The following is a 60,948-nucleotide window of genomic DNA, read 5'->3' as shown; positions in this document are numbered from 1 at the left end:
TAGCATTATTCACTTAAACCAATTAATTAAATTTTTTTCCTGTTGTGCATATTCACTGAAACTTTAGACTTTATAAGGTTATAAACCTTTTAAAGTCTATGGTTAAAAAATTTACATTTTTTATCACCAAAGCTTTAATTAATGCATACCCTATACCTTAGGGTGTCCCTCTCTCCCCTCGAAGTGAAATAGAATGAGCCCCTCTTGTCTTTTTAAAGAAAATCTTGAGCCCCAAAAAAGAAAGATTATGGAAGACATCATGAGCCCAAAAAAAGAAACATTATGGAGGACATCAACCTTTAAAAATAGAATGTAATGGAAGATAAAATAGATAAAAAGAAAGCAAAAATAGAAAGCATGTGGAGCCAACTCCATTTCCATTTTTGACCTCACAAAAAACCTTAATAAACATAACAAAATTTTGGTAAGGTTACTAATTAACGTTTTGGGTGCATATATATATATATATATATATATATATATATATATAGTACAGCTGAGGAAGCGATTGAGCGCAAGCAGCATATACCTAGGTATGTCGAAACGGGCACGATGATGTCTTGTAAGCAATTTTACTTTGGTTCGTGTCCTCTTCCTCGAGGCAACAGCCTTTCCTCTTACTGCTGTTTCTCCCTACGGTACGTCGCGCTGGTCTCCTGCTCTCCTGCTCGTGCAAACGTGATCGAGCCCGAGCTCGCATCTTCCTCTCCTTCCTCTGCGCGAGAACGCAGGAAGCAGAGGAACGAGCGAAGAGAGCAGCTAAAAGCCGACAAGAGTTCATGGAGGGAGGTGGTGGAAGAAAGAGTGATGGAGAAGAAGAAAGCTGCTCCCAAGGGATTGAAGTACGAGCTAGATATGAGCCGCCTCAAAGCCAAAGGCATGCAGTGGTGGATGGTGCTCGTAGCGAGCAGATCAGAGGTCGAAATGGCTGAATCTATCTCCTTAGCACTCTCCGAGAATTTTCCCGACAGTAATTTTGAGGTATAAGATGCTCTCTCTGCTTCTGTGTGCACTCCCACGGACAATACCTTTTTAACCACAACACGACGGGCCTCTAGAGGATGAGATCCTAATCATTCTTGTGAGCTTAGCTTTCACAGATAGCCTGCACCTGTTCAGTATGAGGGGGACCAAAAACTAAACAAACCCATCTTTGCTTAGGTAGTGTAATATAGGCATGCAGCAAGGCTGCAAAAAAGCATACAGTTCTTCATCCCCCTCTTGTGTGCTTTTTTACTAGCACCTTTGAGCATTGGAAGATGCAACCTCTACTGATACAATGATCATAGTTGATTCAAGTAGATGACTAAGGCAGCTCTAAAATTATAGGGTCACGTGATGAAGAGGCAATCTTGCTCTCAAAGGACAAAGAAAGATGACCTGGATCTCCTCACTACCCATTGTACATATAGGGCCCTTGTATTATGCAGGCCAATTTTTTTATTTGGTACTTTTTTGTGTTTATGTTTATGTTCTTAAGTTTACGCACAGAACTTTTGTAACACTTTTTGGTCTCATAGACCCATTGTGCCTTTAGAAGACGCTAATAAATCTTGGGTTGACGGTTGACCACAGCAGGGGAGTTGACGTGCATTGCAACCTGCACACGAGAGAGAGAGAGAGAGAGAGAGAGAGAGAGAGAGAGAGTGCTTAGATTCTAGATGCCCCCGAGCCTCGAGGTCTGGATCCTTGGCCAACTAGTTCCATATTAAAGATATATTCCAACTCCATAGAGTAGCACCTCTGTGTGGTGTGGACATTGCCTCCATGTATACTATATTAGAGGAAGATGACATTTGTATTGTAGCATTAGTTTCACTAGCCTCATATATAGTACGTAGGTGTGTTTTTGTTTTTGTTTTTTTCTTTTTTCTAGTTTGAGATCCTGCCACTCAGTAAGTGCAACCACTCTCCAATCTTGATCTCTAGGGGAGATTGTGAGAGTCCTTTTTGCACGCCCATTGGTGGTAGATGTTTTTGGGGAGCACCAGGTTGGGAGGGCCTGTGTTCATGTCCCGACCTGTTTTTTCTTTGGTACTTTTTGTTTCCATGTTTATATTCTTTAGTTTACACATGGAACTTTTGTAACACTTTTTGGTCTCATAGGCCTATAGGATCTTTAGTAGACATTAATAAATCTTTCTTTCTTCTCTCTCTCTCTCTCTCTCTCTCTCTCTCTCTCTCTCTCTCTCGTGGTGATGTATGGGACTTCTTTCTGGGGCCAGATCTAGGGGAGGATTGGAGTAGAGTGCATGTTATGATGCTTTCATGCATGAACTCCTAGGAGTTAGCCTTGAGTGCCCCATGCTATTACATTGGCTAAGTTCGGATTAGCGCCTGCAGTTTATCGACTCCATGTTCTAGACCATCACACCCCACATATACAAGCCTATATAGATACATGGCCAGTCCCTTCTCCACACAGTTCATTAGTCTTCACTATGAGTTTACTCCGGAGCTCTATTAGCATAAGGCCTCTGTCGTAGTAGTTCCAGATCAGCCATGGGAGCATACGGGTGTAGGGATTTGCCATCTATTGTATCACTTTAGTAATACAATATTCTTCTCTATCTCTATTATTATGCAATTTGAGTTTTAAAGTTTTGTGCTGCAACATTCGTTGCGGAAGCGTGTTCTGTCATGTGCATCTCTTAATCCCGATTCTCATAGACATGTATATTCTCATTAGCAAATATATGAGAAAATTTAGGGGCAGATTTAGAGCGGTTTTGTAGCCCTACAAGCTCTCAGAAGTGTGATATGCAGCGGAAGTCTTTGTATTGGTTGATCCTGTCACACAATATGCTCACACCGTCTTCTGTATCCTAAGTTTCGTGAGTTTAGCAATCCATTTCATTACTTCAAACTTTAAAGAGATGAGAGAGAGAGATATGAGAATTGTACAACAGATTGGGTCCCGAATTACCCACTGAAGGGCCCCCTATCCCGATAATGAGATAGTATTTGCTTTATTACTTTAGAGAGAATGACTTTGGACTGTAGATAAGCCAAACGCAAGATCTCGGAGGATCGGAGAGTGGCTGATCTGTACACTGTTGTAGAAACACCTCGATGACTTGATCTTGAGCCTATACACTCTTCCCAAGGGCATGAGGAAGGGCTGCACACCTGAGGCTCAAAGAAGAAGAAGGTGGACTATTCTACACTATGTTAGAATGCTGAAAACACTTATGAATGCTGTGTTACCTTCACCAGATGACTGTTGCATGTGTGGATGATGCACAGAAGGCTGGACACTGATGCAATCAGCAGATTCAGGGCTGGAAACTGCTGTAGACTGAATCTTCAGGGCTGGAATCTGCTGTGGACAGAAACGCTGAAGTGTAGAGAGGGCTGAGGACTGAAATGCATGAGAAACAGGGGCTGCTGGGCTGCTGCTGTACGGCTGGAACAGAAACGCAGATGGATTGCTGTACGGCTGTGCAAAAACGCAGGCTGCAAACTGCTGAATCTGGCGTTGAACTGAGGATGAATAGTATGCTGAATCTGGGCCTGAACTGAGGCTGAATCAGGGCTGAATGCAAGCACCTAGGGTTGGCTGAAGCTATGGATCTCAAGGGGCTGGAGAAGAAAGCTTATGGGCACTAGGGCTGGATTAGTCTTGGGCTGAAAGCAAGAAGGAGGAGAGCTCTTAGCACAATGAAGACTGAATGAGGAAAAGAGGCTCTAGGCAAGCCTATTTATACTAACTAGAGGTTGGTCATTTAACAAAGTTAATATTTATAAATGCCCAATAATGCAAATAATGCTAAATAAATACTAATAAATATGGAAAAAATACCAGATAAATCCCAGTAAATTTCCTAAGGCTTTGGGGATGTTCTAAATGATGCACAGGCATATGTATGCATATTATGCAAGATGCAGAGTGCTTTCTGATGCAAACCCTAAGGCTTCTACTGACTCTACATGTATGAATGATTCTCTCCAAGTGGGTTAAGGGACTTGACTGACTGACTGACCCGCTAAGGCTGAGGAATGACCTACGTAGCTCGTGCCTGACTTATCCTGGACTGAGGATGTACAATGGGGTCACGGCGTGCGACAAATATCATCCTATTGGGTTCTAAAACTGTACAACTGCTGCACTTCTGATGATGAGCCATCTTGTCACCATGCACTGAGTGTAGAGTGCATGTGACATTCCCTCCTGATGATTAGCTTGGCGGCAGGTTCATGGCTTCCAAGTAGTCCGCCAATAACTGGGGGTACTCCTGGAAGAACTCCTCGTCGAGCCATACGGCTTCGTGGGTGCCTCGATCTTGGAACTTCGTATAGAACTGACGAATTTGTCGACCAGAACCATGCTTCCATCAATGAAGAAGGATCTGTTCAGGCTCAATAACTTCTGTCTCGTCTACCACGTCTGGCTGCTGTTCATCTGAAACATCAAACACTTCTGGACCAACATATAGTTTTAGCCAAGAAACATGGAAAACATCATGCATTGTCCAACTGGCAGGCAACTTTAACTTCATTGAGACATCACTTATCTTCTTAACTACTGGAAAAGGGCCAAAACTACGGAATGAAAGCTTGGGACAACGTTTGCCCACTTGTTTCAATCTCTGCTTCATGATACGCAAATAGACCCAATCCCCTTCCTTGAAGTGGACATCTCGTCTAGACTTATTTGCCTGTCTGCTATATGCTTCCTGAGCTTTGGTCAAGCGGTCCTTGACTGACTCAATAATCTCGGAAAATGCTTCCGTGGTTTTATTAGCCTCTAAAGATGGAGACACCATTCTCGTCAAAAGAGAAGAAAAACGGCGACCAAAGGCTGCTTCATATGGAGTCCGTCCGACACTGGATGAATGCGTGTCGTTTAAGATAGCTTGGACCAATGGAAGATAGTGCTCCCATTTGGACTGCTGGTCATGATAGTATGACTTGAGGACATCAAAGGCCAATTGATTATAAATTTCTGTCTGGCCATCTGTCTGGGGATGGAATGCACTAGACAACTGCAACTTAGTTCCAAAGTTTTCAAATAATGCCCTCCAGAAATGCGAGGTAAACTTGGAATCTCTATCTGATGTTATGGTGCTAGGCAAACCACAAATTGGATACCAATGTTTGAGAAACAGACGAGCTACGTCCTCGGCTGTGGCCGTATGCTTGCATGGGATGAGCATGCAGAACTTACTAAAGCGATCCGCAATGGTAAAACACTGAGTGTTACGGGATCCAGTGGATGCTGGTAGAGGCCCTACAAAGTCCATAGATATGTCGATGAAAGCTCCGTCGGGGATAGGCAAAGGTTGAAGTAAACCTGCCTTCTTTGTATGGGGAACCTTGACTTTTTGACAAATCTTACAGGCTTGTACATGTGCATAGACATCACGCCTCATCTTTGGCCAATAAAAGGACCGTTCTAATTTCTCGAGGGTACTGTTGATACCCCTATGTCCTCCAACTAAGGAGTCATGGGCATCGTGGAGAAGAGCGGAACGCTTTTCCCGAGTAACACAGAGACGGTTCTTGTAGAACAACCAACCGTTCTGTACTGAATAGTGGCCAGGCTCAGAAGTGAGGGCCAAACTATACTGAGTACCAAACTCAGGGGAGTCGACATATTGGTCTTTCATACTATCCAAGTCCTTCCTCGTGATTTCGAGAATGGTAGCTTCTTGGACTGCCTGGATGCTGGACTTTCGACTGAGAGCATCTGCTACTGGGTTATGCTTACCAGGGATGTATTCAATCATACCTCCAAACTGTTGGAAGATCTGACTCCACCTGGCCTGTCGATCACTCCACTGGGCACTTGGCATAGTCTGAAGCCACTTAAGTGCTTGGTGGTCTGTTTTCACTGTGAAAGCTTGTCCATAAAGAAAAGGCTTCCAATGTTTGAGCGCTGTGATCACACCCAAAAGCTCTTTGTCATATACCGAATAATTCTTTTCGGCGACATCCAACTTTCTGCTATAATATGCCACGGGTCTATTGTCCTGCTGGAGGACTGCACCTATGGCTACATTGCTGGCATCGGTGATGACCTCGAAAGGTTCGTCCCATGATGCTAACTTTAATAGAGGTGCTTCTGAGGCAGCTTTCTGGAGTGCACGGAATGCATCAAGTGCCTTACCTGTAACTGAGACTTTTTGCTTGCGAGTCTTCACCCCCTTGAGCAAGTCGGTAAGAGGTGCTGCAAGGTTGGAAAACTGATGGACATGGGTACTATAGGCTTGACAAAGACCTACGAATGAACGGATTTCTTGGGCGGTCTTAGGAATGTCCCACTCTAAGATCTCCTGAACCTTTGATGGGTCCAGTCTAATCCCAGTCTATAGGCTTGACAAAGACCTACGAATGAACGGATTTCTTGGGCGGTCTTAGGAATGTCCCACTCTAAGATCTCCTGAACCTTTGATGGGTCCAGTCTAAGATCTCCTGAACCTTTGATGGGTCCAGTCTAATCCCATCGGAACCGATGATATAGCCCAAATACTGAACTTCCTTAACACCAAAGATAGACTTTTTGGCATTTATGTAGAGCTGATTATCTCGCAAAAGTTGCAAGACTTTCTCCACATCTTTCTCATGCTGCTCCGCAGTGGCTGAGAAGACTAGTATGTCATCAAGGAATATGAAAACACACTTCCCAATGTGGACTGCGAAAATCCTAGACATCATCTTATTGAACGTTGCGGGTGCATTTGTAAGCCCAAAAGGCATGACTACGAACTTGTAGTGACCACGCTCTGTCCGGAAAGCTGTTTTTGGAATGTCAGCTTCAAAAATGCGGACCTGATGGTAACCACTCTTGAGGTCGATCTTAGTGAAAAACTTAGCACCGTCTAAACGCTCCAAAATGTACTCTATCCTGGGCATAGGAAACTTATTCTTGATAGTGAGTTTGTTTAATGCCCTGTAGTCTACACAAAGGCGTGCAGACTTGTCCTTCTTTTGGACAAATAGGATAGGTGCAGCAAATGGGGAGGAAGAAGGCCGAATGAATCCGGCTCGGAGAAACTCAGATAACTGCTTTTCTAACTCGCCCTCTAAAGTCTTGGAAAGACGATAGGGAAACCTGCTAGGAGGATCTGATCCAGGGACCAAATCAATGTGATGGTCCTCAAGGCGAGAGGGTGGGAGACTGGGTGGGAGATCATCCCGAAGCATAATGTCCTGGTGTCTGGATAGGAGGTTTGCTAACTGAGGGACTGAAGATGTAATGGATGCTACTAATGAGGGAGGGGTTGTTTGAGCACGAACATAAAGGAGTGCTCCTTCTGCTCCCTTGCGGATAGCTCGTCGGGCCTGGAGATGTGAAATCAATGGGATGCCAAGAATGCTTCTATCCCCCCGAATCATGACAGGCTCAGGAAAACCTTTACAAATAGTAAAAGTGTCCTGCCCCCAATTGGGAATAGGTTCATACTGACGGAACCACTGAATTCCTAAGATCATGTCACACCCTAACAGAGGGGAGACGATGAAATCTCGTTGAAATGAGGCCTTCTGAACTTCAAAGGCAAACTGCTGTGCCTTTTGGGAAATGTGGGTGTGCGAAGACCAGGTGTAAACCCGTCCACATCCAGATGATATGGGACTAATGTGCAGTTCAATTTATTAGCCAACTGGGGAGAGATGGCGTCTTCAGAACTGCCCATATCGAAAAGGACTACAAACTGTCGGCCCTGGGCAGAGCCATAAGCTCGGATAAGGCTCTTCTGAGCAGCATCGCTCTCACCCTCCTGCTTAGCATCAAATACCACGGATGGCATAGGATGCATGGAAGGTAAAAGTTGAACTGCATTTGAGGTAGTAGGCGGGGCTGGAGGAGCTGGGGAGGCTGTGGCCACTGTGGCAGAAGGAGCTTTGGCAGCTTGTGCCGCTTGCCATTTGTGGCAATCCTTCTTACCATGCCCTATAACATGACAGAAAAAACATCTATTTTCTGACTGGTACTTCCTTTGCTCCTCTGGAGGAAGATAACCTCCAGTAATGCCTGCTTTAGCCTTTTCATCAAGGGTTTTCTTAGGTTCTTTATCCTTCTTACCCCCTGAACTGGAGCTATTACTGTTGTCCTTCTTAGCATCTTTAGAAGATGCGTTACCTTTCCCTGTCTGTGCAGCTGATTGGTGCTGCTGGGGTTTGGTACTAGACTGAGATGTGTGCTTGGGCTTGCCTTCGTTGAGCTTCATTTCTTCATTCTGAGCGAGAGTCAGTGCCCGGTCATATGTACTTGGTTCAAAGTTACGAACTGTGAACCGAATGTTGGAGTCGAATCCACGAATGAATTGCTCCATCTTGGCCTGCTCAGATAACCCTAACTGCTGTGCTAAAGTAATAACCTTACCGGAAAACTGAAGCACTGGGGATCCGTTCTGTCTGAGTCCATAGAACTCGTCTTTCAGACCGGTCATGTATTGGGGCGGGAGAAATCTGGTCTTCAGGTCATGGACAAAGATGTCCCAGTCAAAGGCTGTGACACCTGTGGCCTGGTCAGTATGAATACTAGACCAATGCTGCCACCAAGTGACTGCCTCACCAGTGAGATGGGGAGCCGCTAAGTGGACTTTGTCTTGTGGGTCTGTGATCTTAGCTAATGGAAAATGAGCATTAAACTGATGAATAAATTGATTAACTGAAGAATGATCACACTTACCATCATACTTGCTGAAGTTCGGTTGACTGCGAATGATGGTGGTTGATGTTGGTGCGGGATGTTGGCCTACTCCCTCCACCAAAACCTCACCTTGATGGAGAGTAATGATGGTTGGAAAGAAGAGTTACGGCGTGAGTATGAGACTACGCAGAGTTGTTGAAGACGGGAAGATGAAGAATGATACAAAAGGGAACAAGAATGCCAAGCCGAGTACGAACAAATCATGGTCAAGTACAGGCAACAACTCATAGAAGAGGACCATCGGCAACACGAGAAAAAAGCACATCAAGTAAAGCTTCAAGAAGAGGTGCGTCAAGGCTAGCTTCTGCTCAAGCAAAGTTGGGCAAAGTTCATGGCAGCATCAACAAGGGCCAAGGAGGAATCACCTAGGGTTGTGAAGCAGCCCATAACCAAGAGCGTTGATGCAATGAAAAGAGAGCTTCTAAGATGAGTCCTCAGGAGACGTGATCACAGAAAGAGGTGTTTCTGAGGAGGTGCCATTACTTGGGATCCACGTGCCAGAGTTGAAACCAGAACGAGAAGGTGGATCTTTTTAAATCCTTTTTAGAGGAGAATGAGGTCAACCGATAGTTTTCAAGGAGGTGGATCTCTCCAAATCCTATTTGGAGGAGGATGAGGTCGTCCCACAGTTTCAAAGAAGCTTCCAAAAAATATTTCTGAATCCTGTGAGGTGGAGGAAGCGACTACATGTGATTCAGAAAACCAAGAGACTGAGCCAGAGAACTTGAAGACCAAGTTAGAGAGGTTGGGGATTGAGCCAATGGATATGAAGTGCAATCTTCAATCGAATTGGAATAAAATCGGAGCAAAGGTGCATGGATTACCCTAGTGCTCCAAGCGTAGCAGGAGGGGATGTCATGTGCATCCGCTAATTTGGATGCTCATAGACATGTATATTCTCATTAGCAAATATACGGGCAAATTTAGGGCCAGATTTAGAGCGGATTTTGCAGTCCTACATGCTCTCGGAAGTGCCCAAGACATAGCCCAATGGTTGGGACACCTTTTGGGCATAGTTTGGACACACAATATGACTTTTTGGACAATGTTTTGTAGGAAAAATAAGCAAAACCGACTTGATTACGAATTCATAACTATGAATAGGATCATTAGGTATTCATTAGAATCATCATTCAAAGATTAAGAGGATCCATTTGTCAAAGTCTGCAGGGTAGCAAGGACACAATGGTGGATCAGTAGGAGCTTCTCTTGTCCGATTGGAAGTAGAGGGTTGCAAGGATCTTTGGTATGCATCGTGAAGCCGTGAATTAGCAAGATCATTGTATATATAGCATGTTTTGGCAATATACAATAGATTAGGTCCATCTCTCCTTCTCTAAGCAAAGAAGATTAATGCTAATCCTATGTTCAGCAAAGACACATAAGAGAAGGAGAGAGAGATCTAATCTACTGTATATTGCCAAAACATGCTATATATTCAATGATCTTGTTGATTCACAGCTTCGTGTAAATGATCTTGCTGATTCATACCTTCATGATGCATACCAAAGATCCTTGCAGCCCTCTACTTGCGATCGAACAAGAGAAGCTCTTGCTAATCCACCACTGTCTTGCTGCCTTATAGACTCTGACAAATGGATCCTCATGAACTTTGAATGATGATTCTAATGAATGCCTAATGATCCTCTTTATAGGGAAAAGGTATGAATTCGTAATCAAGTCGGTTTTGCCTATTTTTCCCACAAAACATTGTCCAAAAATTCATATTTTGTGTTCTGCAGTTTTTTGGGCACCTACATTAGCCTCACCACAGTCTTTGTCACCACCAATATCAGATTCTCTTGCAGTGATAATAGTTGTTGGTTTTGGCCGTTTACATTAGCCTCACCATAGCCTTTATCGCCGCCTACATCAGTAGCCTTACTTCAGGCTGACATTAGTCTTATATTAGGCTCTTTTTAGCGCTTTCATCAGGGTCACTCCAGCCTTGTTATTTGCGTTTTATGGGACAACAGCTCTCTTTGCTTATTCGGAGTCTCACATAGAATCCTTGTACTACATCACCATTGCATGTTGTGTGTTTTACTATGATCTTTCATATATTTGGTCCTTTGGTCTCTTTTGTCCTCACATGGTATCAGAGCGATTGTGAGCAAAGGGATCGAAGACCTAGAAAGTACACACCGTCTACCCTCGATTCCGGAGGATCAGCTTTTCATACCAGATACTGACTCCCCTTATTCCGATATAGATCACAGAGAGGATGGAACTCCTCATTCACTGGAGAGTCGTGTTCGAGGTCTTTCATTGGGAGACCACGAGCCTACTTTTACCCACTCACCCTCTTCACCCTTGGCGTATGGTTTTTCTTCTCTGAGCTTATCAGCCACCACTTCCAGAGGAGGATACATGCCCACAGCCAGTGTGCTAGTATTGGACCCAGGTATTCAACCTCAACTGGAGAGCTCTGCTTCTCATTCTAGCCGACAAACTGGACTTCAGTACGGGACTCTTTCTCAGGAAGGACACGTACCTCCTCGATCGTTCGGAGATCCATCATCTTCCCTATCGGTGATCGCGTCAGGTTCGTATGTGCCTATTAGTACGTATGTTCCTAACTCTGCATGGGTATCTTCTTCTGTGGCACAGGTTCAACAAATGTTACCATCAACTACCCTCGATCGCTAGCATTTTGTGAACCCTAATAGAGGAGGGTCTAGGAGTATAGCTCACTCTCCGACTTTTGGTGTTCAAGGAGGTGACACTGTTTTCTCCTCTGGTTTACTTTCTGTTCCAACTCCTAATGTGTTATGGAATACTGTCCAAATTCAAACTTAAAACCCTCCCTCCCAACCCATACCTCTTCCTACTAGTGCTGGCATGTAGTCATCACTGCCTGCACCTCTTTTGGGTCCTGCGTATGGTTTCTACCCGTCCCAGTTATCTTTTAACACGACTTCCTCTGGCACTGCGGTCCCACCCAGCATTCCAGGGTATCAGGTGGTTTACCAACCCATCTCTGGCACTGGTGTTATTCCCAATTATGTGCCCTCTTCAGGTTTCGCACCTCAACCTAGTATTCGTCCTATGCTTAGTACCCAAAACTTGCTTCCATCTTACGAAGCACCCTCCACAGGTCCTTCATCCATGCCTGGTCTTGGACTGTTAGGTTTCTCTCCTCAACACTTACACTCTGGATATGGACACCAGCCTTCTTGGACTCCCCCACAATCTTCCTTTCATGTTTCTATGTCCAGAAATGCTTTCACAGAAAAGACTCGTTTTAACGGGTCTAATTATACAACCTGGGCTAATCTTATGGAACAAGTGTTCACATCCCAAGGCTCCTAGAACCTAGTAAAGGGCCTCGAACCAAAACCCCACCCTTCTCTAGTACTTCCCGAAGTCATCAGCCATTGGGAGGCTAGAAATGCCACTGCTATAGTGGAGCTCATGCAAGGCCTTGTGCTCGAGTTCCATTCACAACTCCAGCAGTTCTCCTATGTCTCTGACAGATGGGCACACCTCGTAGAGAGTGATGCCGCACGTAATCGTACGCGTCGCATTGATCTTGAGCATCAAATTCAAATTTTCTCTATCAAAGAAGGGGATGACCTGACAGTTAAAAGTGGCTGAATATCGGCGCCTTAACGTCTCCCAGGAAGATCAGGTTATCACTCTTCTAAACAAGTTGCCTCCTAGCTTCTTTACTTTTGTCACACAGACCATTAGTTTAGAGCCTATGCCTAACCTGTATGAGCGTGAATGCCAACTCTTGCGTTTCGCTAGGTTGCATGACCAATTTCATCCCAAGAAGTCATCCTCTCCCTCCACTCAAGAGGGGGCCCTTGTGTCCTATTCAACCTCTACTCAAAAAGGACAGCAAGGGAAAGGGAACAGCAACTTAGGAAATCAAGGCAAGTCTCTCGGCAACCACACTGATTCCAAAAATCATGCCTCCACACCCATTAATGCCCTACTAGCAAAATATTCCCAAAAAGAATAGATTTTACACTTCTAAAGACCCAACGACAAGGAAATGGTTCTACTTGGCCACGTTCCTCCCATTGGCGAGCTAATAGTCAGGTTGTTCACGCCCCACCTTCCCAGTTAGTCTCTTTCACCACTCCTAAAGAGATGTTTGACTGGTCTTCCGTCACTCCTCATCCTGGCCCCTCAGCCAATATTGTTGAGGTCACCCTTAAGTTTGATTCCCGCCACCACTCCACAAAAAGGAGAAACGAAGGCCTAAACAAGGCCATCCGTAGGGAAAGGCCTCTGCCCTCATTCAGATTTGTCAGTTACTTGATAATCCCTTTGTGTCCATTATTGAGGCCCATCCCACTCTTCCCTGTGGTCATCCTGTAACTTGGGTAGTTGACAGTGGCGCTACTCACCATATGGCTCGTAATGCTAACATTTTCATTTCTCAGCGTCCCGTCAAATTCTCGTCCTGATATATCCTATTGCACATCCATTTTAAGTTAGTATTTCAATGCTCCCAAGGAGCCACATTGGAGTTCAGCGATGAGGGTTGTTTGCTATCTAGCAGGTACCTATTTGTATGGCCTTCACTACAGTCGTGGGATCACCTTGCACGGTTACACGGACTTCGACTGGCCTGGTGATCTCGATTCCCGGCGTTCTTATGGTGGTTATTTGTTCTCCCTCGGATCTGCCCCTTTCTCTTGGTCTAGCAAAAAAAGTAGGACACCGTTGCAGGTTCTTCAGCAGAGGCTGAATACCGGGCCCTCTATGATGCCACCATTGAGGTTATGTATCTTCGTCAACTTCTTTCCGACATGCGCGTCTCCATCGACACTGCCTCTACCATCTTCGTCGACAGTCAGAGTGCGATTGCCCTTGTTGGCAACCCTTTTTTTCTAACCGTACCAAGCATGTGGGTGTCCATTTTCACTTTAACAGGGAACAGGTTGAGCTTGGTACCATCCGACTTCAGTACATTTCCATGGCAGACAACCAAGCAGACATCCTTACGAAGTCCGTCAACCGCCCCATTCTCGAGCGTCTTCGCAATCGGATTGGCATCGGTCCACCACCATCACCCTCCGCTCATTGAGAGGGGGATCTGCCTCTCCCTTTATTTTTTACCATTTTTGTATCGGGCACATGAGTCTGTGAAAACCCCATGAGGGCACGGCTCCTGTGAAAACCCACTCCATTGCATTTTTTTCCCATCCTGCATTCCCTATGCACAACATTCTGTTTTGTGTGTTTGGGGCGCATGTATGAATGAAAACCCAAAAATGGGCATTCATGCATGTGAAAACCTCTTGCATTGTGGCATTTTTCCAGTACTTCTCAATCCCAGATGCGTGGTCAATCACAGAAATCCTCATCTTCGACAACCAAATCTTTTTCCCCTCATCTTCTCTCATAATCCCTTTTTGGTCTGAGAGGGGGGGTGTGAAAATATGCCTAATATTTACCCAGCCCAAAAAGGGCCGCCTTCTTTGCTGGCCGACTCCCATGTTGGCCGCCCAAATAAAAAAACCTCGTATAAATATGAGGGGCTCCACGTGCTTACGCGCATCATCAACCCACGATATCCAGCCTTGCGATCTTCTCTCTCTGCATTTTCAACGCAGGCGGGATATCTCCTGGACTGTATATCTCAGTTTACCTCTCCATCTTCTGCTGGTCAGCACACAGACGGCTCACAGCCTTTTTCACCGCCTACAGCAGGTTTGCAGGTTCTCTTGTGGTGTTAAACTTCTGCTGGTTTTGCCTGCCTACAGCAGGTTCTCTTGCAGTGTTAACTTCTGCAGTTTTTTGGCCGCCTACATCAGCCTCTCCAGAGTCTTTGTTGCCACCAATATCAGATTCTCTTGCAGTGATAACAGCTGCTGGTTTTGGCCATCTACATCAGCCTCACCACAGCCTTTATCGCCGCCTACATCAGCAGCCTTACTTCAGGCTCACATCAGTCTTATATCTGGCTCTTCTCAGCGCTTTCATCAGGGTCACTCCAGCCCTGTTATTTGCGTTTTATGGGACAGCAGCTCTCTCTGCTTATTCGGAGTCTCACATAGAACTCCTTGTACTGGACTTCATCTTTTATATTCACATCACCATTGCATGCTGTGTGTTTTACTCTGATCTTTCATATATTTGGTCCTTTGGTCTCTTTTGTCCTCACACCAGGGGCCAGTTTTAGGGCCAAGGCTTCTCTTTAGCTCCTACACGCTGATCCTATAGAAAGATGAGTACAATTGCACTTAGAGGTTCTTCTTATTTTTTCACATTGATAGATGATTGCATGGCACGCCCGGTGGGTTAGATTCTCAATCCGTCGACTCGATCTCTCAGTCTTTCAGTCTTCCTTGATGTTGTCAATCACCCGAAGATAGGGACCATGTTAGATGCTCTTTAGCATCCTTCTTAGCCTGGGGGGGCTCTGATTGCAAACTGTAGATGGGCATACTGGCAAATCCTCCTCTGCAACCTTAGTGCCCGGACTCCTGAACCCAGTGTGACAGGTACATCTGCCGGCAGTGAAATAGGAGTACAGGTTCTTGTTGGCATCTTCCTTCACATTGCTGTTTTAGTTTTGTGAGGATACTCTGCTCCCGATTATCAGGCAGAATCAAATTAGGCATCATCATCATCATCATTATCATCAGCGTGAGCCGTATGGAGGGCATGGGAACCTGGTCGGCAGCCATCAGAAGCATCCAACAAGCAGTCGGTAGCCATCAAGGGAAGCATCCAACAAGCAATATGTCACCAGCCTAGACATTTCCCAGTATGAAAGGGGTCTGGTGGACTCTAGGACGTCTAAATTTTTGGAAAGTACAAGCTTTGGGAATGGGGGATTATGTTGGAATACAAAGGACCACACTCCTAAAATTTAGGAGAGTTGCTATTTTTGGCCCGACTCAGATGGAAATTTTGTTCGCGTCAGGAATTGAGCAGATACCAAGAGTTGGCAAAGTGCCTATGATAGAATGTCTACCAGTTGGGATATTTTTAGAGATAAAGTTTATGGAAGGACCCATCTCTTGGATTGGGACATGTGGCAAGAAAGTGGACCAAAGTGAGACAAGTAGCCTGACACTTTTTAGAAAGTGGATCAAAGTGAGACAACCATAAAATTAAATGTGTCGACCACAGGCTCGCCCTCTTGAAAAAGTTGACGATGTATCCCGGCAATGGAACCTTGAAACCGGCCTTCAGAAATTTGACGGGCGGTGAACACACTTAATCACACTTAAAACTCTTTTCGAACTGGAATAATAAACTTGGGAGAAGAAGAAAAAGAGGTGGAGCTAGAGTGCTCCTGCACAAAAGACCAATTGGTCCCAAAGCATGGCGCCCCCGCATGTATTTATTTATCATTTGAAGTGGGCATAGCCCTTGTACAATTCCTGAGAAGAAATCTCCTTCCTCCACGTAGAGGAGATCTCCTTGAAGCTTTCACCCATTTTGTGTTGTCGGATACAAGAGCCTTGACTCCCTTTTTATACAAGTTTGGGCGTCAAAAGCATAGCTGTTTCCCCTTAAAGAAAAATCTATTACAAGTGCTTTTCCAAAAAAAAGAACTCTTAATAGCTTTTTCTCTCTTTTTTTTAAATAAAAAAAACACAAGTGGTGCTAGCGTTCGAAAAATCAACGCGAGTGCGATTTTGGGCTGCCCAGTGTTTTCTTTGCTTGGCTTTTTTTTTTCCTTGCGCGTTTTGCTACCCGGCGCCCATCGCTTCGCTGTTGCCTGTTGCCTTCGCCTCTCTCTTGTGCTTGCTGCATGGCGCCTTGTGTTTCACTTCTCTCTCTCTCTCTCTCTTGCTTGTGCGCCTGCCTGCCTATGTGGCAGCACCTGCAGTCATGACTGCCTAGCAGCCACGTCAGCTCCTGTGCAGCAGCGAGCCGCCACGTGTCAGCAATCAACCACGTCACCTATGCCACGTGGCAGTGCCATGTCAGCTACTGGCTGGGCTGACCCACAAGATGCTTCAACTGTTGATTGGGCTGACCCACAAGAAGTCTTGAGGGAGAATCTGCTACACCTGCAGCAAGGTAAGAGAAAAACACATACATATGCATATGAACATGCACACACACACACACACACCAAACATGTATTTGTACCCTCACACATGTGTACAATCTTACATATGCATATACAGAGTAAAACATGATTAGTGAATGCTAAACATGCTTAAAACATAACTACAATGCTTAAGAAAAGAGGTAAAATACTCAGTCCTGTAACATAGACACCAAATCTGCAGTGGCAGATGGTTGGGGTACCATATCCATCTAATCAAAAGTAGTCGCCAAGGCCTAAGTTCATGCGTCCACATGAGCAACGATTCGTGCCTGCATACGGGAAAGCGCTTCCATAAGTGCCTATGTATCCATGCTGAAGAGCTAGAAACAGTGACAAACAAAAGAAGGATGGTGAGGGTTATAGCCGTTTGCATTGAGGAAGGGTGGGTGGGATATAGCATGCAACTATACACCAGAAGGAACCCAAGTAATGACTTGCCAAACCAACTACTGGAAAGAACCCAAACAATGACTTTTCCCAAACCCGGTCTTCGCACTTCTGGAATCTAGGGGCTCTACTCTATCCAAGTAGTCAATGCACATGGGTGCTAGAAAAGAACAAGTTCACTAGGTTTTGATACCAGTTGTAGAACACTTGTGTCCATGTGCTAGGGGTTTTAGAAAGAGAAAGTAGTAGAATCACACATACATCACATACAAGAGTCCTAAAGTATTGATCTGTATTACGTACAAGAAAGAACTCTTACGACTGAATCTCTGGTACAAAAGATGAGTGAGAAATTAAGACTCAAATCACAGCCAAATATTACTGAAGATATCCTGGCCAGCCCACACTCTAAGAGAAACGCTCTGTAGAAATACTTGCGCTGAGAAATGCAGATGAATTTGACGAATTCCTTGGGCAGGTATATCTATGCACATTGGTGTTGGTCGGCCTGCACATGGGGCTGTCAGCCTGCTGAGAGAAATGCCCATGACCTAAGACCACTGGCCGACTCCCACGGTCGATTGTCATGTGGCACCTGCACCTGCACTTGCCACAAGCCTGCCGAACTGCTGTGCGCTTATCTGACTGCTCCTCTTGATGGCTGCACACCTGTTTGACACTATTCCTTGATGTCCGGTTGTGGGAGATGCGCCCATGATGAGATTACATGAACACTATTGTATCACTTTTGGTCTCATAAAACCCATTGGGTCTTTTGAAGACGTTCTCTCTCTCTCTCTCTCTCTCTCTCTCTCTCTCTCTCTCTCGATCCCGACCACGGCATCCTCAGGATCGCCAGATTTGAGCCATTATTACTTGGCATCGGAGGCGCCTATCTCGCTTCTACGACCTCTCCATTCTAGACAGCCCCATGGCGGAGGTACTTGATCTAAGGAGAGGGCAACACTTCAATTGATCAGCATACATGGATCTACTTGATATACATTTTTCAGTATTTTCCAGTATTTTCTACTTAGAATCATCTCGGAGTCTTACAGTTCTGTTCTTATAACTGTAACAATCAGTTTATTGTACTTTAGTCTCATTTAGTTGTTCTCTTTGATGAGACACCAACTTCAGAATGTGATGTAAAACGGGATAGATGTGAATGAATGAGATGTGATGTGAAATGGATGTGATGAGGTGTGATGTAAATTGGGATAGATGTGAATGGATGATATGTGATGTGAATGAATGTAATGTGATGTGATGTGAATCGGAATAGATGTGAATAAGATGTGAGGTGAAATGGATGTAATGTGAGGTGATGTGGATCGGGTACATATGAATGGATGAGATGTGAATGAATGTGATGTGATGAGATGTGGATATGGGTAGATGCGAGTGGATGAGATCTGATGAGGATAAATGAGACAAGAAGTGATGAGATGGAAAATGATGTGATTGGATGAGAATGGGAATTCATATGAAATGGATGTGGATTAAATAATGTGGATTGATGTGGAACAATGTGGAAAGACGAGAGTTCGTTATAGAAATTGTATTTATGACTTGTTTTTAAATGATTGTTCTCAGTTTTGGTCTCATAGGTCATTATGGCCTCTTAGAGATGTTAATATATCATATCATTTCATTTCATTTTCTCTCTCTCGTATCACCATTGGTCTCATAGACCCGATGAGGGATATATTAGGATGAGGGTAGAGAGCTATACGCTCTCTTGTATCACCATTGGTCTCATAGACCCGATGAGGGATATATTAGCATGAGGGTAGAGAGCTATACGCTCTTAGTTCTAGTACCAACTTTAGCTTTTCATTTTTATAGTTCCTAGCATTTTCATTTTTTATGTAACTCAGACATTGTATCACCTGGACTTGATGTAATTATTTTGGTCTATAGGTCACTTTTTTCTTTTGAAGACGTCAATATATCTTTCTTTCTTTCTTCCTTTCTCTCTCTCCCCACCCCAAAACGCCCACCATGCCCAAGCAAAGAGGCTCTTGTAGTAGATAAATTTTCTCTGTTAAAAAAATAAAATAAAACAATGTGTGGTATGTTCTCTATCTTGTTAAGTACTTTTGGGACTGATCATTGTACGTGTTGTACAAGACATCTTAAACTTGTATTGCTGCATGTCTCGCATTAGGATGATATTTTTTCAAAGATGACATACAGTTTTAGATTGCACATATTCTTGCATTACTTTTTCATTTAAAGAAGCCAGCAACTAACCTATTTTTACAGGTCTTTGTGCCAATCATTCCTACAAAGAGGAAGATGAAGGATGGAAGTATTTCCGGCTCCACACGGAGACTACATTCTGGTTGTGTGTTTCTTCGTGCCGTGATGTCTAGAAAAGTACACGATGTCATCAAAAAAGTTCCGAGGTGCAAGGGATTTTTTGGGAAAAAAGTTGGATACCAGTAAGTTTTGTGCTTGGTTTGAGTTTTAGATGGTGTTAAATGAATAGAAACAAGCATTTTGTGGGTAATATATGGTTACTAGGCATTTGAATGTCCTAAATAAGAATAATTCTCTTTAATAATTCTAGTTCAACTGTCAGCCTGAAGATTCTTGAAGTTAAGTTCATTTCAAGATGTATCTGCCTAATCTAATCTTTTTTGTTTGAGTTGGGTCATTTGGCTGTTTGTCTGGCTCTATGATGAAAGTTGTTTGGGAAGGGGTGAACTTCCATTTCCTAGGGGCACCTGTTCCATTCATGAAGATCACAAGTTCATTTTGCTTTAAAGGTGTTGCACATTTGAGCTAAAGGGGGTTCGTGTATGTTTCTTAATTTCTGAAAATTCTCTGGAATTGTATACCACTGTTTTAGTGAATTTGCAGGCTGATCTGTGAAACTGCTAAAGAAGTTGTCACATATTAAAGAGTAACTGTTTGGTTAGTTTTTCAAGTCAAAGTATTTTTTATCTTGTTCTCAAGTTAGCTGAGCCTTTTTTAATGGATGGGTAACTTTGACGCAAAGGAGCTATTTAGCTATATTGGCTCCCACGTTTTGAATTGCTTTTACTTGCTGGTAGAGGCTAGTCTAGTATTTTCCAGCCACTCTTTGTCTTTTCAATGTTAATGAGCCCTGTAGTGGATTGTCACAGCCAATAAGGGCTCTTCAACTAGCAACGGTTTCTGATGTAAAGTCAATTCGGCTGATGCCTTTATTTGATGAGGAGGACATGTAAACAGATACCTGGATTTTCTGCATACTCAAAACAAACGTCTTGAATAGGACTCCCAAGGCTAGTCATGTTCATGTTGAAAAGTCTCCAGACTCTCGTTCATTTCAAATTTCTTTTCTGGATCTTAGTTTTTTTAGAGTCCAGCCTTTGAAGGTGGTGGTTTTCCCTTTCTCTGTAGATTTTTAATGCACAATTTATTGTTTGCATGCTGGGGGTTGAGGATTTTAATCCTTGATTGTTTTTTGATTAGAGTTTTCACACCTGTGTAAAGAAAATGCTCTTGAGTTCTCTTCCAAATTCTGAACTGCTTGGTCTAAGCTGAAACAGCTCTTGCTGTTTAAATTTTAATACTGATTTCACAACACTGTATTTTGACTCTCATATTTAGTTGCTGATGCGGTGAACTTTGTTGTTTGTTTGAGCTAAAGATACTCGTGATATCGTGAAGTGTATTCAGGTTTACTGAGTGCTTTTTTGTATCCTGTTGGGCTGTGTGTAGTGAACAGATAATAATGCCTACTCCTGTGCCTGTTGAGGATATGGATGGGATGTTCAAGAAAATCAGAGAGGAAGAGGAGGACTTGCAAAGGCTCAAAGAGCTAGCCAAGGAAGAAAGGAAAATGAGGCGTGCTGCAAAAGATGCCATCAAAGAATCTGATGAAAAAGAGAAATTTTTTGGCGCTGGCTCCAGTATACGTGTTATAAGTGGACCTTATGCTAATTTTGAAGGCTGCATCGTGAGTTCACCTGATGAGGATAAAAAGGTGTGCTCTTTTGAACCTGTTTTGACATCTTGGGTTCAGTTGCTATGACTAAAATCACAAGATGTTAAGCTTTTAGTTGGGCCATTTTCAACAGAGGAGAGTGGGAATGAACAGCTGCCATTTACTGGCCTGTAGAGTGTCTTTCTATCACAATTGTGCTTGTCACAGGGTGGAATTAGTGATGAGTAAAACTGCATCTTTGGTAAAAATATAGCTTACTTATTTAAGCATGGAAATGTTTCTACAATGAATCCTCTTACCTATGTGATAGAGATGCCACATCAGCTTGATTCACCATCGAAAGATCACAGATAAAGACGTGTTATATGACTTATTTGAAGATGCACGTGATGAAAACTTATCATGGAAACTATCACTTAGTTGCTGGTCCCTTGTACTCTATGAGGCTAGCGTTTCAACCTGAAAGGTGCAAAACTCCATAATTCTGTCAAGACGACACAAGTGGAGCCATCATGCTAGGGCAGCCCTAGGTAATTCGATCATAGCCTGCTCAGGTCGAAAAAGATCTTGAGGTCGTGATAGCATTCAATAGTGATAGGAGGAGCTTGTGTCTAAGACGCTACCGTTGCATATCAAAGGATTGCGTGGGTCTGCTTTTAAAGGTGTTGCAAAGAAGAGTGATGGGAGTAGCTTAAGTCTAATACGCTTCGGTTGTATATTGAAGGATTGCATGGAGTCTTCTTTTAAAACAGTAAAGAAGCTAGTTTCCTTTGTAGAGTCTGGTCTTGCTCATGGGAGGTTGACAGTTTTGGCTACCGTTGCTGAAACTCGCGGCGGGTGCCCGGGGGACTAGGGCCTTTGACACACTTGTTGATACCATCAATACATATTAAAACATTTAAACATGGCCACAGCCTTAACATATATCTATCATCATCACTTTGCATGAAACATAAAAGCTAGACAAAACATCCACAAATGTTGAAAATGGAGCTTGCACATGTGACACGGCATAGAGGCCGGAATGGGCCGATCCTCCCCTTGGAGTATTTTATCACCCAAGGAGAATAATATCATGTACAAGCTTTGAGGGCCTGTTCCTGGTACGAGACTTGAAACCTGCAAACAAACAAACAACAAGGGGGTGCAGGCCTGACTCACCTCCCAACCATAAGCCGTGGGCAAGCCCACAGTCTTGGCTGTCCCCACAATCGAGCCACGAGCTGAGCTAACTAGGTTGACGTACCGACTAATCTCCTCCTCGCGACGTCCCATACCGCCACGAAGCTACCCTCATGGGCCTCGAGATTGCTGCCGGCCTCGGCTGCGTAAAGCAGGTGCACGTCTGCACTAGATCCAGGCTTCAAGACCATAGAGCTCTCACAAATCTCGCGAGACTCTATATGACTAATGACTAACCTTGGCCACCCTTTTATAGGCTCTTGGCCGGTCATCGGGCGTCCACACTTGGGTGCTCGCGCGTTCATACTTGGGTGTCCGCCCGTTAGTCTATCCCTAACTCAGCTCGCCAATCAGCCTGCCTAGCTCCAAGCTTCCCCAAACCTCGAAGCTAGTCTTGTGTGCGTGTAGCACACGGTAGATACACACTGTACACATGACATACTCCCCTTCCTCTAAGAGCTCACTCCTGAGCTCACTAAAAAGCCAGGGTAATCTCTCTAAAGAGTAGTCAATGTCTCCCATGTAGCATTCTCCTCAACACGATCCTTTCACTTGATCTTGTATTCCGTGATAAGCGTATTACGCAATCTTCTTTCACGAAATCCAAGAATCTTTTCAGGTTCGTGCGGAACAAATGTCATGTCCTCGACATCTATGATTTCTTGAGGAGTAACTAACTGGTCTGTTCCACCCAGTACTTCCTTAAGTCTACTGACATGAAATACAAGATAAACTTTCACATGAGAAGGCAAATCCAATTCATATGCAACTGAACCGATCCTTCATGTAATACGAAATGGTCCACAATATCTAGGGGATAATTTCGTAGATCGACCTGTTCGTAAAGTCTCGGAATCTTTCGGAACTCGCAAATACACCTCGTTCCTTCAGAGAACTCTCTGGGTGAACGATGTCTATTAGAATAAAATCTGTCTCCGTCTTGAGTACCATTTATCCAACAATTGTTTAGTCTGTACGGGTTACGGCAGGACATAGTCATGATAAGGACTCTAAGTTTACGAGTGATTTTTGGAAACTTGTTTTTGAGGAGTTGGAAACAACTTTGAATTTGAGTTCATCTGATCATCCTCAATCTGATGGCCAGACTGAAAGAGTGAATCAGATTTTGGAGGATATGCTTCGATCATATGTATCCAAAAGACAGAGTTCATGGGAGGATTATCTTCCTATGTTAGAATTTGCATATAACAGTACTAAGCATACGAGTACAGGTTTTAGTCCTTTCATGCTTATGTATGGTTTTGAACCTAGATCACCTGTTACAGTAGGATTCACAGGACTTCAGCATGATGCAACACGTAATTTTTTGCAAGATATGCAGGAAATCTTACAAGTTGCGAAGGAATCTATGCCATGCTAATTGCGTAGCTTTAATAGTCTTCCGGATCGGTAAAAATCTAGCCATTTTTGTCAAGCGATCTATCACAATCCAAATAGAATCGTGGCCTTGATGTGTTCTTTGCAATCCGGTAATAAAGTCCATGGAAATACTTTTCCATTTATTACCTGGGATTTGCAAAGGATGCAACAACCCAGCCTGTCTAAAGCGTTCAGCTTTATTTGCGTGACAAATTTGACACTTTAGAACATAATCTTCTACATACCAATAAAAAGTGTGTTTCACTAACGATAGCGTCCTGTGTATCCCAGTGTCCAGCAGAAGGGGCGTCGTGACACTTCCTAAGAATCTTGGACCTAATGTTCGGGATCTGTGATACAGAAATTTTGTCATTACGGAGTAGTAAACCATTCTGAATCATCCACTGGCCTCTTGCAGCCTGAATAGTAGACTGCTAAGTCATTGAGTCTTGGTCAATCAATGAGCTCCCGTCTTGGATCTTCTGCCAAAATGGACCAAAATAACTATCAGTCCTGCAAAGCCCTCTCAATATCTGAAATAAGTCAGTAGAAATCTCGATGAACGACAAAGTATTCACCTCTCTAATTCGACTAAGTGCATCTGCAACATTATTCATGGACCCTTTCCGATAACGGATCTCAAAATCAAAATCTTGCATTAATTCAGCCCAACGAGCTTTCCTTCCTCTCAAATCATCTGCATCACACACATACTTGATTGACTGATGATCAGTCAATACCACAAACTTGGAGCCATATAAATAATGTCTCCAAACCTTAAGAGCATGAATCACAACATAAAGCTCCTTCTCAAGGGTTGGCCAACGAGATTGAGTGTCGTCTAGCTTTTTACTTTCAAAAGCAATCGGTCTACCATCTTGAAATAGAGCAGTCCTGATGGCATAGTCACTGGCATCAGTTTCAAGAACATAAGACCGAGTAGGTTCGGGTAATGCTAAGATAGGTGCTTCCTTGACTTTATCTTTCAAAAGTCTGAAGGCCATATCCAAATTGTTATTCCAAGTGATAGGCTGATTTGACTTACGTCAATAAGTTGGTCATCGGTAGTGTGAGCTGAGAGTACTACCGCACAGATTTTCGAAGAAAAACAACAAAACCGAGAAAAGAACGAAGTTGTTTCACTGGTTGTGGTATAGGCTAGTCCAGAACCTTCTGAACTCGGTCATAGTCAATGCTCAATCCATCTCTAGTGATCTTGTGTCCCAAGTAAATGATATCTGTCATAAAAAACTCACATTTACTTAACTTAGCATATAGTCTATTCTGTCTTAAAATAGATAAGACAATCGTGAGGTGTCTAACATGATCCTCAAGAGTACGACTATATATCAAAATATCATCCAGGAACACCATCACAAATTTTCCCAGATGTTCACGAAAAAGATCGTTCATTATTTGCTGGAAAGTGGCTGGAGCATTGGGTTAACCCAAAAGGTAATACGAGAAACTCGTAATGGCCATACCTAGTCCGAAAGGCGGTTCTTTCGACATGCCTTTCATGAATATGTATCTGGTGATAGCCAGTACGTAAATCTATCTTCGTGAAATATTTCGCTCCTGCTAACCGGTCAATCAGGTCATCTGATCTAGGGAGAGGATAACGGTTCTTAATTGTCAGCTTGTTCAATCTCTTGTAATCTATACACATTCTCCAGGTGTTGTCCTTCTTTCTCCGAAGCAACACAGGTGCACCCCAAGGTGATTTACTTGGACGGATCTGGCCCATCCTCAAATAATCTTCGAGTTGTTTAGCCAACTCATCTTCCTCAGCTTGGCTCATCCTGTAAGGTAGAATATTGACAGGATGGGCACCAGGGATCAAGTCAATACGATGATCCATGGCCCGTTCAGGTGGTAAACCCGATGGCAGTTCCTTAGGAAATACATCTTGAAACGAATCAAGTATCTTCTGTAATTCTTTGCTTTCAAACACACTTAATTCATTTATATCCATGGAAGGGATGAGAAAGGAAGAAAGTGGAATCAATACTCAATGGAAATCAGTATACAAAGAAGAATCCATTATATTTCCAAAATCAACTGTATTTACAAGAGGTCCCTGAGAGGGATGAATACATCACCTAGAATACTATACTGGATGTCCCTATGCTGAAAAGAAAAAAATATGACTAGAAGAATCTATCTGGACTTGAAGAGTCAATCACTCAATCCCTAATAACAAGTCTACACTTTCTAGGTGCATAACATAGCATTCCAGAGTATCTTTGTAGTCCTGAATCTGGATTGGAAGCATCTCCATCTTTCGATCCCATACTTGCCTTCCCGCAGGTAGGCGTACCTCATAGGTATAATCGCTGGGTGTTGTATCAAGACTCAATTTCTGCACAAGTTTGTAGTTAACAAAATTGTGTGAGCTGCCAGGGTCTAGAAGAATGTGGATTCTATGGCCACTCACTTCTCCATAAACTCGGAGAAGATCATGCAAGCCAAAAACTTTAGAGTTGAAGAAACAATCAGAACATGTACTAGGGCGAGAAAGTACAGTAATTGACGTACCTGTCAAAGACAACTGGTTAGCTGCCTTTGGCTTGGGTCCTGCGTTGGTCTTTGCACCCTTTTGCTTTGGTCACTCGTTATGCATGTGTCCTTTTTCTTCGCAGATAAAACGACGTCCTTCTTTCTTGAGCTTTAAAGCCCTAAGGAGTCGTTTCTTCCTCGCAGGTGTCGAACTTGAATTCTTCGAAGGTTGGTCCAAAGACTTTCTTTTAGTCGTGTTAGCCATAGGTGCAGAGGACTTCATATTTGGATTGCCAAAGTTAGGATTTGGGAATAATTGAATATGGACTATTATTGACAGGTTCAGTAAGCAAGCCCACTTCATTTTAGTGAAGAAGAACATCCGTGCAGATCACATGGCAAGATTGTTTATTCGACAGATCTTCAAGCATCATGGATTACCCAAATCCATTGTAGGGGATAGAGATCCTCGGACTACCAGTTTCTTTTGGAGAGCACTTTTTGACATGGAGACAAAGTTGAATTTTTCTTCGGCTTATCATCCTCAAACAGATGGGCAAAGTGAGATTGCCAACCTCACTATATTGGATATGCTAAAGCGTTATGCTCTTGAAGCGAAGGATCAATGGGAGAAGTACTTGCCATTGATTGAGTTTGCCTATAACAACACTGTTCTCTCTTCGACAGGCAAAGCTCCTTTTGAGATTATCTATGGCAAACCATTATTGTTGCCTATTTTAAACACCAAGGAAGAGATCTTCCATGCGGACGAGTTCGTTCGAGATTTGGATATGGCCTTTGCATAGGCTCGGAAGGCTATTGAGACATCTTAAGCCAAGCAAAAGAAAGCTACAGATAAGCATAGAAGGAAGGTCACTTTTGAAGAAGGGGATTGGGTGTTATTGTGATTTGAAAAAGCAAGACTTAGAAAGTCAAAAGCTAAGGAGCTCAAGGAGCACAAGCTTGTCCCTAGGTATTATGGACCTTTTCAAGTTACTGAGAAGATCAACGATGTATGTTAACGTTTGAACCTTCCAGATCATTGGAGGATACATAATGCCTTCCATGTTAGTTTATTGAAGCCATATACATTACTACCTCCAGAGGAACCTAAACTGGAGGATCCACCAGAAGTGGAAGAACAAGAAGAAATCTTATAGTTGGAACAGATTGTATTCCATTTTGTGATAAAAAGAGGAAAGACAGTGATCAGAAAATTCCTCTTGAAGTTTAAGAACTATTCGCCTATGGATGCGAAATGGATGCCAGAAGAGTACTTCAAGGACTACCCATATATTCTTCGAGCTTATGAGGAAGCAGTTGGTCCAGATGTATTTGAAGTACAGGCTTGAAACCTCTTGTGATCAAGACAGATTTAAGAGGGAGGGATTGTAGTCCTAGCTTTGTTCATTGTATATATATTTATATTGAAATGGAATTGATCATTATCTTGCTTATGTAATGGTCTTGATTGGATATGCTCTAGTTTGGGTGGCAACAACGATGCCAGAAAGCCCAAGGAGCAACATTTATATATGGGAGGCAATGATGCCAGAAGACCCATTGGATGGCAACGATGCCAGATATTTTGGACTTCGCAGTCAGGCGGTCATAGCGACCAAATGATCGGATGACTGTATTGGATTACGCAATCGGGTGGTCATTGCGACCAGATGGCCCAGATGACTGTTTGGATATCGTAGTCGGGCGGTCAATGTGACCAGATGGCCCAGATGACTATTTATAAACTCTCGGGCGGTCTTAGAGACCAGATGGCCTTCAGGGAAGTCTGAGCGGTCCTATTGACCAGATGGCTCAACACGATTTCGATGAAACCAGACAGGACAATCCATGAATAGGAGGATCATTATTTGCGCATTGCATTCTGATGTATGTTTGAATTTCTTTGACTTTGTGTGTTGTTTTTGATGCGTGGACAATGCTTGGATTTATGGCATGTGGTAGTTCCCTGGGCTCTAGACTACCTGGCCAGTACGTGGAATACCCAGTAGACGTGAATGATGCATACTTGTTTGTTGACTAGCTTGTGTCTAGTTTTTGCAGAAGGTGAGTATGCATTTATTATTATCTAACCTATGCTACAGGCTATGAAGAACATGTACCATCAAGAACAAGGACATTGGTCAAAGAAAGGCATAAAGATGTTGCCAGAGGAGTAGAAGGCACCACATATATGCGGAAAGACCATATGCACAAGAGCACTAGATGGGGCTAGTACCACGATCATATGCATGCCACCGTTGAGGATAACTGTGATGTAAGAGGGAGGGATTGTAACCATTTGGTCCTCCATGCTCTTTTCACATGATAGAACTCATGCCCGGACACATAGACAAGATGGTGGACACACGGAAACAGGGTTCCTAAAGTTGGAATTGGAAAAAGCACTCGTTTGGGTCAAAAAGCAAGAAAAAGCAAAAGTCAAACTTTGTTGACCAAAAAGCTGAGGGTACTGTTGGAAAGAGGACATCAAATTGGATGAAAAAGCTAAAAGCTGCTTTCGCAAAAAGCTGCTCCAGGGCCAAAAAGCAAGGCCCTGAAGTTGTAAAAGCATAAATCAAGAACTTTGACTATTATTAAAGCAAAAGCAAGGAGGCAAAGCAAAAGCACGGGAATAAAACAAAAGCTAGGGAATAAAGGCAAAAGCAGGCATCCCCTCAAGTATTTGAAGGAGCATGCACCCTCTTGGTGGATCATTGAAGAACTTTTGGAGGCTCATAGAAGAGGTACGTGGAGAACTCCCTTGGGAAAAGCAAGAACATCATCTTCTTCATCACCTTACTACCTCCTCCTTTCCACCGGCAGTCACTTCAGCAGCGGCTGTATCCGCTGTGCGCTGCTATCAGTCGTGCATTGCCCTGCTCCACCAGAAGCCGCCATTGCCTTGCTACCTGCTGCCTGAGATCGCCGCTTTCGGTCGCCCTCTCAGCTGTGTGCCGCCTTGTCCACCATTGGTTGTGCCTGTGCTGTACTACTGCTCCACTGCGCGCTATTTTGCATCCGCTTCTGCCCAGCCTGTGTGCACCACCAGATGTCTGGGCCTCCAGCTCTGCCATCAGCTGCTGCCCCTGTGCGCCGCCTCGGCCTCAGAGCATTGCTTTGCAGCACTTGCACTGCCAGCCCGTCTGAGTGCAGCCCGTAGCGCCTGTGTGCCTCTGCCGCCAGCGAGTACGCTGCCTACAGCTCCTTTGCCTTGTGAAGCGTTGCACCGCCTTTGCTTTGTGTGCCAACGCTACTACTATACCCCCTCAGAACCACCAGTGAAGAGCCGCCTTTGCCTGCAGCGCCAACGCCAGCGTGCATCATCATCATCAGCAGCACCCAAAGAGTGCCAATTTATTTAACCTCTAGAAAGAAGGGGTTGCTTTGTGGAGTGACATATCTACCACCTTGGTGTGAACCTCTTGGAAATCGTCTTTGTCTGGATTGGATTGAGAACAAAGAGCTTTTGTGGATATTTGGAAACATCAAACATTGGATTTCGGTACTAGCCCGGTGTAAGACTCTTGTGGGTCAACCTCGTGGTGAGCTTGGCATCAATTATCTTGTGCCTCGACATCGACCTCGACCCGATCTCGAAATCGACACCTTTGTTTAATATTGTATTCATTTGTTGTATTGGTCCTGGTTTGGAAAAGCCATAGATTGTTCCTAAAATAAATTCTTGAAGAGGAGGCAAGGCCTGTTCCCCGCTTAGCGTGGTGTACTGTGTGAATTCCCTTATCCCATCTGTCTCTCGCCCTTCTCTCTCTATATCTTTATCTCTCGTACACGTGGTTGCATCTTTCACTGCACGCTCCGTTCGGCTTACAGAGCAACCTGATTTTTGTTTGCCATGTGGTGAAGTCATTGCGTGAAAACCTTTTGAAGGTGATACCCAATCTTTGGGATTCCATAGTGGTAATACTCCGGAGGCCTTCAACAAGAAAAGATAGCCACACAAGGTGTGGTAGAAATGAAATGAAATGTTATATTAACGTCTTCAAAAGGCCATAATGTAGAGAACAGGCCGGGCAGGAGGGCACAAAGATAGAGCAATTGGTTGGCGAATAGGCGGCGAAGTCTGGTGAAACTGTGGGGCGCATAGAGAGAGAGAGAGAGAGAGAGAGAGAGAGAGAGAGAACAAACTCAAAAAAAAGAGACAGTGATTGCACGACTCAATGATGATTTAGATTGATGTAATTTTAAGCTTACGCTAATTTAGGTACATGCTTTTATAGCCTTAGAGACTCATTTGAGTGACATCACTGCTGAGTGTTCACACACACATACAAGAACAACCACCCTTTTATGGGTTGTTCACACACAGACATGAGTGGGTACACAAACAGGGGTACACATACATGATGGGTAGACACATAGACTTTGAAATATTCAACAAGAGTGTGCATATGAGTACCAAGTGTTTGGGCATGTGATGGGTGTGGTGGAGGGGCTCACGGAGTTCCTCCAAGCATGCTTGTAGTTTGGCCCCATAAAGAGTTGATATAACTCATCCTCTTTTCGAGCGTAGAACTCTCGTTTCTTGCATTTGGTAATGTGTCGGAAATCGGTTGCACTAAGCGCATCGTGATCGCATACCTCATGCTTGAGACGGGAGTGGATGCATGGTGCCACAAGGTGAATTGGCAGTGGAGGAGGGGGTGTATCTAAAGGAGGTGGTGGCAGATGTGTGGATGGTGGTGAGTTGGGATGTGAGGGTGGCAGGGAAGGCAAGTGGGTCCACATCTTGGAGGTGACGATAAATGTGGTTGGAGTAAACACCGTCAAGCTCATGATCAAAATGGATTTGGGTTTAGTGAGAGGTGGGGGGGTGGGTACTGTGTACATGAGGGTGAAGTGGAGATAGGTGTGGTCAGCGTCGATGAGGGGAGTGATGGGGTGGATAAGTCAGGGATGAGGTGTGCCAAAGCTGGAGATCCCAATAGGTAATCCATGGTGCTGGAGCCGCCTCGATATGGAAAGAAATTAAAGGTAGGTGAAGGCGCATGAGGAGGGCCAGTGGGGCATCTTGTTATAAATAACAAGATCGTGTGTAGCTCCGAGCTCTAGGAGGTATCTCCCACACCAGGAGAGCCGTCGAGTTCCTCTACTTGATTTGTATGACCCCATCAGACGACGTAATATCAAGGATTTCTTAAGATTCACGCTTCATGGGCTCACATGCCAGATTTTCAATGACATCTATGCAATGAAAACTTTTGCAAACATGTTTTGTTGAAGTAGAGCTTGAATGCACAGCTTTTTTCGCGAAGAACCTCACTCCCCAATCCCTAGTGTCTTGTCACAAGCAGCAATGCTCCACTGGCATCCATGCACTGTTACCAGCCTGGACATTCCCCAGTATGAAAGGGGTCTTGTGGACTCCAGGATGACTAAATATTTGGAAAGTACAAGCTTTGGGAATGGGAGACTGTGTTAGTATAAAAAGGATCACACTCCTAAAATCTACGAGGGTTACTATTTTTGGCCCGACTCCAATGGAGATTCCATTTGCATCATTACGTCTGGAATGGAGCAAATGGGGGGACATGTGAAAGCACATTTGGCAAAAGGTCTACCAGTTGGGATATTTTTAAAGGTAAAGATTATGGGAGAACCCATCTCTTAGATTGGGACATGTGGCAAGAAAGTGGATCAAAGTGAGACAAGTGGCCTCACCCTTGTCAGAAAGTGGATCAAAGTGAGACAAGTGGCCTTACACTTGTCACTTCCAAGGTTGCATCCAAACGTCGTTTGGATCTGATCCAAACGTTTGGAACGATTGAAATGTTCACTAATGTTTGGAAACGTTAGTGAACGTGGGGCCTGGGATTTTGATTAATGTACGTTAAAAAAACCGACGCATGTCAACATCAAATTTTTTTTTCTTCTGTTTCTTATGTGCGTGCGGCTCTCTCTCTCTCTCTCTCTCTCTCTCTCTCTCTCTCTCTCTGTCTGCGGCTGCGGGCGCTCGTGGGCTGGTCGTGCTGCGCTCCTCTCCCAAGTCACTCAAAGTTAGTCTCTCTCTCTCTCTCTCTCTCTCTCTCTCTCTCTCTGTGAATACATACCGCGTGTGCTTGAGGCAAGGAAAGAGGGGAAATGGGCGGTATACAGAGATGGCCGAGTCATCATTACGGAGAGGAGGCCCGCTTGACGGTGCACGGCCTATGAGACCTTGCGATTCACGGTGTGGAATTGTAATAGAGCCCTTAGAACAGATGTAGGATACTTTGAGGATACTTTCAGACATATTGATATTGCTATGTATACAGAGACCCATCAGTGCACAAACAAGAGGCTTCTTGAGGTGCGGGGTTATAGATGGGAATCAATGTTTCGCCCTCAGCCATGCACAGTGGGAGGTACCAGAGGATCTGGAGGAGTGGCAATACTTTTTCGGGAGGAGCTTCGTGACAAAATACATGTGGTACATAGAGATGCAGATGCGAGGTACATGTGGGTCCGAATATGCCGAGGGGGGCTCCGCGAGCTATATGTGGCGGTATGCTACTTTCCCCCAGCCCACTCCAGGTTTGTACCATCAAGAGAGTCGCCCTATACGCCACTATATGATGATATCATGAGGTTTGCTAGCATGGGAGACATATTACTATTGGGAGACTTTAATGCACGTACAAGCACAGAGCAGACAGAGCTATATGATACTCAAGAGGGTATGTACCGGGAGATCAGGGCAAAGGATGTAGGGTTGCAGAGATCAGCACAGGATGAGGGGGAGATTATAGATTATGGCAAGCATTTTCTCACACTCGGGTGCACATGAGTTGGTCATATACAATGGCCTATAGAGATGGCAAGGATCAGATGCTCTCATACCAACTGCAAGAGCATGGGAGAGATGATTGAGGCAGAGTTCCCATCCATTGTGTGGACTCCATGGGCTGCACACTACTTGGACCTCATGATGGAGGACATAGGGAAGCTTCGATGGGTGAAGCCGGTTGTGGATGAGGCAGTACGCATATGCATCTTGTGCTTAGCAGGCTACATGAGGTACAAGATGCACCTCATTGGTATCACCGGCATGGAGGGAGATGCGTGATTCGACCAGCAAGCCCACTCAATACATCCAACACAAAGTGTTTGATGAGTCCTTTTGGTTTGATATTAAGGGCTTAGCAAAGCTCCTTAAACCCATGTATGTCTTCATCCGGTTCAGTGACATGGAGGGCTCTACATTGGGGCTCCTCTATCATCATTTCCATCGGATGAGAGAGATGGTGTCATTAGTCACCTCGCCGACTATCACTCCTACCAGGTATATCTAATATCTATTATGTAATATGGTTTATGGTACGAACTGTAATTTTGGTTATATGATGTACTTACTATTGGATATCTATTTTGAAATTTGGAATGTCAGACGTGGTGAGGTGATGGCCATTGTTGACTCGCAATGGACTTTCATGCGTCGTCCCATTCATGGGATTGCAGCATTACTCCATCTGATATTCAACAAGGTCGAGCTCCAAACAGACACGCAACTCAATTTACTCAAGGATGCTTATGTGGGTGGGAGTTGCCTTTGGCAAGTTGAGTGTCTCAATAGTTCAGGGACAGGCGAAACCACTTACGTGGTGAGACATCCATGGATATCAGGCCAAAACTATCCAAAAAGTGGCCTTTAGATTGCTATCTCAGGTTTGTAACTTTAAAGTTCTTAGTTTGTATAATACAGCCAATTTGTAATCTTGTCTTTTGACATTTGCCAGTGCTATGTGGCATGTGAGTGTTGCTTTGTTGGTGCATGCGAACGGAATTGGACTGCATACTCTCTTGTGCACAGCAAGATCCGTAATCGCTTAAGTACTCAACAGTTAGAGAGGTTGGTGTTTTGTCAATCGAACCTCCGTCTTTTGCGCACACTCAAGACAGCCACTGGTGTGAAGGAGGTAAATTATTTGCCAACTCGAAATGTTTATTATTAAACTTCATATGTGTAACCTCATGAGTCATGAGTATTGAATCTTGAGTCCTAATGAATGCTCAGCATTGAGTATTGACTCTTGATACGTGTTATGTGCCATGTCACATGTGGCAGGTGGATCCCTTTATCTTCGATATGCTCCTCGCTCATACTAGTGATGCGGAGGCTCAGCTTGAGGAGGACCGGTTGCGAGACGAGCAAGAGGAGATATACCGAGAGCTCCGCAGAGAGCTTGAGAGCATAGATCGCAGGGTTACACGTGCTCAATCACGAGCTATGAGTATTGTAGATGCTGATGCTCATGGAGCTTCTAATAGCAGTCGAGGTGGTCGGGGCCTTCGTGGTGGGCGAGGTCGAGGGCGAGGCCATGCTCAGATAGCTCAGCAGCGCGAGTCTCTTGCACATGATGATGATGATGATGATGATGATCCCTTAGATGAGGGGCCCATAGATACGAGTGATGCCATTCCTACAGTGCCGGTGGTTAGAGAGCCTGACTATGACTTGGATGGCAACATGTTGACGGATGGAGATGTTTCTTCATAGTCATCATCTGGTGTAGATGAGTAGCTAGCTGCTGTTATAGTTTATAGTTACTAGTTTTTTTTTTTTGGTGACTAGTCTAGACTTTGCTTTGTTTGTTAGGCCCAGCCTCTTAGTTTGAGGGGCTTAGGTGCCTAGCCTCTAGGAATCAGAAATGAGATCATATTCTCTGTAGTATCATGTATGACATATATCTACAGTCTTATGATTTATGATTTATCCATCATCCATCTCACTTTCATTTATGTTTGTTGTTTAATTATTTTATTTGATATTTGCATTTGCCATTGTCACTTGTGACTTGTAAGTTGTAAGTCTTGCAAAATTGAATTTAAAGTTTGTATAGTTTAGTAAGTGCTTTAATGTTCATTGATGAATCTTCAAACTTCATATTTCAAAAGTTTATAAGTAAACTATAAATTTTGTATACATATATATCGGGGGCAACGTTCACTACGTTTGGAATCTTTTCAGCACGTTTTCCAAACGTACTAAACGTATCGTTTACTACATTTGGAACCACCTTCGTCACTTCAGCTATTGTGTGGCTCTCCACTTGTCATTATAGCCTTCTCTTGCCATTTCATCTCATGGGAGGCCTAAATCTATAAGTTGGACCCTGTCTCTTCATTAAGAGAGACTATCTTGTTGCACACTAGCCTCTACCACCATTACAGGTTGTCCTAATGATGGCTACTCTCTTTCTCTCTCTCTTGAAGGCTGCCCATGAAGTATACTGGTTGTTGGCTACTGTTTTGAAGGCTTCCATTGCGAAGAAATACTGAAGGCAAGGGTATTTAATCATTTTATTATGATTTCCAGCCATTGTACTTGTTGTACTAGTCCTTGTTCTTGCTGTACCAACCATTGTACCTACTATACCAGCCACTGTACTTGTTGTACCAGCCATTGTACTTGTATCAACCCATGTGCTTGTTGCCCTGGCTGAATGGGGGGCTATACCGGTTGATTGGAGAGTCGTACTGGCTGTACCAGCTCTATTGCATGAAGACCCGTGGTTTTTGGGGAAGAATCAGTACCCACATGGAGGTATATGGATTATATTGTTGGCTCGGCATTTCTTATGTACTGGCTGAATTTTATGGTTGCCTCATGTTGGGCTCTATTATGGCATTTGTATATGGATAATCCGGCATCTCCCGTGAGGAGAGAAATCCCTCAAAGCTTGTGCATGATTTCTCCTTGGGTAATAAAATACTCCAAGGGGGGAGAGGGGGTGGGTCCATTCTAGTCTCTATGCAGTGTCAGCTGTGCACAACTGTGATTGGATGTGGTGATTGAGATGTGATTGGATGTGATTGGATGAGATGTATTGAGGTTGTTGCCATGTTTCTAGTGTTTAATTGCATTAATGGTCAAGTGTTGCGAAACCCCGGGGTCCTCTGGAATTTACATACACACATGGAACATAGTTGCTTGTGGCAAGACATTGGGGATTGGGTAGTGAGGCTCTTCGCGAGACACAAGCTGCGGGCCTCCTGTATGGTCACCATGGCCTCTTGACGGCGTGCTACTTGTGTGGGAGTCAAATCATCCCCCATGGATGTATATGTGTCCTTGAGGGCAGCCCATCTATCTAAGAAGGCTTGTTGAGTGGTGGTGTCAGCATCTGCAAAGGGGGTCCCATCTACCCTGAGTTTCTGGCATAGGGTCTGTGCATTGGCCTTGGGAGAGGCCCCTGTTGGTAACCCCGGGACGTGCACATGTAGGGCCCTCACCTTCTTGCGTCTCTCCTCCAAGGTTTCATTCATGATAGCTTGTGGGGCCCTCTATCTTTTTTACCCCTTCTATCCAGTCGGATTTCTTGGTTTGTCGCTCTTTCTGAAGCTTGTCATTGGCAGCCTTTAGCTGCTCCACATCGACTGCAAGTACGTGGTGTTTGCTAATTTCCTTGTCCTCCATATCTTGTTTAATGGTGGCCTCAAGTGCCACTATTTGGGCCGAAGTTTTCTCAAAGCTGGGGTTTCTGTGGTGAGGGGGGCTGCCTTGAGTGCAACCATGTTCTGCTCCAGAAAGAGAGTGGGAGATGTAACAAAATGAAAAGAAAGAGGGATAGTCAAAGATACTTTGATTGATGTTGTAAGCTTCAAAGAGTACAATGCTTTTATAGGCTTTTAGAGCCTTATCTTTTGACACAACACAATGACACATGGCAAGTGCCCATGACATTACTTCTTATCACATACAAAAACATAAACGGCTATAAGAGGTTGTTCACATGCTCTTACACAATTACTCGCATAAGTGAGTGTTCACACATACATACACGGGCTTTTTCACACACATGAGACTCCGAGTATTCAACAAGCCCCCCTTTAGAGCAAAGGTGGTGAGACCCTTACGCAAGAAAAGATGCTACCACTACCCCAACCATACTGCCTTAGAGCAAGACTCACCATGCAACGTCACCATGATCAGAGAGTTTCTCTGGTCAGGTTTTTGGACCGAGGTAGCGAGGTTAGTACTTTGTCACGCCCCCCCTACCCTCCCCCCCTCCTAACTCCTAACATGCATTTATATGAGAAAGGAGCCTTTTATAACATTAAGGCCCTTTAATATACATAGAAAAAACACACAAGATTATTACATCTCATTTTGGGGGACATCTCGGGCAGCGGAGCAGACGTATGGAGGGTGGCTGAGAGGTGTGGTAAGCACATCAAGTGGGATGTGGGGGTCGAGGTCAGAGAGGATGCGGTAGACGTGATCAGAATAGATGGAAGATGTCTCTCTGGTGAAGTGGTACCTCGAACGGTGATGGGGAAAAGCAGGTGGTTGGATAGTGTATCGGCATGTGAGGGAGAAGGCCAGGTATGCATGGTCGGTTGCAACATCGATGGGGCGAGGCGAGATGGTAAACTCTGGAATGAGTGGGATCAGAGAGGGGGATCCCATTAGATAGTCCATTGTACTGGCTCCATGTCCGCCGAAGGGGTAGGAGGTGAAGGAGTTGGATCCAGGCCATCTGGCTAGGCCATTATAAATGGCTAGCCTATGAGCCCCGTTGAGGGCGAAGAGATACTCTCCTTAGTCTGTGCGGGTTGCTGTATCCTGTGATGTCCGCTCTCTAGATCCATACCCATCGTGTCACTCTCTTGGTACATGGGATCATCTATCTCAAAGAAGGGTACCTGTGCACAATTGATGTCTCTAGCCAGAAGGATGTCCCCTAGATTGGAAAACTTCATAATGTCATCATGAAGGGGCATGTAGGGGGACTCTCCATGGGTGGCATATTTAGAAGTGGAGGGTGGAAAGTAGTACACTGCAAGGTAGATGTCATGGACCCTCTCTGTCTGGATCCTCACCCACAAAAACTGTGCAGCCTCATCCCGCCCGACCACCTGTATCACATGTTGAAGCTCCTCCCTATATAGTAAAGCCACCCGTCCTGACCCCCGGGTACCCCTTGCTATGTGTGGGTGTGGGCGGTGAACGGGCTCCCATTTGTATCCTCTCACCTCTAGAAGCTGACTCCCCTGGCACTGATGTGTCTCTGTGTATAAGACCAAGTCTCTCTCTCTAAATGTCTCCTTGAACAGATCTGCATCTGTTCTCAAGGCGGCATTGCAGTTCCAAATTGCAATTTCTAGCTTGGTCTCATAGGTCTCGCACCGTCATTGGGCACGTCGCTCGGTGATGATCACCCTCCCATCTCTGTACACTGCCCATTTCCCTGCCTTCCGTGCATCCAAGATGTGTTGCATGCACTCCTTCATGTGTGCCACCTGTGCTAGTGTGAGATCATCTTCCAGGTAAGTCTTTTCTCCATTTAGTGCCCGCCTTTTGGTAAGGAATGCTTGCCTCGCCTCCAACCCCGCAAACGTGAGGATGAGTGCACGTTCCTTGGTGATGTCTTTGTCCATCCTCCGTGCCTCGACGAAGGGGGTGTCAGGGATTTCCAACTTTCTGCATAGTGTTATGGCATCCTCTTCGAGAGAGAGAAGAGAGAGTTCTGCACCATATGGGAAAAAACAAATGCACCATATTTCCAAGCTAATTTCATAAATTTGAGGAAAAACTAAATTTGAACACATTAATTTTGCAGTCTTGTTTCAACACACTATAGAGGTTTTGCCAAGAACTGCAAAGGGTATTGGGATGTGATGTGAAGCATTCTAGACTTGTAAAATGATAAATGTTTTCTTTGAGAAGGAATAGGTCAATTACCTAATCATAGACTAAAATATAGTATACGTGGAGGAGAATATAGCATTAATCTGGTCAGGTTCAATGGTTTATCCACAACTTTCTTTGGGCTGGCAATGACCGGAGGCCTGCCTGGGCCAAGGTGGCTTGGAGAGTGTCATGACCCTGTGTGTTTCTCTGGACAGTATGCAAATGTGCACGGGGACATGGTGGACAGTGTGAATGGCATCAGATTGGAGTTAAAAAGGAAACTCATGTGTGGACAACCCCAAGTGTGACGGGGGCAAAGAGATTTTAACTCAAAAGGTTTTTAAAACCTTTAAAAACATTATAATGTCCTTTATGAAAATGAACATGGCCCATATGCTATTATTGGGGCCACGTGTGTGCTTTTTGGAAAAAGAGGGGCTGGCGGGCAGAAAAGAGGCGCCTCTCTTTTGTTGAAAAAGAGCTTTGGCTTGTGGAAAAATCTGGCAGGCTGGTCGGGCCAGGGGACTGGGCTGCAGCTCTCTCTCTCTCTGGACAGACGCTCACAAGATGTGGAGTGCACAGAGTATGGGAGATATTTGGTAGATATGGGGACTGCACATGGGTTGGCCATACTTAATGGCTTGCAGAGGTTTCCGTCAGCAGCTGGATTTACTTGCCTTCCACATAGACATGGTGCTAGCACAGTGCACCGCTCTTTGGTTTTGTCTGAAGATCGAGGCCGGTTTACAGAGAGTGAGCATTCAGCCGCGACGCTTGGGGGGGGGGGGGGGGGGGGGGGGGGGGGTGTTTGGGAGGCCCTTGGCCCTAGAGTACGAGATGGATCTTCACAAAGATGTGGGCTTTTTGCTTTAGCCTTGCATTTAAGGATAGGTTTGCAGCGAGTCTCTTGCATGCTTGGGATCATGTTAGGCCGGCTCTGCTCCAGTTGCATCGGAGGAGCGTCTCCGACAACCTCTGATCTAGAACCCTTGGCCCGTTTTCCTAATGGTCACATGCTGGGGGCTTGTCCGCACGTATTGTGGGGAGCTTTGAGCATGGGTCCCGCTTGGGCACTTGGAGATTGCCTTATGTTCAGAAAACTACCCCTAGAGGCTGAGGGGAGGAGCCTCGCAGGGATACGGGGTAGGGACAGACTTAGCCTCGACATTGACTCTTAAATGCCTAGAGACATGAGTATAGATACGTTAACTTGTGTACTTGAGCTTATAGACGCGAGTCTTGAGGCGTGAGTCAACACACGTGAACCCACAAAAAAAACCCCAAAAATCTTTATACTAGAGTAAAATTGTGAAAAAAAACATATTTTTGTAGCTCGAGGAGAAGAGACGTGTCTGAAATCAAATTTAGACCTGCTTTAGGAAGCACTTTAGTTGAGACTTTGAACAACTACATCTAAAATGTTAAAGGCCGTTTACAACTTGATACATGTAAACCGGACACCTATAGTACACATTTGAATAGAACATCCAAATGTTTTGATGCAATGCATAATTTTTTAGATAATTTTTACAGTACGCCACAACAGTGGCTTTGATGTCCTTTTTCTTTGGCTTGACAGGTCCAAGCTTCAATTATGGCCTTTGGTGAAGTAATAAAGGTGGAGTTGGGTTTGGATGAGATAGAAATCAATCCAACATTGGGATAATTCAGAATTGCTAATGCCTTGTGAGCTCCCTTTAGAGGTTGCAATTTGGGCTTGTATCATCAATGGAAAAATTGCAATAAAAAGTGCTATTTTGGCTTGCAGGGATAGCATATCTTATCAAGAATCACACATAGTAATCATGTTTAACTTCACCATGATTGGCATTGATGAGATGCACTATTTTTTAGTGTAGTCCTTGACATGTGGAGAAGGTTGTGGGCATCAAAGTAGATTTTGTGTGGAATGAGTCAGCTTAGCTAGAAAAAACTAAGAGGGATTCTTGATGATCATCACTTCACACCCAGATGCACCTTAATCAAGTTGTTTACCATAGCCACGGACTGCATTGGTTGGACCAACACTAGTTTTTTTATGTGCTTTATCTCCTTGCTTTATGAACATGTTCTTAGTCTTGGTGAGTTAATCACATATTTGTTAAAGATTGTCACAATTCTATATTTTTTTAAATGATTGTTTGAATAACACCTCAGTAGTGATCTAATCAGGCTATAATTTTCTTTGCAGAATTTAAAATTCATAGTAAAACAACATGAAAAGGAGGATGGATACACATCCACACCCACACACATGCATAGGTGCAGCAAAAGCTATTTTTTGTGTGCCTCTTATTTCTCGTCTGATTGTCCAACCTCTTGCTGGGTAACCCTTTTAGCCATTCAGGTAACCAGGATGAGATGAGTTGGAGACCATAATATGGTCTATGTATGGGTCGTGGGCAACAATACAAAAGCATGAATAAACTTGGTGTTATGTGTCCATAAACCATGTACATGTTGTGTCTGGCCATATTATTTGGAGACCATAATATGGTCTATGGGTCGTGGGCAACAATACAAAAGCATGAATAAACTTGGTCTTATGTGTCCATAAAGCATGTACATGTGTCTGGCCATATTTCACAATTGACTTGAGCCATGCATCTTGATAATGGAGTATTTGGGCAAAGTAAGAGCCTTTTTTTTGAGTCAAGCCCTTATGTCAAGAATCCATCATGATGTTAGCAGTTTGCTTTGACAGTCGATATGGCTATGAGCGTGCCTTTCATGCAATCCACTATTTAACATGGACTTCATTGTTGTGATAGAATTACACGCTCTTCCCAATGTATAAATTTTCAGGGCCATGCCCATAGTTCTAATACGTATGGGGTCATGTGGCCAAATCATGAAGATCGAAGAAGATTTCTTCGACTCTTGCACATGGTTTGAGGTAGGGAATTGGTGGTTGATGTGTAACAAGGTTGGCCGAGAAGTTGGGTGTGAATGAGGTTTAGTTTGTCATTCAAATCATAAACAACATAAATGTCCATAATTTAGGATTGAGAAAAGGTTGGATCGATTTCTTTGCCTTCAAAAAAAATGTCGTCATGTAGGTATTCATCAATGGCTTCTTGAATTGCACTCATGTAGTGCCTTGGTCGTGTATATGTGAGTAGGAATGTGGGGAGGAAGCATCTTGACTGATATTTGTTAAAGTATAGAAGTCAATTTGTAGAAGACACATGGGATTTGAGACTACTATTGGGGTTACCAGAGCCCTTTCCCTTGTCTTTTTTGCATTATGGCAAGATGATGGTACAGTCATTAAGCAATCAAAATACATCAAGGCACTGTTCAAGAGATTCAATATATGAAAGTTGCAAACCAATCTCTACACCAATGGAACTTGGTTAGTCTATAGGATGCCGGTGAACCTTTCGACGTAACCACTTATGATCAAGTTGTTGGATGCCTAATCTATTTGTGCAACTCATGGTTATACATCCAAAATGGTATGTCACAACTTTCAAAGTTCATGTATTGTCCAGGCATTAAGAATTGAGAGATAATTAAATGTATCTTCCAATACTTGCAAGGCACTTAAGATCTTGGATTGTTCTATGCCAAGGGGGGTGATTTAGAACTCTAGGCCTTTAGTGATTCTGATTGGGTAGACGATTACGATACATGACAGTCCACATCTGGTGACTCTCTTTCTTGGCACTTCGTGCATATCTTGGCTAAGCAAGAAGCAACCAATTATGGCAACCTCGTCCTGTGAAGCTAAATATAGAGCAACATTCATTGTGACAATTGAATGTGTGTGGTTGAGAAGATTGATAGAGGATCTTTGTGTCTCTCAAACACATCTACTCCTATTCTCTTTGAGAGTCAGAGTGCAAAAGCAGTTGCAAAGAATCTTGTCTTTCATGCTAGGATAGAGCATATTAAGTGCATTATCACTATGGCAGAGATAGGAGAGATCGATCTGATCTATTGGGGTACTAATGACAATGTGGCAAATCTTTTTACTAAAGCCTTATCACGTGAAGTTTGGGGCCTTCCGTGTAAAACTTTAGGCTCTTTCTCTTTCAGAGATTGATCTGCGAGATTGATCTGTAATCTTTATAAACCTCACATTTGTACTACAGGGAGATTTACTATATATTTGGTAATACTACTATGAGGTCATGCACTTATGCCATGGGCGCTTTTGTCTCGTTGGGTTTTTTCCAATGGTCATCTAGGTGTGAACGAGCATCTTAGAATTAGCTAGTGTGTAAGCAATCCCATTCACAACTTAGGGTTGCTTACTCATTTGTACTTTCTCTTTATACTTGTACAGAGTTCCATCTCTCTCTTTCGAGCTTGTTGCCAATCTTTGTCACACTATACACCCTTGTGTTCTTGTCGTTGAGCATTGTGTGTGTGAGAGTTTGGCTCCACATTGTGTGATATAATAACAAAGGACCATCTCTTTGCATTTGTAGCTCAAAGGTAAGACCCAATAACACACGCTTTGACAAGGCTAAGGTAAGTTCTTAACTTTAACACATGGATAAGGTAGCTATTTTAATAATGGTACATGGATGTTAACACTAGGAGATTCTTGTGTAGTTCCCTTAACGATTCTCTTTGTAAGTTGGTTCTTGTGGAGCTACATTGGTTTTAAGTATAGGTTTTGGTGGAGATACACCAGTTTTAAGTGCAGGTTCTTATGTCATTGCGTACTTGTAAGTGGTATGTATTCACTTGCGATGTGAGATTATTCTCTAGGAGAGTTAAGCTAATTTAGTTTTTGCTTACCCTTGTTAATCATCTCACAAGTTGGCTCTTGTGGCTTGAAGAAGGTTCTTGTGGCATGCTTGTTCATGTGATTACTTATGCTACCAAATCTATCTAGGTCTTTAACTTAGTTGGCTATCGATGTGTTTCTTCTCCAACTTTGGGATCCATATCCCATTGGGTTTATGAGGATGTACTTTGTTTTTGGGACCTTCCTTCTCGTCCTCTTCAAGTTCCAATTTTGTCACCTTGGGAAAGTGGTGGACAAGTAACTTCTACATTCATAGTATCATTGGACTTGTCAGATTTAAATTGACCCCTTTTCCTATATAGACATAACTATTTAAAAAAAATCATTACAAAAATCCCTTATGTAAGTACATTTCTCTAACTTTATTCCAAAAAAGTAAATTAAAAAATCCATTCTTTTTTAAACTCATGTGATACATTTACATATTTTTGAGTGAACCTATGAGTCGTGAGTTCAACAAAAGGGGTTTTATTATCTTGTAGAGTTACTTAAATTTTACATACATAAGGGGTATTGAAACTTAAAAAGTGTTAAAATACATACAAAATGGGTATTTTTATCATCTTGAAAGTTAAGGGGTGTCTCTTACTTATTAAACTATGTAGAGGTATGGGGGTTTTAAATTACCCCTTGAATGCATGTGCTATAGGAAACCCCATGGTGTGCAACAAAATGATCTACTTACATATATTACAAGTCCTTTCACACCATGACTATAAAGGTAAAATATATAAGGATCAAGATCCAACATATAATTGCCTAGCCATGCATGTCTTGTTCACAAGATATGTAAGTGCTTGATGTTCTATTAAGAAAAATTGTCAAAAGATAATCGTAATACTTTTTGCAATATTGACCATCACTATGACCTCTTTAAAAAAATCCTTTTTGTTGTTGTACAATTCTAATTTGATTTAATAAGTTGGTTACTAATGAAGCTCACAAGAAATTGCATGTGGTGCTTGCTCTCTTAGCTATGGTTGCATGTATCCTATAGAAAATTGTTAACCCATTTTGGGATTCCTAGTTGTCTCCCCACTAATATTCTACATCAAAGAGCAAAGAAGGAAACACCAAAAGGATGTATAATCAAGCCTACGAAGCTAGGAGAGCTAGGCTTGGTCATTGGTGACCTCACTTTGATGTACTTAAAATAAAACTTTTTGAAATAAAATATATATTTTCTTGTCTTCTATTTTAAGGAATGGTGTAAAATTAAAATGCAGTATGACCTAGAACTTGTCTTCTTCTTTGGAAGGACAAGCGATCCTGTCAGATCCCTACCCCTCTATGTACACAATAATATGGCAAGGGAAACTAAACTAAGGGTAGAGCAACTGACTTGAGGCCTCATATCACAATGTCCCAATGCTTGGCTATCCTAGTAGATCACTAACATTTGATTGAAACAATTCTTACACAAGGAAATGTGCATGATTCCACCAGGCATTTCCCTTCATAATTCTCGTAAGCAAGTCCCATCATGTGGCTCCTCGAGGCTCAACATGACATCTCGACTCCTCGATTATGAAGACAACTTCTCTATCCTTTTTAAATTTATTCTTAACCTAAGTTTTTTGTTCTAGAATACAATTTGGCCTTGGTTTGAAAAATGCTCGCAAACTCGGGTCCACCCTGACACCCACCACTTTCATATCACTATGTCCCAATGCTTGGCTATCCTAGTAGATCACTAACATTTGATTGAAACAATTCTTATGCAAGGAAATGTGTATGATTCCACCAGGCATTTCCCTTCATAATTCTCATAAGCAAGTCCCATCATGTGGCTCCTCGAGGCTCAAAATGACGTCTCGACTCCTCGATTATGAAGACAACTTCTCTATCCTTTTTAAATTTATTCTTAACCTAAGTTTTTTGTTCTAGAATACAATTTGGCCTTGGTTCGAAAAATGCTTCGCTAACTCGGGTCCACCCTACCACCCACCACTTTCCAGTGTTTGATCCTTTTCTACTTAGAGTAGCTCCATCAGCCCTGTCCAATCCCATGGGTCAAGCCTTCTGCCCGACCATTGAGTTTATGGAGTTGGTGTCCCAATTAAAGATTGTTGGTTTATGCCTGGGTACAAGGGGTTTTACTCCCATAACCATTATAACTTGGTTTACTTAAATCTAATTACAACATACATTTAATAAAGAAACTATCATAAATATAACCATTGTAGCATGGGAATTACCCTTCCAGGTCACTAGGGCATTACCCATCCTTGTTTAATATTCTTAAAGCCTAGAATCACCCTTCCATGTCACTCAAGGATTACCCATCTCGAGTTCACAACACTTCATACTTACTATGTACTACAATAGTACAATTCATTGAGCACTTTCATGAACCAATTTATCCCCATAGTTATATGAAGTAAACCATTCTAAGTTAGACATAATAACTTGATTCCTTTTGGTAAATCTCTACCATGATCCACATGCTTCAATTTAATTATAATTATCCTAATTTCTTCAAGGATCCAGTTTACCTTACTCTTTTCCAAGGTTATCCCTTTTCTAAAGATATCTTCATATTTCTCAATCGCATATAAAAATATATTCTTTCTGGTTTCTTTAGACTTATATACCATGAAACATTCCACAACACTCCATTGATCAGTAATAGAACATGAAAGAGTACTTAAGATCTTGCCAAAGTAATGTCCTTCTCTCAAGACTGACTCTAGCCTTAGATAGATCCATAACATTTGTCAAGGATCACTACACTCTTGGTCATCTTATTCCCTTAAAACATAAGAGACTAGACTACCTAAAGATTACATAGCTCACAAAGTCCTACTTTATGTTGAGAACTTAATCATAGAATTTAGAATTTCCTAAGGTTAAGTAGATTCAACTTCTTTCAAACAACACCCTCCTACTTTGTTTAGCCTCAACTACTAAGGAGGGTGTAGTACAATTTTTTAACTTAGGTTTCTACCTTTAGATACCGAGAGGAAGAAAAATAAACTAACCTAGAGAAAAACACTTAACACTCTAATAAACCCTAGATCAAGAAAGTGTATTGGTTAAGAAAGGCTTATGTAAGTTAAGCAGAGAAGGTTAATCGTAAACTACTCTTATGTGTCAAATGCATGAGACCTTAATAAAAGGAGGGAACTAAAGCAACCTAGAATTTTTACTAAGCAAATATCTTAAAGATAAGAAATTTGTTAGGACTTCATGTGGATAAGATTGAGACCTATCTCTAAATGCCCAATCTCAACATTAGTGACTCTACCCTTTTTCAATGAAGCTTATCTCTCTAGTTCCTATGGTTGGAAGTTAATGCCTTTTCTCTTGGGTTATTTACAAATAATCCTAGTGTTTAAACCCTCTAATTGTAGCCTTATGGCATAGTCTACTTCTAGAAGAATTTACTAATATTAGATCTGATGTCTCTCTTAGAGAAAACTAGCCTAAGTCGTCACAAGGAAATATCATTAACATAGATCTCTATCTAAGTTCATGTACACTATTTGTACAATATGAAATCAAAATTTTTATTGAATTCGTTCTTAATCATACCTTAAGAATGCCTTGCTTTATACCACATGTAATATGGTACCAAAAATTGTTATGATGTGATAAAATGTAAAGGAATCAACCCATATGCAATTTAGCCTAAGATAACAAGATCTATAACCCTAATATCATCCCCCAAGATCTAGCTAATCATTGCATACATTATTATTCCACATATCTTTTTATATGTGCATATGATGAGGATCATACATATCCAATCATTCAAATTATCATCACAAACCGTTATTCTCCTAGAATGGACCACATCATTAAGTTGTATTCTCCACAATACATAGGTAAGGATTGTATCCCTAGTATATGAGCTATCCTTTATGGCATATTAAGTCCTCCATAAGATTCCCTAATTCCATCTCTCAATATCAAAACTATATTTGACTTCATACGTTTTCCATGCATTTATGTGTACATTTCACATCCCTCTTCTACTTCATATCTTCATGTATAATTAACCATGTGTAAGAGTATCTACTTTATCTTGTGTATTACTTCACATAAATCTTTACATTTACAATCTTCTATTTACTCATAGAAAGTTGGACCAAATTACCTCTAATCCATCGTGCATGTAATCCCTACATGTACTTGTGCACTCAATCATGCATGTAAAGTTTCATACATTGAGAGCCCATTCATTATGTATACTAAAACCCATAAGTACAAGTCTTATCTTTTTCTTAAATAGGGTCAATGACATGGATGATAGGGATTTTAATTAATTTTGAATTCTCTTCTCAATTACTTTTAGCTCTTATTTAGGGATTGTAATTCCTAACAAAATTTGATCTTAATTCATATCATAATCCTTATCATAATCTCCATCATAATCCCTATTACAATCTCTATCACAATCTCTTCTATAATCTCTAGCATAATCTTAATCATATTTAATTAATAATTAAATAATAAATTAAATCATAAGTAATAATTAATAGAGAATTTAAGGCCATACCTCAACTTCCAAGAATGATAAATAATTGAAGAATTACTAAAATCATTTCTTGTCGAAATTTACAGAAATTTGTCAACAATCAGTGTTTTGTCCATAACTGGAGCTCCTAAACTTGAAATCCAATTTTTTTAATGCATAAAAAAGCCCATAAGTAGTTGCAGAGCTTTCTAGTTTGGTCCCATAGATCAAATTCGAGGATTGGATCTCATGCAATCCTCCATGCACTCATGTTAGCCTCCATATGCAACTTATGTTAGAGCCTCTATTTAAAATTCATGTTTGAGTTAAGTGGAGTCTGGAAATGCATGTATATTCTCTTATTTTCTTATTTTTGCCCTTTTTGTGATGTGCACATGAGAGGGTTCCATTTAAATTTTGTACACATCAATCTTTTCCAGCTTGCTTGGAAAACAATCCCAGATATTTATTCAACCTTATTTCTCAGGCTTGTTATTCCAAATCAATATTCTCATAGTAGGTGTTCCTCTTTGGACCCCTGCTCTTTAATATTTTTCTCTTAAAATCATAAATTTAATTAATTAATTTATCTTGAAATAATAGGAGGTATCTTACAGATTCGAGTTCCTTTTGAGCATCTAACTAGCGGATAGAGTGATAATTGTAAATTGCTATCTCGGTTTATCAAGAATATTATTTCAAGCAGCCTTATTAGTCATTATTTGTGTTGCATTGTCAGTGGGATGAAGAAAAAGAAAAGTTTGTTCTAATGATAGATATAACTTATCTTCCATTCTATGCCTTAAATCTGAGCAATAAAAAATTTATGGTAGAAGTATTTAGCTATGCTAAATCATCTAAGTTTGTATCTTCCTCATAGAAAGTTTGTAATTTTAGGCCAATATCATCATTTTTAGCTTTTTGGATCCCCAGGATTGAGATCTTTCCTTAGAATTGTAATATATATTTTTTAAGGAAGTATTTCTTATTATATAGCCATTGCCAAGCTTTTGATTTAAGAAAAGTCTTTTATTTTTAAAACAATCATGAGGTGTGGGCGTTAAGCTCAAAATGTTGTACTTGAAATAGAGCCATTAGATAATGATGTTAAGGAGGCGCGCTCCACATATCTCAGCTAGGAATCTTCCAAGGGCAAGGGAGTGTTGTTTTAAATAGATTCTATGGATGTTAGTAGTGTTTTGGATGCCAACAGCTAGGACATCTGATGAATGATTACCCAAATGCCATGTTGTTATCACCTATCTGACGCTTTCTACTCAAGGATCTTGTTATCAGAGGCCTACAGTCTCAATTCAGGGAAATCAGGGACCTCCACCTCAGAATTGGAGAAATCAAAGGAGGCCAGTTCTAGCCCAGTTAGCTGCTTCTAATGCTATTAGAGTAGATGACCAGGAGAAAGAAGAGAGAGGTATGGTCACAACCCCTGTAGTTCTCAGTAATCCAGACCTCGGCCAATTTTCAAGGTAAAGATTTTAAACTTTTGGTTGATTGAAGTAGCACTCATTCTTTCATTTCACTCAGAGAGGCTTATTTAAATTAGTAATCAATGAGAAGCAAGGTAAACCAATGCAAGTGGAAAAGCTCTATGAAGCAGATGTAATTCAGTACTCCTTGGTGGATGGAACCTAAGTGAATGTAATTCAGTACTCCTTGGATGGAACCTAAGTGAATGTAAGTTCAAAGTCTTCTCCTTGGGTGTGTATGATGGGATTCTTGATATGGATTAGCTTACGCAAAACCAAGCTGATATTCATTATCACAAAATGGATCTTTACGAGAACAAGGTGCAAGGAATTGGAGTAACTGGAGCCCCCACCTTGTAACTTATTAAGGCATCTAAGTTATTAGAGGGACTTAGGAAGAAGCAAATAATATACGTTGTTAATCTCAATCTTGCAGGCAAAGAGTCAGATATACGAAAAGGAACCAAAATGATTGAGTATGCTGACATATTTCCTAAATATTTAACTAAAATGCTCTTGACTTGTGAGGTTGATCATGAGAGAATTGATCCTCGTAGCCTAATCAACTATGAAAAGAACTTACAAGAGGGCTATTCCAAAAGTAATTGAGCTCAAGGAATAGTTGAGGCAACTTTTAGAGCAATGATTGATTCACTCTAGTGTAGCCCCTTGGGGATCTTTTCTAGAACAATAAGGATGAGACTCTCAGAGATATGCATTGATTATCGAGAGACGAGGGTTGAATCAGTTTATTATTAACAATAAATATCTTATTCCTAGGATAGATAAGCTGTTGGATCATTAACATGGAGCCCAAATATTCACAAAGAAGTCAGGATATTATCAGATTAGGATTAAGGAGTAAGATATCCCAAGATGACTTTTAATACCCGATATGGACATTATGAGTTCAGAGTAATGTTATTGGATTAAGAAATACCCATTCTACTTTTTATCAAATCTTCTTTATTGACCGAATTGAATATTTAGGGTTCACAGTGTCAAGAGATAGTATATCACGATCCCACCAAGGTGCAAACTATTATCAATTGTGGTTAGAATCAAAGATAGTAAAAGAAGTCAGAGGATTCTTGGGATTGACAAGGTGGTATTGAGTTTTATTCCCTAGTATTCTAAGATTACTTCTCCATTGATAGCACTTCCTAAGAAGCATATTTCGTTCTAGTGGTATGTGCCAGACTGACTTTTATAACCTGAAGATTGCTTTAGTAAAAGATCTAATGTTGAAGCTGCCAGAATTTGAGAAGCCCTTCGAAGTTGTTATAGTGGGTTTGTTCCTATAAGAGGAATCCTAATACACAAAAGGTATCCTATAGCTTATGAGCCTTAGAAATTAAGGCCTTATAAAAGGAACTATGTTGTCCATGATCTTGAGTTACTTAGAGAAGTGCATACCTTGAAGCTTTGGCAACACTATCTTCTTGGATAAAAGTTTACATTGGTTACAGATATCAAAAGAGCTTAAATTGGATTTTCACCAATTTAAAGTATCTCAAATGATCTTAATGTGAGGCAAAGAAGGTGGATGTAGATGCTTTAAGAGTTTGATTTTAAAATAAAGTATAGATCAGCACAGGCAAAGAGAATGTGATTACATATGTGCTCTCAACATAAAGGCTTTCTTACTCTTGGGGCAACAATAATTTCAAATCCTTTACTAGTTGTTGAGATTAAAGAAAAGATTAGATCAAGTGAATTCTTTGCTCCCTATTATCACCTTAAGTAATAAAGTAAGACAACCCAAGAAATATAAAAAGTTCAGGGATTCAGGTTAGAGGATGGATGCACGTAATTCAAGATAAAGATCTCAAGAAAAGGATTATAAAGGAAGATCGTGACACCCCTAGAGTAGGACACATCAACTCTATGAAGACTTTAATGGCCGAAAAGAAGAGTTTCTTTTGGCCCAAACTTAAGAAGGATGTACTACAACATGTTTGTCAATGCTTAGTCTACCAAAAGGTAAAGGCCGCGAAATAATAAAAATGCTAGGAAAGCTACATCCTTTAGATTTTCCACAAATGAAGTTAGAGTACATAAGAATAGATTTTATTACTAGATTACCTTTAATTAATACAAGACATGATTCCATCTTAGCTGTGGTGGTAAAATGCTTAAATAAATGTTACCTATGTGATTCTAGTGAAAAAGACTTATTCTTCCCTTGATGTTGCTAAAGTCTTTTTGACTCCATGGTTTGCCCATAAGGATTTTTAGTGATCGAGATGTGAAGTTCACATCCTACTTATGGATTGCATTCTTTGAAGCTGTGGGAACCTCTCTAGATCTTAGTATTGTCTATCATTCGAAGCCTGATGGTGGCCACAAAGAGAGTGAACCAGGTGATCAAAGACATTCTTTGAACATTTTGTGGACAAGAGACTAGAAGATGGATAAATTATCTACATCTGGTAGAATTTTCTTATAATGCATCGCATCATCTAAGCATATGGATGAGTCCATTTAAGATACTTTATGGACAAGATTATGTAACACCATTGAATTGGTTCAATCCACATTGGAAGTGTCAAAGCAAATGTTAGACAAGATGTATTATTAAATACAATCGATAAAGAAGGAAATCAAAGCTACTCGGGATAGACAAGAGCAATATGGCAATCTGAAGCAAACTACTAAAGAGTTTGAAGAAGGTGATGTGGTCTTTCTTCGTGTGCTACCCAAGAGAAGTTCACTCTCCTTGTTGAGAGAAAGCACAAAAGGCTCTCACCCAGACATTATGAATTTTATGTATAATTATGAGGAGAATCAGAGATCAAGGTTATGAGCTTTTTCTCCCTCCGTACTTAAAGATCCACAATGTCTTTCATGTGAACTTATTGAAGAAGTATGTTCTATATCCAAGTCATATATTAGATGATGAGCACGCTGTCTTTCTTGCTCAAGGAGGTCAAGTGGAACTGAAAACTTAATCAATTTTGGATGTCAAAGAAAATTCTATTAGGAATAGAATTAAAGGAATATTTGATCAAGTGGAAATTTTTTGGATGATGCTACATATAGGAGAAAGAGGAGGATATAGTAAACAATTACACCTAGTTCGTGAGATGAGGACATCTCAGATCTTCAAGTGAGGGACGATGTAAGATGTCTCTTACTATAAGTAATAAGTTTAATTAAGTATGAAAAATATTAGGTTCAAATGTGTAAGGCCTCATAAATAAATACATAAATATATATTTTTTAAAAGTAAAATTAGCAAGGTCCATATGTATAATTTAATGATAAAATCCATGTGCCATGCACTCACCATTAGTTCACTTTAGATAAAATGTATACATTCTATAGTTGAGTATAGCACCTAAATTATAGTTGAGTTTCGCGCATAAATTATATGGTTTGTATGGTAGGTATGGCTTGGCATTAACTAAAGTAGATTATGTGCATGTAGAGTCTCCCAATCATTCTATTCAAGCATAAATACCCCTCCCCTTCTTGTGACATCCAAGAAATTTTCTCCTTGAGATTGGTGTGTCCATTTCATAGTTTTTAGTGTGCTTCGTACATGTCCCAATTAAGTACAACCACTTTCTAGCATATTTAACTCTTCCAAAGTACTTGTTTCTTGCCAATTAGAGTAGTGCAATTAACTAGGTGTGCAAGAAAAACTCATGAGACACCAGGGATCTATGTAGGCCTTCATCATCCTCAATAGTATCTACATCAAGCTTTGAAGTTAGGCCAAAATGTATTGTTTGCCTTTATAGATCATTTTGACTTTTTTCTTGCATTCTCTTACTTTTGATTGGTTTAAAATTGATTATTATGAATAATATATTCTCTATAAAAATAATTTTGTAATATCTTAGGATTTCACCTACGTTAATAAATTTTCATAAGGCTATATGCATAGAATTAATTAAACTATCTAAATGAACATTCTATTAATACTAGGGTATGAAATTGATTTAAGTAGAGGAAAAAGATTAATTTTTGAATAGGAAAGTTTTGTTGCTTATGTCGTCAAAAATTAATTGGTAATATAGAAATTACCTTAAGTTAATTTAGTAATATATCCTTGGGATAAAATTTATACTAAGGGATAAAATACTATATTTTGATATTTGTGTATCTAAATTGAGACTTAGATAGGATAAATTAAATTGCCTTGATTTTTAAGGGTTAGATTGAGATGTGCATTGAAAATGTGTAAGGTCTTAATGAAGGTATGATATTGAGAAAGTTAATCATGGATCGGATCCTTTTATCAAAGTGGATGTATTGAGTCAGATACCACCCTCTTTAAAGGATTCAAGAAATGAGGCTTGCAAAGCTATTAATGAGTCCAAGTGTACAAGAGGCCTCAAAACATTTCAGCTCTCCTAAAATAAGAGCTTCCAAAAGCCATCCACTACCACATGGAACAATGGGAACAATGCTTTTCCCACATAATCCTCTTCCATACCCAAGTTTCTAACTATGGGACTAGACAACCAAGGATAGGTAACTCTCATGCTCAAATTGATGGCCCAAAGAAACCCTTCTCTTATGACCAAAAGCCTACTTATACTCCCAAAAAGTTAAGGCGATCATATTCTTTAACTATGGGACTAGACAACCAAGGATAGGTAACTCTCATGCTCAAATTGATGGCCCAAAGAAGCCCTTCTCTTATGACGAAAATCCTACTTATACTCCCAAAAAGTTAAGGCAATCATATTCTTCAAAGATTTAACGATTGAGGAGTAAGGAGTTATGCTTTACTGGAGTAAAGAGCATGTATGCAAGAGTAAGAAGGCAAATGTGAGCATGATTATTATGGATGAGCATGACATAGCCGAAAATGATGATGTGGTGGTGGGGGATGCTTATGTGTATTTCCATGAGGAGGTAGTATAAGAGTCTCCTCCTATGGTGGATAACCATGAGTTTCCATTTGATCTATAGGTGGAAAATCAGACCATATACATGCTATATCACATGATTTACTTGTGGGATGTAAGGGAGGCACTACCTTGAGGCTTCAAGGTACTATCAATTGAAGAGTGGCTCATATTTTGGTGGATTTGGGGAGCACAAATAGTTTTGTCAACTCCAAATCTATCCAAATATTATAGCCCACAGAGCCTTCACATGCACTGTTGAGAGTACAAGTGGCAAATGGGGAGAATGAAGTTGCTTCTACTCTGTATTGCCTACTACTATAGTCCTCACATCCGAGTACTCTTTGCAAGCCAATCTTATCATGTTGGAATTGGGGCCTATTGATTTGATATTGGGATGTCATTGGTAGAGAAATTTGGGTGATATTTAATTGGACCTTTTTCACATGTATATGAGGTTTGTGCATGGTGGACAACTTGTGATTCTCAATGGCATTGGTTTCTCAAAGTTATCCCTCATCACTCCCAAAGCAATTAAAGATGAGAATAAAGAATTTAAGCTCCATGAGTATAAGGATGTATTTCAGTAAGTGTTTACCACCAAAGAGGGATGTTGATCATGCGGTTGAACTTGACCTAGAAGATGCTCAATTGGTCAACAAGATATCCTATAGCCTCTCTAAGTTTGAGAGAGAAGAGGTTGCCCCAAGAAAGTGTGCAAGAGCTTATGGACATGCGATTTGTGCTATCAAGTCAATCTCCATTTACATCTCTCATGCTATTAGTCAAGAAGAAGGATGGTACATATAGGATATGCATTGATTATAGAGATCTTGAAAAGCTCTCCATCAAAAATATCTACCCCATATCTAGGAGATTGATAATCTACCTAGTGAGCTCAATAGAGCTAAGTTTTTTTCCAAGATAGATCTCAAATCCGAGTATCATCAAATAAGGATGAAGGATGGGGATGAGTTCAAGTTTTTTTTGCACCAGTAAAGGGCTTTTTCATTTTATGGTAATGGCCTTTGGTTTATCAAATGCACTTGTCAAAAAACAAGCACTCATGAATAAGGTGCTTGTTGCAATTGGGTTTTTGTGTTCTTTAATGAAATCCTTATCTATATAGCAAGAGCAAAGAGGAGCATTTATTGCATGTGAGGCAAGTATTGGATACCTTGAGGGAGCATAAATTGTATGCCAAGAGAGTAAATGCACTTTTGTATAGAGTGTGAGGTTGCGTATTTGGGGAACATTGTGAGTTATAAAGGCATTAAAGTGGATCTCAAGAAAGTGCAATGTGTCAAAGAATGAGCTACTCTAACCAACACTACATAAGTGAGAGGATTCTTGGGAGTTTCTTCCTTTTATAGGAGGTTCATTGAGCATTATGCATCCATTCCCACTCCTCTTATTACTAATAGGCTAAAGAAAGAGGTTTTCTTTTGGGATGATATAGTGGAGGAGATCTTCCAAGAGCTCAAGGAGATCCTCACTTCACCCCCTATCTTGGTATGCCTTGATTTTCCTCTACCTTTTATCATAAGAGCACATGCATATGGTAGTGGTATTGGGACTGTTTTGTATCAACAAGAACATGGTGTGATCACATATGAGAGTAGAAATCTCATCGGGACAAAGAGAGATCTTTGCATGTTTACGAGTAAGAGATGTTGGTTGTCACACATGCAATTAAGAAGTGGCATCACTATATTAATGAGAGTCATTTTAAGGTGATAAGTTATCATAGAGTGCTAAAATACCTCATATCTCAGCCTAATCTATCTCTCCCAAGCAAAGAAGGTGGTTGGCCACTCTCCAAATCTATGATTTTGATATCTCATACATGGCTGGAAAAGATAATGTGGTGGCCGAATGAAGATCTTTCTCATATGGGGGCATGTACTCTCTCTTCTATTTTAGAGGTCCACAAAGATTGGATTGTAGATCTACAAGAGGAGTACTTGATCATGTGGCTAGCCCAATGTTTCAAAAATCAACGAGGTTTTCGTGATGCGTTTCCTCATCTCATAAGGTGCACAATGGACTTCTATGGTGTCATGGGAAAGTGTAATTGGTGTCCCAACTCTTCATATAAAGGAGAATTGTTGTATAAGAGATGCGTTTGGAGAGATACTGCTGGGGGAGGCATACTTGAGGCATTATTAGCATGATACTCAAAACTCCTTGGTATAAATGGATTTATTTGGCTGAGTTTTGGTATAATGATAGCTCTCACTAAAGCATTAGTATATGTCACCCTTTGCATCTAGACAACCATCTATGCAGCTTACAAGGCCCTTTGCCTCACTACGCCCTCCCCCCTTACTCCCCACATGGCCTCCTGGTCCTTTACACCTATGCCTACTGCTAACTGGAGGTGAAGGTCATGCTGCCACCACCGCCATCCTCTAGTTTGATGATTCCCACTTTGCCTTTCCCTACACAACTTTACCCTTGAAGATGAAAAAGAGGCCAAGGCCTTTTTCTTCTCCAATGATAGTGACGGCCAACGAGGATGACGAAGGCAATGATCCCCCCACCCGAGGTGATCCCCCTACCTCCCAACCTCACCCACATCAACCTCCACCTCACCCACACTCCCACTCCCACCCAGGATCCATTTCTCAACCCCCACCCAACCCACCCCCCACTGGTGCCCACCAAGCTCCCTCAAATCCCCCACCCTCCATGCCAAACTCCTCTCGGGCACTACCTTCCCTTCTCCAACCTCTTCCCCTCTTTCCCTCACCTCATACAACCCCTCCTTATGTCACCTTTCCAACCCCTTCACCAACACGACCGTCACCCCCTTCCTCCCTCCATCTCAGATTAGGCTCGTCACATTGCTCCCCAAGGACCTCCCTTCTACATTGGTGCACCACATCCTCTCCTCGACCCCTTGCTTGGCACCATCCCTTATACCTCTACCAAAACTCCTTCGCCTCCGCCTCCACAACCCCATCCCTCTGACCTCCCTTCCCCCACCCCCATGGAAGAAGGCAAAATCCCTCCAAAACCCCCACGAGAGCAGGATGAGGTGGATCCCCCCTCAATCCCTTCAATTAGCATGATCTACAGAGTTTCCCCATCCTGTTAGATCGAGAACCCCAACAAGTTTCCCTAACAAAGGTCACCAATTGTATGGACATTCATGTCCTTTGGCTCTACATTGGTGCTAAGCAGGATACGTGAAAGCGATAGAACCCACCATGACAATGCGACGGCTACATCCAATCCCACTCTGACGCTCGGCCCCTCATGTGTGATCTTATGGGCGAGCAACTGGTTTGGCGGTGTCCCTTCCTACTCAAGCTATAGTTCTGGGGGGGCTGAGTACTACAAAAGCACATCGCCATCTTCGCATCAACTTGGCTTACCTACCCATCCGTCGTGTTGGGCTTGGGACCTCTTCTGCACCAAACAACAGCAAAACCCAAAGCTACAATTTAACTTTCCATGGTTTAGCCCTTCTACATACATCCCACAGCCTATGTAGAGAAGAACGCATGCTTGCCCAAATGCATGCCTTCCACGGCTAAATATGATCAAGTACCAGGCCCACCATCATTGCCACCATCCACTTTTTAAACCTCATCACCACCTCTTGTGTGGCACCACTACCATGAAGGAGCCCAAGGCCTTGCCTTCGACATCAATAAAGGCCGAACCCTCAAGCAGATCTTTGGCTACTACAAACGCATCCATGGGATGCCTACTTGGCATCTCCAAACCTTCAAAGGTATGATGAAGACCACCTTTTGGACTAGCTGTAAATATTTCCATCAATTCCCCCCAGTACCGCAAATCGCGAGATACGATTTTGTCCGCACATACTACCTCTACTACCACTGAGCTTTCTTGTTGCCAGTTCTGAGGACGGACTTGAATTAGGGAGGGGGTATGTTAACCACAATGGTTAACATTATTTTAAGCGTGGTTACGCTTAAAATAATGTTAACTATAATGGTTAGCATTATTTTAAGCATGATTACGCTTTATGCAATTCATTTTTATGCAAAACTACGTAAGCACTTCATGTAAAAGATATGGGATGACCAAGCTTACGGCATGTGTAATGCCGGCAGCGGCCACCATGAACAACAAGCCTAGGTATACATAGAGCTAAAGAATCAATTGTGGGCCCCCAATTGTTCAATTGTGGGCCCCCAATTGTTAAATGGGTGGCCGACCACCATTGTAAAAAGAGAGCTTATGTATATAAGTAACTTATGAAATATGAAAAGGATATACAATCCCATTATCACAATTGAGTCTTCTTCTCTTCCCCTCTTGCTTTATGGCTATGGTGGTGAGCTTGTGTGTTGATGCATGCTTTTTTGCTTGATTGTATGTGTGTGTGTGTGTTGTTGATGATCCCTTTCTTGCCTCTTCTCTTTCTCTCTCTCTCTCTCTCTCTCTCTCTCTCTCTCTCTCTCTCTCTCTCTCTCTCTCTCTCTATTGCACACACCAAGGCATTGAGATAGGAGTTGAGCTCTCCATAGATCCTTCTCTCATTTCTCCCTACCTTGCTCAAGGAAAGCTCCACTTGGGGGGTACACAAGTGGTGGTGGAGTGAGCCCCTAGCGGCTTCACATCGAGGAGTTAACCCTCTTTAGGGTTGTCTAAGTGCATGTTCCCAAATTGACCCTTGCATTGTCCCTATTTTCCTCTCTTCTTCCTCTCTCATGCAAGTAGACTGCTTATTTAGGTGAATAAAGCCCTACCACATATACCAAATTCTTTTCAACTAGCACATAACTGTAATAAAGTAGGAACTTTAGTTAGGGCATGGGCATGGGCATGGGCTCAACTATAAAAGGGACTCATGGATCTTCATTAGTACCTTTTGATACCTTTTGAACCGATGACATTTGGAATGTACGTTGGAGCCTAGAGTTACTATACCTTGGCCTATGAAAGGTTATTTCCATCCTTTGGTAAAAGAATAAATCACTTAGGCATTGTGTATAATTTCTTACTAAGTGTATGTTAATCAACATAATGATTTGTCCTGAATCTCAGATTATGGTCACTCTTTTTCAATTAGTATCAGAGATCATGTGTTTTGATCCATGGTTCCATTATTTTTACCAATTTGTTTTGGTGAGACTATGGTTCTGGGACCAAATCTGAGCATAGGACCAAAATTTTAAAAGGTTGTGGACCAAATTTGAACTAAGTGGGAAGGATTAGTGTTAATTTTTTGATAATTATATTTTTACCTTCTCTTCGACTTTTCCTCAAGCTTTCCATGGCTATGGTTCATCACACACTAGCCATTTTTAAACACAACCTTGGGGCTTTGGTCTCAGGGACATTTTTAGCAACACATAAAGCACAATTTTGACCTATTTTTGAAGCATGGATTCTCTAATTTTCTCCCTCTTCCCATGTGTTGAAGAAACCCTAAAAATGGTGTTCTCAATATTCTATGGTGTTCAAGATCCATCATACTCATCTACTAGCTTAGGGACACATTTAGAAGCTTAGTTGGTGTTTGCTTCTCTTCCAAAAGTCCTAGGGAGCTTGCGGTGATTTCCAGGTTGGGAGGGAATTTTTTTGCTCAACCACTTGCCAGTTGCAAGATTTGATGCTTTCTATTGTTTAGCAATGGTATTGGGAGGTAAAAAAAGATATTCTTGGGAGGTAAAAAAAGATATTCTTGTCATTTTTCTTGAATATTCAAGAAAGTGGACAAACCAGAGAATAGTTCTTCATAAATCTACACAAAGAGAGGGTGAATCTTCATCAACTCCAAGCATTGGTGTTTCCTAAGAGCCATTAGTGAGTTGCTATTGCCAAATCTTTATATCTTGGTTGAAAGATTCAATGACATTTAGGGATTTCTTCAAGAAACCTTAATTTCTTAGAAATTGGCCATTCCCTCTTGCCATTGGGAACTCATTGAGGCTATTGCAAGCTTGCTTATGCCATAATGCTTGCATAGGCTTTCATTTTGAACATTTGGCCAAGATTGGGTGTATTGTGGCATCATTGGATGGAATTTCAAGCTTAGGGATTTTCAATTGCTGTGTTGAATGACAATACATGCTATGGATGCACCATTGATGCTTTGGATTGCATATTGAAGCTAGTTACATGCTTATGGAATCATTCATGTGGCCATCTACAAGCCATTGTGGTTTCATTGACTTGAGAGGACATTCTTCTACACTCATTGGATGCCTTGGAATGCTATTAGGCTTATATACATGAAGAAATTGATGGGAATGTACTCATATTTGGCATGAGATATGGTTGTTGGTTGTGGTGTTGATGTTTAGGAGCTACTATGGACAATGGAAGGATGCATGAGTCCATACTAAGTTAATTAATGATATGAAATTATGGCACGAGTTCATGCTCAACTCATTATGAGCACCTTTACCTACATTTGAGATTCATATACACCAACACTACACATTGTACTCACACATTACATTTCCTAGAATACTAGTGATGTGTGAGGGTGCATATGATAGAGAGGCCAAGGGAAGCATGTCTTGAACTGACCATGCCACCGTGAGTGCTTTGGTAAAGCGAAAAGCGGTACAGGAGGGGATTAGGTACTTTGGTGTGAAGACTTAGCCCCAATTCTTGCCTTAGATATAAACTTGGTAAGAGGGTGGGAAGTGCTGCTTGGCTGGGAGATCAATAAGCATCAACGCACT

General features: G+C 42.0%; 2 protein-coding genes across 2 annotated transcripts; both read left to right on the top strand.

The window, feature by feature from the left end:
• Positions 1-504: 504 nt before the first annotated feature.
• On the top strand, positions 505-40,626 carry PTAC13 (plastid transcriptionally active 13). Its single transcript, XM_086776484.1, has 4 exons — positions 505-981; positions 19,341-19,519; positions 20,787-21,051; positions 40,287-40,626. The coding sequence occupies exons 1-4, from the start codon at positions 553-555 to the stop codon at positions 40,371-40,373; spliced, it is 960 nt and encodes a 319-aa protein (XP_086632610.1). The 5' UTR covers positions 505-552; the 3' UTR covers positions 40,374-40,626.
• On the top strand, positions 32,888-34,787 carry LOC147616845 (uncharacterized). The gene is made up of 4 exons (XM_086776470.1): positions 32,888-33,090; positions 33,461-33,674; positions 33,810-33,989; positions 34,139-34,787. The coding sequence occupies exons 1-4, from the start codon at positions 32,888-32,890 to the stop codon at positions 34,568-34,570; spliced, it is 1,029 nt and encodes a 342-aa protein (XP_086632596.1). The 3' UTR covers positions 34,571-34,787.
• Positions 40,627-60,948: the final 20,322 nt, after the last annotated feature.

The sequence above is a fragment of the Cibotium barometz genome, chromosome 37 (genome assembly GCF_041138505.1).
Source record: "Cibotium barometz isolate CiBa-2024 chromosome 37, ASM4113850v1, whole genome shotgun sequence".
NCBI classification, from domain to species: Eukaryota; Viridiplantae; Streptophyta; class Polypodiopsida; order Cyatheales; family Cibotiaceae; genus Cibotium; species Cibotium barometz.
The sequence above is the reverse complement of the archived record's forward strand: the minus strand, read 5'-3'. Positions and strand labels throughout refer to the sequence as shown.

What these genes read in the sequence shown, in the direction of transcription:
- LOC147616845 (XM_086776470.1), top strand. Translation starts at nt 32,888, where the DNA reads ATGGCAAGGATCAGATGCTCTCATACCAACTGCAAGAGCATGGGAGAG. An exon ending in TGCTTAGCAGGCTACATGAG is followed by an intron (nt 33,091 to 33,460) that starts GTACAAGATGCA and finishes TTGGAATGTCAG; the next exon opens with ACGTGGTGAGGTGATGGCCA. An exon ending in CAGGCGAAACCACTTACGTG is followed by an intron (nt 33,675 to 33,809) that starts GTGAGACATCCA and finishes GACATTTGCCAG; the next exon opens with TGCTATGTGGCATGTGAGTG.
- PTAC13 (XM_086776484.1), top strand. Translation starts at nt 553, where the DNA reads ATGATGTCTTGTAAGCAATTTTACTTTGGTTCGTGTCCTCTTCCTCGA. An exon ending in GGGAAAAAAGTTGGATACCA is followed by an intron (nt 19,520 to 20,786) that starts GTAAGTTTTGTG and finishes GGCTGTGTGTAG; the next exon opens with TGAACAGATAATAATGCCTA. An exon ending in CACCTGATGAGGATAAAAAG is followed by an intron (nt 21,052 to 40,286) that starts GTGTGCTCTTTT and finishes TTGGCTTGACAG; the next exon opens with GTCCAAGCTTCAATTATGGC.